Source organism: Mytilus edulis, chromosome 13 (assembly GCF_963676685.1).
Source record: "Mytilus edulis chromosome 13, xbMytEdul2.2, whole genome shotgun sequence".
NCBI classification, from domain to species: Eukaryota; Metazoa; Mollusca; class Bivalvia; order Mytilida; family Mytilidae; genus Mytilus; species Mytilus edulis.
Window position 1 is genome coordinate 17,575,375 of NC_092356.1, and position 72,089 is coordinate 17,647,463.

The following is a 72,089-nucleotide window of genomic DNA, read 5'->3' on the forward strand; positions in this document are numbered from 1 at the left end:
TGATTCAATAGATCAATTTTAATCTTTTTTACAGAATAGAAAATAATCATTCACAATAATCATTATCATTGTTGTTCTCAAGAACGAAAACTGCATTACGTACATGTGTATTTCAATAAGGTATTGATAAGGGGTTTTTCTATTTTTCATTGACAATTATAATACTGTAAACAACTTAAAGTAAATTCTTGCAATACATTTTACGTTTTTGTTGATTTTATTTTCACGTGTTATTGAAGTCTTTGATTTGTTTTTGCTGACTTTATCCTTGACATAAACCAATTATGATTATCACATAAAACAATCTCCAAAAACAATAATTTAGTTCAAGGATAAATTTTATGAAAACTTACTATAACCATAATCTTCATCTTTGGATTAAGTGAAAGCAGTGTATTGAAGCCGTTAATGGTAGTACAATTAAATGAGAATTTGGACAGCATCTTCGAAACAATTCTGATCTTTCCATAAATGGATAAATATTTTGCACGTATTTCGTACGAAAGCCGAGTAGGATCATTCAAAATTCAAAAGATTAGAGATTACTAACTTGAAATAATTCAAAGATAAAAAATATTTGGTTTTTAACTTTGGATGTGCTTGTACATAGACTACACATAAAATGAAATATCACACTCTATCTTGAAAATATTCTATTGTTTATAAAGCACGTACATATCAACACGAGCCATGTTAGTTATATTTCATTATAATATGATATCAATTTACATCGTAGAAAGGTCTTTGGAGATAAGTTGGAAAAATATGGGCTTCAATTTCAACTTTATCATAATATATCAAAAAGATTCATTTGACTCCGAAACGCCTGAATTCTAGGAAATGGAAAGACTAACATCTACAAACAGTATAGGCTCTACATTTTGGATATGTTAAAACGATGATTGCTTCTTTTTCAGGCCTGAAAAGATTTCGGAAAACATTTGCCGCCACAAACAACATTCAAGCTCATAAGACGAAGATGGACTGAAATCGCTATGGCAAACATGAACGAAAAGACTACCAAACTTACCTAGAAAGAACTAAAGACTGAGCAACCGAAACTTACCTAGAAAGAAATAAAGACTGAGCAAACAAAACTTACCTAGAAAGAACTAAAGACTGAGCACCCGAAACTTACCTAGAAAGAACTAAAGACTGACCAACCGAAACTTACCTAGAAAGAACTAAAGACTGAGCAACCGAAACTTACCTAGAAAGAACTAAAGACTGGTCAACCGAAACTTACCTAGAAAGAACAAAAGACTGAGCAACCGAAACTTACCTAGAAAGAACTAAAAACTGATCAACCGAAACTTACCTAGAAAGAACTAAAGACTGAGCAACCGAAACTTACCTAGAAAGAACTAAGACTGAGCAACCGAAACTTACCTAGAAAGAACTAAAGACTGATCAACCGAAACTTACCTAGAAAAAACTAAGACTGAGCAACCGAAACTTACCTAGAAAGAACTAAAGACTGATCAACCGAAACTTACCTAGAAAGAACTAAAGACTGATCAACCGAAACTTACCTAGAAAGAACTTAAGACTGAGCAACCGAAACCCATCTAAAAACGTTATTTATAATCTGGGGTTTTAAAAAGAATTTATGCATAGTACTATTTCAACTACTACTATGGTTCTTTAGGTACCAGTCTTGTATTACAACTCAAGTTTCCGGTGCATGTCAAAACATGGAATGAAATAAAAAAGAGTTTTTTCCTGGACTGATTTTATTATGTGATTAAAAGCTAATGCTGAATTGAAACATATATTTAGATATTTAAAGATACCAAACTAGGAAAGTAAAAGGATATCATGTTTACTGGAAGTGGTGCGGCCTAGCAAAAACAGCAAACAGAACAAAAATAGTTTAGACTTCAGGGTTACATAACTTTTTTATTCGTCGGGGCGTTGCCCACTTTTTGTTCGATTGAATCACAATTTTACATTACTACGTATGCATAGTATTACATAATATGCACCTAAAAGAAAAAAAATCAAGTAGCATTTTATTTCTAAAATCATGTCAGTACCGAGTCCTTGGCGTATTGGCTCATCTTACTTTAGGTACTAGCAGTCAACCAGTAGCAATGTACATAAATGTATACACTAACAGAAAATGTTGGTCACGAACATTTTAGGTAAACATCTTGTGAATTACATGCAAATAGTTTAAAACAAATCTTTCTTTGAGTATTCACACTTAGCGATTGTTTCATATATCTTAGTATAAGATTCAAATTTTAGTATGAACTTTTATATGAACTTTTGTATGATGTGTGATGCATGTGCAGATAGGAGCGCTTATAATATTGGCTCACCAGGTAAATTAAGGCAACAGTAGTATACCACTGTTCGAAATTCATAAATCGATTGAGAATAAAAAAAAATCCGGGTTACAAACTAAAACTGTGTGGAAAAGGTCTGTACGTTATTTTTACGATTCATATGTTTCTCCTTGTTTAAGTGTTGACAGTTTTGAGCATCGGTAAACTCGTGTTGTCTCTTGTTTAAAATAGTGTTGTGCCGTGCGTTGAAAAAAATGTCTGTTTATAGTTAGCAAAGAAGAAAAATTCTTTTTCAAGTAAAAACATTTGCTTTTAGGATAAAACTTTGAACAAGATAATTATCAAATTCTAACAAAGCTAGGTAATGTCTAATGTGGTGTCAGAGCTTTCCGTTTTCAATTGAACGCTGCTTACAACATTTAAAAAGTAACAAAATTACCTAAAATTAAAGAAAAACCTGCAGACTCTCAATGTTGGACATAGGTTAAAGCATTAACAAAGAAAAACAGAACTCTATAAATACTAGTGTATTTATACAATCACATAAATATAAAGATAATTACAGGGACATAATTAAATGGTTTCATTTTTCACACGTCACAGCTGCGTTTTATTAACAGTAATGCCATAGGCACATTCTAAAGCTTCAATAACACCTGATGTTCTATCATGTAAGGAATATGATCATGCTTTTCATTCAATTTTTCATCCTTACCTTTAGGATATGTTCCAATTAATTTCATAACTAATCAAAACAAGAAAATCGAGTAAAAATTCGGTACATATTCAAAACATATAACATGCATGCAGTGCTAGCATCAACAAATAATTAAATTATTGAGAATTAAGTCTTTCCAATATGGAGTTTAGAATCGTTTAATGAATAGAATTATAAGACAAATTATACCAAAAAGACAGAATGCTATGTACTAGAATAATAGTTCTATAATTTTATAATCATGGAAATCAAAACCGACGATTGTAGAAGTATTGTAATCACCAGCCCAGTAGTCAGCACTTTTTGTGGAATTTTGGTCCTCAATGCTCTTCAACTTCATACTTTATTTGGCCTTTTTTAACTTTTTTGGATTCGAGCGTCACTGATGAGTCTTTTGTAGACGAAACGCGCGTCTGGCGTATATACAAAATTTATTCCTGGTATCTATGATGAGTTTATTCATATATTACATCGCCTTTCCAGTTCACCACTGGATCTTCAGCAACACACGTCTATCATGTATAGCACAAGGACATTATTGTTGTACGTTTATGGTACCGTTCTAAATTATTCGTATATACGCAATTGTATACATTTTATCACACGTTTTACAATAAATAACATTTAGACTTTGATTGGGTGTCGTAAGCCAGTTGTATAGCCACTTACAAATTATTGGCTCTTATTAATAAACTTTACCTGTTCGTCGTTGTATTTCTCTGTAATTATTTTTTTCTGTATATATATAAATATAATTCAGATATTTTCTTAAACCTGCCATTGACCGTACATAAAGATATAAAAGAGTGCAATATTCTAGAATCCATAAATAAAATGACAGTTCCTTTCGATGAGGAAAGTTTTTTCTCGTAAGATTGTTTTTATGGCTTTATTAATTTTCTGGTATAGTATTAAATGTTCCACACACACTGTTATCCTATAATATGATTTATTCATTATGGTTATTACTTCCAAGCAATCTAAGAAGCCGGCTTCATGTTTTCTGTTTGTGGAAATGAAAACAGAAGCTAAAAAAGACTAATATCCTTTGGTATATAATTCAACCGGTTATAAAATAGGACAGGTTTGAAGCCTTCGATAACGGCAGAAAACAGTTCAGTAATATTTTACGTAGACCTTGGTTATAAAAGAGGGACGAAAGATACCAAAGGGACAGTCAAAGTCATAAATCTAAAACAAACTGACAACGCCATGGCTAAAAATGAAAAAGACAAACAGAAAAACAATAGTACACACGACACAACATAGAAAACTAAAGAATAAACAACACGAACCCCACCAAAAACTAGGGGTGATCTCAGGTGCTCCGGAAGGGTAAGCAGATCCTGCTCCACATGTGGCACCCGTCGTGTTGCTTATATGATTACAAATCCGGTAAATAGTATAATTCTGTAGGTCATATTCATGAAAGGGAAGGGGATTGTAGTTAAAAACGCCTTACCTGATTTTCTCTGATGTTTAGTGTATATATACGGAAATGACATGTAGTGACTAACATTTAATTTCACCGAGAAAATTATTTTATATCTTCCTGTGTGACGTCGAACGAGCGATACTATGCCAGTACTTAAAATCTTTCAATCCTTTTTGACTCGATTTTACATAGATAAATAAAATCGTATAATAAAAAAGCAAAATGAGGATGTTAAAGATTTATGCATTATTGTGTTTCTTTGTTACATTTGTTTGTTTTGTATAGTGCTTGATATGATAACACAATGTTGACTGCTGTATCCTTATTTTTGACATTTTTACCTATTGTGTCTGTTTGTTTTGTCTCGCATCGCTGTATTCATAGAATAGAATTTCTTGTGACTGTCATACAAGTGAGAGGTTTAGATAGCTATACAACCAGGTTTAATTCACATTTTTCTAAAAAAAAAAAAAATACCTGTACCAAGTCAGGAATATGACCGTTGTTAACCATTCGTTTGATGTGTTTAAAATACTTTAAATGAGAAGATAAATGTTCCCATCGTTGTATATAGCGTAGCAATAAATTTGTTGTCCACTAATCCGAGCAAGTGAGGCTTTGTGGTTAAATACCCCCATAAGTAAGTGTTCAGTATTCATCATTGCACATGACTGCATGTATGTTGTTAATTGATTGACTTGACTGCGAGAGAATTGCTGCTGAAATGAACCTTGAAACTGCTGGCTAACGTAGAACTTGAATTTCACCAAACTTAATTTTAAATTTCATTTTTCATTTGTAAACGCTTCTCGTCATTGCTGAAAGAGATGTGCCAGTTTATATCCATTTGAATACCTCATTGGAATCTTCCTTATCTGGTGTGTTCAGTGTTTCAGTTTCTTGTTATTTAGAAGCAAGTCAGAGTTGTTGACTTTAGGAACATGATGATGTTTCCAGTTATTTGGAATTATAGAACTTTCTGATCAACAAGTTGTTGTAGAACTAATCTACAATCGATCTAGAAACCAAGAATTTCAACTGCTATCATGTCAGCCAAATCTTAAAAATAAGTGAAGATGGACGTATGTCCGTATTGCAATACACGTCGCAATTCTAAATTTGAATGTTATTTATAAGTTAAGGTATGTTTGAAGAGTCCGGTACATGTATGAGTAGCATGAAAGAATAACTAACGAACCATATAAAACGTTAACAAAGTGTCAACTATTTAGTTTTCAAACGGAATTTTTTTTTATCTAATATTTTCTCCTTACAAAATTTCTTGTTAATTCATATCTTGTTCTGCATAAAAAAAAATAAGTTAGTTGCAGATCTTATTTCAGTTTCGACTGACAATTGTCTTTATTTACAAATTGTGATAATAAGGTAAACCTTTTATTTAGTTTGAATACTGTTGTCGATTAAAGTCACTTGCTTAGTTTCATTCAAAAAATAATTAATTTGGTTAATTTGACGTTCAGATGATCCCATTTGAATGGAAATAGCGTGCGATCCGAATTAAAAACGACATTTCGACTTGATATTCGACTTACGACTTGAGTGTTGATACCATTTAATTTCAATCGAAAGCAGGTGCACGTGTAAAATTGGTACCATGTAAACTTATCTTAAAGCAAACGTTGATTCGACGGCTTACCAAGAATTAAACCAAGAGTACTTTAAGAATCAAATTTGCTGGCTACAATGTTTATGGCGTGTTAAATGTTGTCATCTGCTATCCCTTTATATAGTTATAGCATCAATATAAGCATATTATCATGACTTCATACAAGTAAAATACCGTCCGGGTTTACAAAGGATGACACTTTACGAGCTCTTTTTGTCAGAGATACTTGCCATTATCCGTTCTACAAATCAAATTCGACAAAACTTTTTGATGTAAATCTTATTAATATGACCGTCAAGCATAACCTTAAGGTTGTAATATAATTTGTTTGTGCCTATTGTCTTTTTTAACATCTGTCACGAAACAAGTTATTATCCGCTTTTTACCCAGTAAGAACATTGGGTGTGTATTCAATATAAGTCGACTTAATGATAATGCCAAGAATATATTTACTGGATCAAAAGAAAGCATTGAGAAATTAATTCACATAAAGCACGTAAGTAGTGACAATTCGATAATAGATATTGAAAAGACAATAACAAAACAACAGTAATAATACTGTTAGTAACCTATTTCAGAATCAAATAGTCGCATTTCAATAAATAGAATATATCCGACTAAACTCTACCTATAACATACGCTTTAAGTCAAACTGATGACTTCCATTTTCCTATAGTAAGTTATCCATATTTATTGTACCAATAATCTTATAGCATATACATACAATATATGATTCTCCTAAATAATACGAAACTCAAGAGCATGCATTTTTCTAATGCTTTATATATAGATTGTTGCTGCATGTAAGACATCATTGAAAATTGCTAAATTAAATTGTCCCGAAGTTGGCTAGAAAGGGAAACACGCGAAAATAAGTTGGTTTACAGTATTTGTTTCCGTGTTTCTCTGAGATGAGTGTTCTTTTGTGTGTTTGTGCTGTATTTTATCTGACACGTTATGTTGTTATTTTAGCAATATGTTTAACGATGTCATAAAGCGGGAGATATATGGCTAACCATTTTTTTAACATGTCCTGTACCAAGTCAGGAATATGGTAGTTGTTATCAAATAGTTTGTTTTATATGTATGTTTGCGTTTGTTTTTGTTGCACGTCGGTGTTCTTATTGTTCTTTTGGTTTCTTTTTATAGTTGTTTGATGTGATTTTTCTCGGATTTAGTTTGTAACCCAGATCTGTTTTCTCTCAATAGATTTATGACTTTTGAGCACTGGTATACTACTGTTGCATTCATTAATCCTCTTGGTATCTTATTTTGTACACTTGTATTAAACAAACCATCCCGATAAGGAAAAACATTTACTAAGGAGTATGTTCGATAAGGTCCTAAAATGGCCCCCTTTTTTAGCGTAAATTTCAAATTCGGAGTTATCGACCAATATCACGATAATTTATAGCTAATACATTGACTAGCTAGGATATAAACCATTTTGTTGAAAAGTTTACGTTTCTGCGTATCATTATGACGTCACAAGTTGTACTCATATTGATTTTTCACGAAAAAATCAATGAAAATGGGTAAATTTCCATAGATTATTGGACAGGAAACATGGAGCGCATACGTCGACAACAAAGATCTTTTAAAATAATGTTTGTGAATACATTTCACATGTCTTATTTGAATCTTAAGCTTGTCGACGCCTGCGCTCTATGTTTCCTGGTCCTTTATTTGGTTGAAATCTAGCTGATTTTGTCAAATTTCACCAAAATCCCATATCTTGACCTTTTTTGGATGTAAAAATCAACGTGTTAGAATTAAACTTTGACAAAAACAGTTCTGTTCAACTTTCTAACATGTCTTTAAGGCAACTTAAAACATTTATTGTCTTGTAATTATGAACTTTATAATTGGGGCCAAATATGGCCCTTACCGAACTTACTCCTTTGTTTTTACAATTTATAAATAATGTGCATCACTTTTCAGAAGCTCTATTTGCTAGTTTCTAATACGAAACATAGTCAATTAATCATTAAGAGTATATGTTCGAAGTTATTCAAATGACAAGTGGAAAATACTCAAGATGACTTGTTAGACAAAAGTTGATACAAAAAAAATATACAAAACAAATTATTTGTTGCGCTACACGCGATATTCGTATCCATATTACTATTCCAAATTTTTGGTGGGGTTCGTGTTGCTTAGTCTGTAGTTTTCTATGTTGTGTCTTCTGTACAATTATTTGTCTATTTTTAGCCATGGTGTTGTCAGTTTATTTTCAATCCATGAGTTTGACTGTCCCTCTGGTATCTTTCGTCCCTCTTTTAAATGGTGCTCGAATAAAAACAGTTGTAGACCAGAGCAAAAAAAAATAGAAAATTACAACTACCGAAAATAGTAAACTAGAGATAAAGCCATCGATGCCTGATAAACAAAGAATGATCCCCTTAAGCATAGTGACTTAAGATTATTTTTGGGCTAACCATTTATCACCCAAACACATATATCTGTCCGAAATTGTGATTTCAGACACTTGGATTGTGTTGATGTTAAATTGAATAAGCTGATTCTTTATAGCTAGACATACACTTATTAGAAATAAATCAGAAATCAGGCATTCATGTTAGATAATCAAGGTCTAAAGACATAAACTATTGACACAGACATATGGCTCGCCTGTTTGATTTTTTCATCGTATAATACAATGAAATAAACACATTATATATTTCATGCATCCGAAATTCTGGTATAACTTGTCTGTAACAAGTCAGGATAATGAAAATTGTTATCCTTTCGTTTGATTTGTTTGAGCCTTTGATTTTGGCATTTGATTAGAGAATTTTCGTTTTGAATTTTACTTCTTTTTCATCAGCAGAGGTCAAACATAAACAAACATTTTCACTCATTATACTCATTAGATACCGGAATTGAACGTTTTGCACATTTGTCAAACGACTCATTATTGCTCTTGAATGACGCTGTTAATGTTTTTCATATTTGGCTTGTATCTTGAATACTATTATCGATAAAGAGAAACTATAATGTCGCAAAAATAGTTTACACAAAAGAAAAAAGATTAAAATATTTAGCCGAGCATCATAGTTTTATTTGCAGAAACTATGATAGCTGAAAGCATAATTATATATAGCATATACATGTATACAGAACTTCAGACAAGGCTAAGAAAATGTCAATAGTAAAAAAAAATAGCTATACAAGATCAACGTATATGTCTCCATTGCCAAATCGCAAGTCAAAGTCTAACAGGAGTTATTGCCCTTGAATGCCCAGAACTTATACAAGGATCAGAGAAAATTACCATCTTCATGTTTTTAACTTACTTTATCGAAACTCATAACCATTGACTGAAACAGCAATAATGGTTAGCAAGAAAAAATAAACATAATAGGTCTTTATAAATAAAACCGTCAACCGTTTCCTTCCACGAAATGTTTAAAAACCCGTTGTTTTAATGCTGATTATTTTCGATAGACAGGATCTGAGTTCCCACACAATGATCAAAATGATATGATATATAATCTCTGAATTTTTTTTATTCAAATAAATAACTTTTAACAGTTACAGAGTATGCTTATTGGAGCGTGTGCGTGATTCCGAAGGAGGGACATAACATATTTTTTAAGACAGGATAGTCATTTTCACCCGATGCTATTCTTGCTCATTAATGTCGCGTGAACAATTCTTATCGATTTCTTCCACAATTTATCATACAATTTGTAGGACAAATCGTTCATTTTTATTCTACCTAGAGCAATTTTACTTATTTAAGTTTTTACCTGATCAGGGTAGTAATCAGTGAAATAGGGCCAACAGATGCAAACGGGACAATCAAACCAATAAGTTGGAACTAGTTTTCAGTGCCATGGAAAAAGAAAAGAAGACAAAAAATAGTGCACAAAACACAACATAGAAAACTAAAGACTGACTAACTAACACAAACACCATTAAAAATCAGGGTTGGTCTCAGTTGTGCCAGAAGGTAAACACATACTGCTCTACATATGACATCCGTCAAGTTGCTACACGAAGACTTGCGAGGTACAAATGCAGCAGAGCAACGAAGTATAAGTGAAAATGATAGTTTACAAATTAAGTGCGTCTGGAACGCTTTTCTGAATCTACCTTCGTCAGGAACGATCAATTTAAAAGCCATGTATTTATTCATACGCAGAAACGTTATAACCAATAAGACCTAAAGGAACTGAAAAGGAACGTAACATAAACAATAACATCAGAGTTCATGTGACAGTCTACAGAGACTTTTCACCTATATAAACTGTTTATTTTTCACTATAATTTAATAACCAAATTGTGCCTATTGTTTGTCATAATCATAAGAAATAGTTCTTTGTTGGAGTGTTGAATTCGTCTAATTGCACGATTCAACTAAAATTGAATACCTTAGTTCAAGAAATATAGAATTGTCCTGTCTGATTAAATTAGTCATAGAAATGCATCATCTGTATTCAGTACAAAATCGCAAAAAAAATTTATAGATACAAATAAAATACAAAAGTGAGCACTTGTTCGCCATTTGTATTCAATTTTATCTATAATGGTGTCGTTAATTGTGTTATTCTGATTCTTTAATCAATCCATGTAGCCATCAAATGACTTTCAATATCGAAAAATCAGAAAAATATTGACTTATAGCCATTGTGTCTTATTTTAACAACTTCAAAATTTCATTAATACAACATAAAAGTGACATTTGGAGAGGTATTAATTTTATTTCCACTATTTATATTCCTTTTTGTGATATAGCTGAAGTTATTTTCGAGTGTAATATCAAAAGTTAGAAAGATAAAACTTACAAAAATAGTTTCTGTATTTGACCGTAACACATAAAGTTCATAAGTATTTACGTGTCTAGAAAACTAAATGTACTTTCAGATATGTTATACCAACATTGTCACGTAAAAAGTAGACTACTCAATCTAAAGCCAAATCATTAATACATATAAATCTTTCGGTCAATGAGACAACAATCCACAGGAGTTACAATGAAGTGATTGTTACCAAATATAGGCACCATACGGACTTCAACAATGAAAAATAAACATATTGTATTGTTGGATATAAAAAGCCCTGACGTTTAAACCGGCTGTATTCTTTCCCAACTGTCCTACGTCAGGAACCTGTTGTTCAGTGGTTGTCGTTTGTTGATATCGTTTATAAGTGTTTCTCGTTTTACATATAGATTAAACCGTTGTTTTCCTGTTTGATGGATTTTACACTTATCATTTTGTGGGGATTTTCATAGCTTCCTGTTCGATGTGAGCCACGGCTCCATGTTGATGGCCGTTCGTTGACAAAAATAAACGACAATGTCATGGCAAAAAATGAAAAAGAACAAACAAAAAAAACACAATATAGAAAAAAACTAAAGATAACAAAGAAGTATTCAAAATCATAAGTCAAAAATAATCTGTCAACCCCATGTCAAAAGAGAATACAAAAAAGACAAATAACAGTATACAAACCACAACAAAGAAACAGAATGACTGAGCAACACGAACATCATCATAAAATCGGGGATGATCTATTTGGTCTGCCTTCTCATTCCTATATATATGATTATTCATTCCATTCTCAATTGTTTTGGTTGGGTTTTTTTCAATGACATATAAGGCATTAAGATGAAACTGTTACAGATCAGCTGAAATATATCTCAGAAGCATGAGTTCGAATCCCGGCGAGGGAAGAACAAAAAAATTGCGAAATTACATTTACAGATCTAACATTGTTTGGCTGATGCTTAGACGAGTTGTATATACAGAATGTACACAGCCATGTATCACCATCACTGGTGGTGAACCGATGGATAAATCTGTTGTAGAGTTGTCACTGGTTTAGACGTACTTATAATTATTAAAGTAATATTAAAATAAATAAAGTATTACAGTGACTGTATCTTACATTAATTTGTAGGATCCTTTACAATAGATATTTCAGCTGATTTGTAACAATTCCATGTTCATGCCTTATATATCATGAACTATATTACGACGCTAGATTAAAACTGACGAGGAAAGGTGACACCTAGCCACCGAAAGCTTTATTTTTGTGAAGCCAAGGTGGTCGAGGGGTCTAGCGCGTCGAATCGCGAATTAGCATGGTGGAATGGAATCCAACCCCATACCAACAGTTGATTTAATCGTTTTACGTTTCGTCTTTTCGTTGAAAACAAAAGGCATTTATCAGTAATTTTTATTTTTTATTCTGTATACTGTGCAGGTTTCTCGAAAACTTGATTGACAACATATTTGTTACGTTCAACAGACTATCGGCATTCCAATGGGAACGAATTGTGCCCCTCTTCTTGCCGACTTGTTTCTTTATTAATATGAGGCTGAATTCCTACAAAAACTTCTTCGGATGAAAGATAGGAGGTTTGCAAACCATTTAACTCTACTTTCCGCTATATAGATGATGTTCTTTCACTAAATAATTCAAAATTTGGTGACTATGTCGAACACATCTATCCCATTGAACTAGAGATAAAGGATACAACAGATACAGTTAAGTCGGTCTCATATCTTGACTTACATCTAGAAATTGTCAATGAGGGTCGATTGAAAACAAAACTTTACGACAAAAGAGATGATTTCAGCTTTCCAATTGTGAACTTTCCATTTCTAAGTAGCAACATTTCAGCAGCACCTGCATACGGTGTATATATTTCCCAATTGATACGATATTCCCGTGCTTGCATTTCCTATCGTGATTTTCATGATAGAGGGTTGTTGCTCACAAGAAAGCTATTAAATCAAGAGTTCCAAATGGTGAAGTTGTAATCATCACTTCGTAAATTTTACGGACGCCATCATGAGTTGGTTGACAGTTATGGAATAACCGTTTCAAAAATGATATCGGATATGTTCCTTACGTCGTAACTACAATCCCCTTCCCTTTCATGAATGTGACCTACCGAATAAGACTATTTACCGGATTTTTTTATATCATAAGGAACACGACGGGTGCCTCATGTGGAACAGGATCTGCTTACCCTTCCAGAGCACCTGAGATCACCCCTAGTTTTTAGTGGGGTTCGTGTTGTTTATTCTTTAGTTTTCTATGTCGTGTCATTTGTACTATAGTTCGTCTTTTTGTCCTTTTCATTTAGCCATGGCGTTGTTAGTTTATTTTCGATTTATGAGTTTGACTGTCCCTCTGGTATCTTTTGTCCCTCTTTCGGAAATAAGTTGAATGAGTGAGCTGCATGTGAGATAAGAGTGAGGTGCCTGATAGTATAAGGACTTGATGTTTTTGATATTGAATTGTAAATTGATGTAGATGATAAATATATATGTGCAATACAAATTTATCCAGAGAAAAAGTGCATCGGATACAGTGCAGGCGATTTGGTGTCACGATATCTCAGAATCCCGGCGAGGGAATAACAAAAAATTTGCGAAAGTAAATTTACAGATCTAACATTGTTCGGCTGATGTTTAGATGAGTTATATATATATAATATATATTCATTTGTTTATATTTATATACATTATACATATTCACTTGTTATTTAAAAGTCAGAAATGTATGGCCATTATGTCTAATTTTTACAACTTTAAAATGTCACAAGTATAACATTAAAGTGAAATTTGGAGAGGTATTAAATTTAATTCCAACTATTTGTTGGGAAAGTTTTCTTCGAGTGTAATATCAAAAGATAAATGGATATGAGATATTACTGACTATATACACATTGTATAAATTTACTTTTAGTTCTTTTTATGAATCACTACATTTTCGATCGCTTATTGTTATTCTGTATTTTGTAGCACTTCGATATATACTTTGAAGCATTTCCGCATGTTGTTTGAAATACTTCAAAGTGTGCTGAATGAGATACAGAACAAATTGACCTTCAAATTAAATAATAAAGGATTGTTCAAGGATATTTCGATATGGTTTACAAGACGTAGAAATAAATCATTTCAGAAATAGAAGTCATCAGGTACCTTAAAAAATTGTTAACCTTTTCAATGGACGCCAATAAACATGTTGTTTATGAGTTGAAGAAGTTGGTTCTTCAGTATATGCTCACATATTTGCTTGTTCTAGTATGTCTTTTGATTGAATTAATCCATTTCAATTGCTTTTTCATAGTGAATCTAAATATGTTGTGATGTAACACTATAGTTTCAAGTAAGAGTGGGGGTTGGTACATATTCAAACGTTAAAACTCGCTGAATTTGTTTGCATCTGTCCTAAGTCAGGAACCTGATGTTCAGTGGTTGTCGTTTGTTGATGTGGTTCATATTGTTTTCCTGTTTAAATGGTTTTACACTAGTCATTGTTGGGGTCCTTTATGACTTTAAATTCGTTTTCAGCCAAGGTGGTAAGCGGATGGTCGTAACTTTTAGTTACGACCATCCGAAAATGGGAGACAACTCTGGAGGTCAGTTTTCTTTTCCGATTTTCGTGCAGTAAAAGGTTCATTTGAGCTAAACCGCTTGACTCTTACATACTAATCGTGAGTGCGTTGATATTGAAACCAAATTTGTTACATAAAAACATTCCATTTTTCGTCAAATCGTCATTCAAAAATTCGAGCATGATGGTCGTAACTAAATCAACAAAAATGTTGAGGATGGTTGTAACGTGAAATTGTGATGGTCGTAACTTTTTATTAAATAGGACTGAATAAAGCAAAGCAAGAGTTTTAGACGTGTTTTTTTTTTTTTTTTTTTTTTATTATATGAATATATTATATGATATATTTATGAAGGTTTTTGCACATACAACGTGCAATGAAGAATTTCGGTCCATGTAACACTTATGAATTCAAAATTTTAAAAAGTTTTCAAATATTAGTTTTTTTTTTTTAATTTTGATTAAGTTTCAAAATATAAAAATTTCATTTTTTTTTTCATGTATTGGACAGAATAATTAAGGCTTGTCAATAGTTTTAAACGTGTCCTTCATTATATGAATATATTATATGATATACAGTATATGTGAAGTTGTTTTCACCAAATTATAAAACCTAAAAAGGGTGAAGAGAGGGGGTACATGTACATGTTGTGCGAAACGGAAGATAATTTTATAATCTTATTTTATTAGCTGGTATTTATCCCACCAGCTGGAGGAAAGCTTTTATTGTTTTAATCCATAAGTCAGGAGATAAAGAAAACATATGCAATTGTACAGGTATTTCTATTTTAAACTGTATATCAAAATTATATAGCTCTATTTAAATAAAAGACTAATTAATAAAGCATTATGAATATATGTTCTCCGGTGATAAATTTGGATTTCATTCAAATCATAGAACGTCTGATAGCATATTCATTTTAAAACTCTTGTCACCAAATACTTGGGAAAAAATAAGACAAAGCCTGTTTTGTAGATTTGCGTGGTGCTTTTGACTCTGTTTGACACAATGGCCTGTTGTACAAATTGATAAATGATGGTGTTAGTGTGAAGTTTCATACTGTTTTGAAAAATATGTACAGCTTATCACAGTCCGCACTGAAGATTATTTCTGAACACTTTTGTTCCCAATTATTTGAGGTGTAAGATAAGGGGACATTTTAAGTCCTACTTTTAACCTGACCTGGTCCAAAAATAAACAAGTGAGCTATTCTCATCACTTGTCGTCCGTCGCCCGTTGTCCGTTGTCTTCGTTAACTTTTTTACATTTATAACTTCTTCTAGAGAACCACTGAATGGAATGGAACCAAATACGGCACGAATGTTCCTTATGAGGTGCTGACCAAGTGTTGTTACTTTGTAGCCGATCTATCTTTCAAGAATACCATCAGTTGTGGAGATAGTTTAACATAGGACCCTATGGGAAAGACATACAAATGGCTTCTTTTAGAGAACCATTGAATGGAATGAAAGAAAAGATAGCAATATTAAACCAAATTTGGTCTCAAACATTATCATAACTATCTGTTATGATTTTTATCTTTTTTTTCATATGATTTCCAAAAACCAAGAGGTGTCAGGTGAGCGACACAGTCTCTTGGGAGCCTCAATTTTTAGTTTAAATTGTTATATTACTGATTTGCATTCATTTTTTGGTGAAACTGGCAACCCTCCAGTTCTTGATACTCCAAGTATCCAAACTCTCAGTTACGAAGATGACGTAGTGTTACTGTCTGAGACACCAGGTGCTTCAAAACGCGTTAGACAAACTAAATAAATATGGCAGTTGAGTGTAAACTGTAAATACAAACAAGACTAAAATTCTAGTTTTTCAGAATATTAATAAACCACCATTAATCTCCACCCCTTTTGTTCAATGATAAATTTTTGACTGAAGTTTAAGAAATTTCATGGGAATATTTTTAACTAGAGAGGAATTTTACAAAAACTACTGAAGAGCTGTGTTAAAAAGGTATTAAAGTTTTATTTTTATTGAGAAAACAAACGTCCAATCTAAATTTTGTTCTCACTAATTTGTCATGTAAATTATTTGATACTTGAGTGACCTATTTTGACATACAACTCTAAAATTTGGTTTATGGATAATTTTCAGTCAGCTTTTAGGTTATCCAATAGAGCTCCTGAAATACTTTTTGTAATACTCTTGCATTAGCAGAAAAAGTATCGATTTAAGAAGGTTCATTTTAAATTTTGTAAAGCAGTATTAGCATTTAAAAAGACAGCCACTAACTGTGGAAGATCGGAATTAGGAGATTTACTTTGAACTTCTTATATCTATTCAGAGTCAAAGCAACTCTTTCATAATTTAGGTAGTGTCCTTCAAAAGAGGCTGATAAAAATATGTATATATAGACTTTTACATCAGAACCATAGCGTGCTGAAATTGTTTGCAGGTTCAGCTAGGTTTTGGGGAATACTCTGTGATTGTTACCCTGGCAATGGTTATATAACGAATACTAAAAAGTAGTTCGAATATCAAAAAGAAATATTAAGAAATATGCATACAAGATTTTCCAACATTTTATTTACAAACACCCTAAAATTAAGATACTCTCAGTCTTTGCACTTGCAACAAACATACAAAAAAAATAAAAAATAAGGCGCACTATTTGCGACCTATCTCCTTTATCGACGGTCTTTAATAGAGAACACAAATAGACAATAATAGTGCATTGACTTGACATATCAAAGATATAAGGATGAGGCTTAGAAACGGGGAAATGCGAGGCTGTGCCGAGCATTTTCCCCGTTTCGGGCCGAATCCTTATATCGTTGATATGTCAAGTCAATGCACTATTATTGTCTTTATACTGCAATCTAAAAAAACATTTTCAATTATTGTTTATTGTGTTAATGTTATTTATTTGATTTAAATATTGGGGATAATCCCCCTTTAAAAAGGGTCATATCACACAGACGGAGAAATATAAAACACGATGAAATGTACATCATTACCGCAATCAATGATGAACGAATTCGTTGCAGACTAAAATATCAACAATAAACATAAAACATAATGATTTATAGGTTGCAAACAAAAAAATATTAATAAGTGAAATATGTTTTCCCAAAAATTGCAAAAGAAACAAGTTTGAGTCGTTAAACGCATCGTTGTTTACATTGGAAACAAGAACAGGTTGAAGAGGTCGTATGAATAATTAAATATAATTTCGACAATTTCTATTTAAATATTCATGAGGAAAAGTGATATCAGGCCAGTGACTGTATATGGCATAAAAATATACAGTCAACGCATTTTGACTGCTCAAATAGAACGAGTGCAGTATAAATACGGTTAAAACTGTCATTCTTATACGTTTACCATTCAGCAACAACATACACGCTAAAGAGGGCTTCGGTAGATATCATTCAGACACATGCACCCATGCATGCACCTATGAATTCTAAGTTCCTCGTGTAGACGATATTCAATTCAACAGTGTATATATATTCCAGATCATATGAGTATTTGGACCGTACGCGTACGGTCCGGACCGTAAACGTATACTCGTACGGTCCGATAATACGCGTACGGTCGGACCGTATGAGTATACGCGTATGTTCCAATACGAGCTGACCATACATGTTATTAGATCATATGGGTTAAATTTAAACAAACATTATATTTTATTTTTAGTTTTACAAATTGTTATTATTACAATTAGATGGATAAAATGAACAAACGAAGACTTGAAATTAAATATTTGTTTAATTGAATATATATCTGAATCCTATTTTGGTACTCTCCGTCTCTCGCCCAAGGTGACACTTGCTACCACATTTGCATCTAATAAACTTGACCAACTTTTTAATATTAGTCGGACCGTACGCGTACGGTCCGACCGTATGAGTATTTTGAAAAAGTATTACTTTCCAAATACTCATACGGTCTGGAACATATACATTGTACAAGGAGAGATTATTGTGTGGTTACCTTCTTATTTAGACACGTAGTCAAAGAGAGATAACTGACTATTTCTGAATGAAGATTGTTTTTGTCCATTTAAAATATATACAGGGTTCTATAACCATAAAATGTTCTGAAAAATAGTCAGACAAACGTTTGGTTTTTTTAAAAATGCATAATTTTATGACGAAAAAATAAAATACATTTATTACTTTTCTCAAAAAACTAAACACAAATTCCATTAAAGAAAAGATTTTAAGTACAATGCGGAGTTGTTAAATATATATGTAAAACGTAAATAATAACTGAATTACGTTAAAGCAACACTACAAGGTGTTTCTTCCTGCCAATGTCATATTTTTTTATGTAAGAAATATAAACTCCGGATACTTCTTGTATTTTTACAAATATTACTATACATGGAGATAGTGGTTTTGTGTTTATAATGTTCCGAATACAACATGGAAGTCACTGCACTTTGAAGCTTAACACTTGCAATGAATGTGGGTTGGGTATTTGGAATGAATGTTTGTTAAATTTGGACGTTCACTGGGAAATGGGGGCATATATTTGACAGAGACATACATTGTGCTTGCAACAGGCCACCTAAGAACCCCACAATCAATAATTAAAGGTTGTTTTTTTTTTTGTTAAATAATTATATAAACGTTTAATTATCCACGAATGACGTTGTGTGCATGCGAATTTGTCGATTTAATTTTCTTTTCTTTTTAATTTTGTTATTTGAAACTGATAATTAAATATTGATTACACGAATTTAAAAAAATCATAAACAATGATATTGTACAATTTGATTAGTCTTAATCTCGACAACGCTTAATTTCAATTTTTTTTTAACTACATCAATATGGCTTAAAAATTCAGCTAAGATTTAGCATTTTCATTTTAGCAAAATAACAAAATAACACGTGTTTTGAACGAAAATTTACCTCATCATGTATCATTTCGCCCTTTTTCGTCTTGCATGATATTTTCAAACACTGACTCTTGCTTTGTCGGTGTTCTATTGTTTAAACTAACCTTTATAATGCATTAAGCTGGTTAAGTGGGGTACTTTCTTTGCTTTCTAAAGTCTTTTGAATTCCATTTACTGGTGAGTTTTTTTTTAAACATTACACTGCTTTAAGTTTTAAGAGACAGGAGTAAACATTTGCCCTCTCGTAGGCAGAAAAAAAAAGTTTCATGTAGGTTGCCATGTCTTCTTGTGGATCCATCGCATCACGTAGAAAGTTTTGTTATTGGTCATTATAGTTCAAAGTATGGTTCATTATCATATCTAATGTTTTCAATTTCATTACACTTGTAATACTTGCCGCCGAATGTTAATCATACATCAATCTATTTTCGCAATTAAACATCATGCAACTAGAAATTTAGATAATTGTTAGAACATTTTTATGTGATAATTTAGTGTTTGATAAATTATTACGACGGCATGGAATTTTGAATATAAATAATACTATCGATCAGTATCAAACTTTACAAATTCGAATGTTTCACAAAGCATATTCATCCGTTGCATATTTCCAAACAGATAAAAACATCGCAATAATTTATGAATTTACAGTAAGTTATAAAACGATCATGTTATATCATTGATTGTGTCATTTCGGGATGGAACAATTAACTATATAGTTTTTTTTTCATTTTTAAGTAGCAATAGACTAACAAAAAGATATTTATTCATAATGATTATATACATATACATTGAAGCACTCTACCTACATCATCTTGTCATGATACAAACAAACAAACCAATGTGAAAGTATAAATAGATTTGTCAGAATCTAACATGTCTAAGAGTCTCGGCCTTGGCATATATTTGAATTTTCTGTTTCCTTGTTTTATAATTGAGAAGGAATCACATGTATGTGCTGTAATGAAGCACACGATTGGATTAGATCGTTAAAAGAAGCGTACAATCATGTCAGTATTACTTTTATTGATTAAAGTTGAAATATATAAAATATTAACAGTTCATACACATTTGTCTTCATTTTTTCAGCGTGCAGAGTTTGACTGGGATAAAAACTTGCGATCTACAATATTAGCTTCGTTTTTCTACGGCTATATTGTAACTCAAATTCCAGCAGGATGGTTTTCAGACAAATTTGGCGGGAAACGTGTATTCGGTGTTTCTATGGCAATATCAGGACTAGCGACAGTTCTACTTCCTGTCTGCGCAAGAACGTCTGTAATACTTGTATATGTCATGAGAGTCATAGTAGGGCTCGGTACGGTATGTTTCATCTAGTATATTATGCAAAACTTGAATTTTCGTAGTTCATTTGAAACATGTTTTTGCAAAAAAAAACAAATGAGTTACAGCCCGCATTGTTTTATGATTGCATGAGTTTGCCTTGAATGATCTATTTTTACCGATACACCATCTTAAATATGATCATTTGTCATACTTAGTATGCACTTTGAAGCTTAACACTTGCAATGAATGTGGGTTGGGTATTTGGAATGAATGTTTGTTAAATTTGGACGTTCACTGGGAAATGGGGGCATATATTTGACAGAGACATACATTGTGCTTGCAACAGGCCACCTAAGAACCCCACAATCAATAATTAAAGGTTGTTTTTTTTTTGTTAAATAATTATATAAACGTTTAATTATCCACGAATGACGTTGTGTGCATGCGAATTTGTCGATTTAATTTTCTTTTCTTTTTAATTTTGTTATTTGAAACTCTCGTAGGCAGAAAAAAAAAGTTTCATGTAGGTTGCCATGTCTTCTTGTGGATCCATCGCATCACGTAGAAAGTTTTGTTATTGGTCATTATAGTTCAAAGTATGGTTCATTATCATATCTAATGTTTTCAATTTCATTACACTTGTAATACTTGCCGCCGAATGTTAATCATACATCAATCTATTTTCGCAATTAAACATCATGCAACTAGAAATTTAGATAATTGTTAGAACATTTTTATGTGATAATTTAGTGTTTGATAAATTATTACGACGGCATGGAATTTTGAATATAAATAATACTATCAGTATCAAACTTTACAAATTCGAATGTTTCACAAAGCATATTCATCCGTTGCATATTTCCAAACAGATAAAAACATCGCAATAATTTATGAATTTACAGTAAGTTATAAAACGATCATGTTATATCATTGATTGTGTCATTTCGGGATGGAACAATTAACTATATAGTTTTTTTTTCATTTTTAAGTAGCAATAGACTAACAAAAAGATATTTATTCATAATGATTATATACATATACATTGAAGCACTCTACCTACATCATCTTGTCATGATACAAACAAACAAACCAATGTGAAAGTATAAATAGATTTGTCAGAATCTAACATGTCTAAGAGTCTCGGCCTTGGCATATATTTGAATTTTCTGTTTCCTTGTTTTATAATTGAGAAGGAATCACATGTATGTGCTGTAATGAAGCACACGATTGGATTAGATCGTTAAAAGAAGCGTACAATCATGTCAGTATTACTTTTATTGATTAAAGTTGAAATATATAAAATATTAACAGTTCATACACATTTGTCTTCATTTTTTCAGCGTGCAGAGTTTGACTGGGATAAAAACTTGCGATCTACAATATTAGCTTCGTTTTTCTACGGCTATATTGTAACTCAAATTCCAGCAGGATGGTTTTCAGACAAATTTGGCGGGAAACGTGTATTCGGTGTTTCTATGGCAATATCAGGACTAGCGACAGTTCTACTTCCTGTCTGCGCAAGAACGTCTGTAATACTTGTATATGTCATGAGAGTCATAGTAGGGCTCGGTACGGTATGTTTCATCTAGTATATTATGCAAAACTTGAATTTTCGTAGTTCATTTGAAACATGTTTTTGCAAAAAAAAACAAATGAGTTACAGCCCGCATTGTTTTATGATTGCATGAGTTTGCCTTGAATGATCTATTTTTACCGATACACCATCTTAAATATGATCATTTGTCATACTTAGTATGCACTTTGAAGCTTAACACTTGCAATGAATGTGGGTTGGGTATTTGGAATGAATGTTTGTTAAATTTGGACGTTCACTGGGAAATGGGGGCATATATTTGACAGAGACATACATTGTGCTTGCAACAGGCCACCTAAGAACCCCACAATCAATAATTAAAGGTTGTTTTTTTTTTTTGTTAAATAATTATATAAACGTTTAATTATCCACGAATGACGTTGTGTGCATGCGAATTTGTCGATTTAATTTTCTTTTCTTTTTAATTTTGTTATTTGAAACTCTCGTAGGCAGAAAAAAAAAGTTTCATGTAGGTTGCCATGTCTTCTTGTGGATCCATCGCATCACGTAGAAAGTTTTGTTATTGGTCATTATAGTTCAAAGTATGGTTCATTATCATATCTAATGTTTTCAATTTCATTACACTTGTAATACTTGCCGCCGAATGTTAATCATACATCAATCTATTTTCGCAATTAAACATCATGCAACTAGAAATTTAGATAATTGTTAGAACATTTTTATGTGATAATTTAGTGTTTGATAAATTATTACGACGGCATGGAATTTTGAATATAAATAATACTATCAGTATCAAACTTTACAAATTCGAATGTTTCACAAAGCATATTCATCCGTTGCATATTTCCAAACAGATAAAAACATCGCAATAATTTATGAATTTACAGTAAGTTATAAAACGATCATGTTATATCATTGATTGTGTCATTTCGGGATGGAACAATTAACTATATAGTTTTTTTTTCATTTTTAAGTAGCAATAGACTAACAAAAAGATATTTATTCATAATGATTATATACATATACATTGAAGCACTCTACCTACATCATCTTGTCATGATACAAACAAACAAACCAATGTGAAAGTATAAATAGATTTGTCAGAATCTAACATGTCTAAGAGTCTCGGCCTTGGCATATATTTGAATAAATACGGAAGACTACTTCAATACGATATAATAACTTTAATTTAATCACTATCAACTTCTTGATAACTAAATATCTTTAAACATGTCGGGTTTTAAAAATTGTGAGTATTATTGATAAAAATAGTGAATTTCTTGAACAACGAAACAATGCATATGACCTTTTGACCCTAACTGTGTACGACATGCACTCGACATTAAGAAATCATGGAAATGGAGAATGAAGAGAAAACATGTTCGCCGTTTATTGAACATGTTGAAAGTAGTGGAAATGATGACCCAAAAGAAAAAGGTAAGAATTTTAAAATTAATTTCTTTGAGATTTACATCACTCGCCTCGGGGGGCCACTTACTAGATAATTAGTGGTAGGGATGAGCCGCTGGAATAGGTCACTTTTTCATGCTCTATATGATATATGAAAAGGGTGAGAAATTCAGATGAAATATATCATTAGCATGATTAGGTTGATATTATCACTTGCTTGATTATATCATAAGTAGCTGAAACTAATCAGATGTCCGTATTTATTTTTGATGGTACTTGATGTCTCAGCTGCTCACCCCTACCAAAAAAAGTTTGAAGAGCCACCCCCCCCCCCCCCCTTTTTGAGTCACTCGCTAATTATAGCTACATTTACATGTACGATGCAACATTATTTTAAGTACTTGATTCACGTGCAGCTAAACACAATGAAATGAGAACGACATTTCAACGATTCTATGACAAAGTCAGAAAAATGTCAGACTTTTTTATTATACGACCGCAAAAACTGAAATTTTTTTGGTCGTATATTGGTATGACGTTGGCGTCGTCGTCGTCGTCCGAAGACATTTGGTTTTCGCACTTTAACTTTAGTACAAGTAAATAAAAATCTATGAAATTTTCACATAATGTTTATGACCACAAAAGGAAGGTTGAGATTGATTTTGGGAGTTTTGGTCCCAACAGTTTAGGAATTAGGGGCCAAAAAAAAGTCCCAAATAAACATTTTCTTGGTTTTTGCACAATAACTTTAGTATAAGTAAATTGAAATCTATGAAATTTTAACACAAGGTTTATGACCACAAAAGGAAGGTTGGGATTGATTTTGGGAGTTTTTGTCCTAACAGTTTAGGAAACAGGGGCCAAAAGGGTCCAAAATCAAACTTTCAACAAAAAATGAATATATGGGGTTCTTCAATATGCTGAATCTAACCATGTATTTAGACTTTTAATATTTGGGCCCGGTTATCAAATTGGTCTACATTGAGGTCTAAAAGGTTCTAAAATTGAACATTATTTGATTTCATCAAAAATTGAATTCTTGGGGTTCTATGATATGCTGAATCTAACCATGTACTTCGATTTTGGATATTGGACCATAATAGGTAAATGTCCAATTTAAAATTTTTAAGTTTTTAAGTTTAAGTTCTTAGACCACATTCATTACGTGTCAGAAACCTATGGTGTGTCAACTATTTAATCACAATCCAAATTCAGAGCTGTATCAAGCTTAAATGTTGTGTCCATACTTGCCCCAACTGTTCAGGGTTCGACCTCTGCGGTCGTATAAAGATGCGCCCTGCGAAGCATCTGGTTAAATTTAAGTCATCCATTGGAAAACTGTATGACCGATTAATCATATTAATTATTTGACATGTTTCTAACCGTCCGCGGCCATACGTTTACCAAATAAGTGGCAACTGTTGTATGAGTTGACAAGGATAAAGTCAGCCCGAATGCTTGACTGTTTTTTGGATAAGAGAAATAAGGGAATGCAAATAAGGGCATGACATATGCCGCGCTTCAGGTCTTCCTCATAGAGTTATTGCACAGTTTTGTTCACGGTAAGAGAATTTGGCTTTCTCCAAACACACGACATCAGGTTTAATAAGGGTTGTCAAATTGAACAGATTTGACTAACCGGCTATTCTGGAAATATTTCGAGCGATTAATCGGTTAACCGGTACTAACGTTTGTATCTTAAACGTCTTCATTACTTTACAAATGCATTTAAAAAAAATCCTTTCTCATTTACCATACAACACCTTTTGTTTATATAAAAAAAGGAAAATTATTCCCTAAAAAAACATTAATCCTAGCTGTTTAAAAAAACATTTCCAATGATTTTAAGGAACTCAACATGTAATTCCCTGTTATAAATTACTTTGCTGTTGTTTTTTTATAAACAATTGCAATGCTACTACTGTTAATGTTATAAAATATACCATGATGAAACTTTTGTTATTTGTAGAAAACGTCCCATGTTGTTGTTCTCAAAGATGGATATTAGCTTACACTGCATTTTTCGGTTTTTTACTTGTGTATGCTTTACGTGTCAACATAAGTGTGGGAATAGTGTGTATGGTCAGAATAAATGACACATCTGTGTCAAGTAGTCAGAATAATACAGATCTTACATGCATACTTGAAACAACGAAAAGGGAATATGATGTAAGTGCAGTTATTTCTATTACTTTTACTATATTACATCACTGTATGCTCTTATTTGCGATACACAAAAAAACTGCCGTCGTTTTGTCTTTGTCCATCGTATAGGATTTTGTATTTGATTTTTTGATCATTTAAATCATTTGGACAGATCAAACAACATAGGGTGTATTGTTCCAAAAACGTTGTTAAACGACTACTTACAAAATTGGCTGTAAACAGAAACACTGGGAAAAACATTAAGTCGAGTTCACTAGAGATTCAAAAAGAGTCTGAACTGAATGAAATATAAATTTGATTTTCTGTTTCCTTGTTTTATAATTGAGAAGGAATCACATGTATGTGCTGTAATGAAGCACACGATTGGATTAGATCGTTAAAAGAAGCGTACAATCATGTCAGTATTACTTTTATTGATTAAAGTTGAAATATATAAAATATTAACAGTTCATACACATTTGTCTTCATTTTTTCAGCGTGCAGAGTTTGACTGGGATAAAAACTTGCGATCTACAATATTAGCTTCGTTTTTCTACGGCTATATTGTAACTCAAATTCCAGCAGGATGGTTTTCAGACAAATTTGGCGGGAAACGTGTATTCGGTGTTTCTATGGCAATATCAGGACTAGCGACAGTTCTACTTCCTGTCTGCGCAAGAACGTCTGTAATACTTGTATATGTCATGAGAGTCATAGTAGGGCTCGGTACGGTATGTTTCATCTAGTATATTATGCAAAACTTGAATTTTCGTAGTTCATTTGAAACATGTTTTTGCAAAAAAAAACAAATGAGTTACAGCCCGCATTGTTTTATGATTGCATGAGTTTGCCTTGAATGATCTATTTTTACCGATACACCATCTTAAATATGATCATTTGTCATACTTAGTATGCTACGATGATAATACTTCATTATAAAAAAAAACCGTAAGTTTGAATTCATTTCGTCCTTAATTTTTATTTTGAAAAATTTGTAACTTTATTATCTCAGCTGTTTGTTTTCTTATTGTTAAGACACCAATGCGTGGTGATATAACGTTACATAGCCGTTAATCAATTGTTATTTCTTATTGATACAGGGTACCGTGTTTCCCGCTCTTCAGTCAATGTGGGGGCGATGGGCGCCACCTTTGGAGAGCAGTAAGCTAGTATCAGTAGGATACATGGGTATGTCTGGGTTTTTTTTTAAATGAACAGTACTGTCTTATCTGTAATACACAAACTTAATTCTTCACCCATGATGTATAGACATTTATTTTTGAAGTACAGCAACCAATATTAAAAGTTAGACGAAATGATTTCTTATAAGCCAGGTACGCATTTTAGCTTGCTTCAAGTTACTGCGCGTTTCCTTTTGTGAATACGCTATTATAATTTGTTAATTATAAATTTTATATCAAATGTACTGATTTTTGTAATCTATATACATGTATATAGGTTTTTAATTTGGAGTAGAGGTATGTACTTAAAATAGAATTTGGAATGGAAATGGGGAATGTGTCAAAGCGACATCAACCCGACCATAGAGCAGACAACAGCCGAAGGCCAACAATGGGTCTTCAATGTAGCGAGAAACTCCCGCACCTGGAGGCGTCCTTCAGATTGCCCCTTAACAAATATGTATACTAGTTCAGTTATAATGGACGTCATACGCAAGAAACTAAAATTAAAAATCATACAAGACTAACAAAGGCCATGTTCTTAAATAAATTTCTGATAACTTAATTCCTTGAAGGATATTAAAACAAAAGTGGAAGGTTGAGATCCTTAAAATACCAATCTAACTCAGCAATATTTTAGTGTACTGTTCAAATTTATAACAACATCAGAGATCTCGGGGTCTTACAAAAACACAGGCAGAGTATGTTGCGACCATAACAAACAAAAGACACAAAGTGCAGATATGAGAGGATTCACAGTCAATGGCAGCTAGTTTAAAGCCAAAAGCAAGTAATAAAAAAAATCAAAACTATGCATGTTTTTTTTTTTCAGGAACTATGTTTGGTACAACTATTACATTTGCTACATCTGGTGTCCTTTGCCAGTATGGATTCGATAATGGATGGGGTTCCATATTTTACCTGACAGGTAGGCTTGTACATGTAAACTTTTAACGTGACATGGAATACACATATTTTGCTGTTCCTATTTGTTACGGATAGTACATCTCAAACTGTTCATCTTTTTAGAATTATCTTTTCCTCTGTTTTATACTATAATCAAATGACCTTCTTTTTTTATACTCATGGCTTTAAGGGTACAACTAACCTTAATGTTTACTGTAAATTTGTTCATATCGATCATTATCATTTATTCAAAAAAGTTTCTTTCTTGTTATTTGTCAAAAACATAAATTATTTACACCAAATCTTATAGCCGCTAACTGCCCTATCAAATTATAATAATCAAGGGGGGAATTGAAAGAGACAACCAAAAGCTATAAGTCGAAAAACAACAGACAAATAACAACAACGGAACACTAAAAATGGTGAAGCAACAGACAAACAACAGTCGACAAACACTTTGCAGATCAAACATAACAAATACCAAGCAAAACTGAATGAATAAGAATAGCCTGTCTCTCCGGTGGTCAGTGGTCAGACCTTTTGTGGGGAGAAACGTGTCCGGAGTATTAAGGAGGTAGACCTAGGTTAAGGGAAATAACTCTTAAAATCATCAGTACATTTGTGTCAACCATTTTCAAAAATATATTCTAAGCCTCTAGGTTACATAGATTATTTTCAATCTGTTTCAGGAAAATGCTTAAAATACATTGATGAACTTGACTTTTACAAAATCTTAACTGATTTAAAGAGTTATCTCCCTGAACCAAGGTCTACCCCCTTAAATGGTTAGTGTTGTTACCATTGGAATGATACTACTGTTAGTTGTAATATCATAAGTCATACCTCCTGTGCGGATAAGAAATGTCATTTTCATCTAAGGGAATGCGATGCATGATAAATTCTGATAAAACGTAGAGGAAAATGAAATACTAAGAGTTTCTACTCCAAGCGTTGAAGGCCCAAGCCAAATTTAACACACAATTTTTGAAAAATGTTCTGATTTATTTTGTCTCTCATTTTTTTTCTTTTTTTTTCTATCACCATTGAATGATGCAGATGAAACATTCGTTCAGCATTATAAGTTATAAGCTTGGCACCCTTAAGTCACGAATGTTGTTTTTCAACTGATCCGTTGGTTGATAAATTCAAGAATTTGTTTTTTTCCAGGTTCATTGACTTTCCCCTTTAAATTTACATTCGAGTTGGTATTTTTGTTAATACTTATTTTTAATATTGCAGGCGGACTAACATTTATTTGGGTGATAGCTTGGTTTATTTTGACCGCTGATACTCCTGCAGAACATCCACGTATAACGGAAGCTGAGAAAAACTATATCGAGTCTTCCATTGAATATGATACACACATACGGGTAACAGCATTTTTATTTCAGTACAATCTAACCTTTATATTTGCATAATTATCTTTAATTGCTTGTATTATCGCTTTGATCTTATTGACCGATATACATTTTTTTTTATTTCATAAATACAGTTTATTTTCATATTGAACTTTTGGTACACATCCCTAGCTGAAACATTCTGGTTTTTTTTTTTATTACAGTTACACTTTGTTACGTATTAACATCAAATAACACTATATAATTACATTAGATGTATGTTTCAATATAAAACTTTATTCTGATTGGCTAACTGCACATCACGTGTTATTCCGTAAGCAGTTGCATTGCTCAATACAACTTTTCATTCATGATAACACGTGCTCCAACAATAAAGTGCACAGGTGAATTAAATAATAAAATATATAGAATTCGTGTTTTCATGATCATAGCTAAAAAATGTAATTATAAGTATTGAATGCTTCTTTTTGTAACTTTATAGGGTTGTAAAAGCGTTGACCGTGCGTACATTTTTAGAATGAAGCGCTTCCGCGCTTCATACAAAATATACTTCGGTAACGCTTTTACACCCCAATAAATTTACAAAAAGAAGCACTCAATTCTTAAAAAAATTTACTGCTTCCATGTCTTATTTCTTATTTTTTTTCGCCAAGAACACTCGCATCTCAAAACCTGAAAGCTACGAGTGTAAAGATATTTGAACACTTGTTATACGACAAAACATAAAATGAGTACCCAAATCTATATTCATAATTAAGTTAAGTGGACTGATTTTTTTTAACAATACTTGTACACATCTTTGCATAATATTACAAAAATAGGACGACAATATCAAAGTGTGCATCTTCAACTAATAATCGAGTGACAACACACTAAAAATGATAGAATAAACAACCGTCCACAAAACTCAACTACATGTATATAACAATTACAGAATTCGCCTTTATTAAGCTGCTTGTGGTAAAAAGTAAATTTTATCAATTATCTATACAGTACAATTAGCAGAATTTTGAAAGCAGATTTTTTTGTAAAGCTCTATAGAATATAGTTTACATAACATTGATTTATTTGCGCCTGCTTTACATTTTTTTTTTTGCATTTTTTTTTTATTATGATAGAGATCTACATTTTGAGTTACCGTTTGTGAAAAATAATGAATTCATATTCATATTTCATTTTGGTTTTATTGTATAATTTATCATTTCTTTTACAGTCTGGAAAGGCTCCATGGAAGGAAATAATTAAGTCACGTGCATTGTTTGCTTGTGTTGTTGCCCACATGTGTAACAATTGGCAGCTGTATACTCTCCTGACAAGCTTACCTACCTTCATGAAAGCAGTGCTAAAATTTGATATAAAAAGCGTAGGTTATGTTTTAAATTTTATTTCGTGCTTTCATCTCCCATATCCTTTAATTAGTGTCTGGATGAATTTTACAGAATAGAGAATAAATGGCGAAAGGTGCAGAATATATTTTTAACCCCTTAAATGGTTGTATCTTTTCACATTTTAACGAATTATATCTCCTTCATTATTTTTAAGTTTTATTTCTTCCTGGACTATTTTTATGAAAATTATAGCCATCAATTCCCGCAAAATAAAACCCAAAGCAGTCGTAATCGTTGCAAGCCATGTTGTGTTAAGAAGATTTGATAGCCGTCACACATAATTTATTTCATATAGTTAATAGTGGAAATATAAAAATTTAATGTCTGTGTATTTGTAGAACAGGGGCATTGTCTGCAGTGCCTTATAATTGTGTAATTTTAGAATGGGACATTGTCTGCAGTGCCTTATAATTGTGTATTTTTAGAATGAGACATTGTCTGCAGTGCCTTGTAATTGAGTATTTGTAGAACGGGACATTGTCTGCAGTGCCTTATAATTGTGTATTTGTAGAACGGTGCATTGTCTGCAGTGCCTTATATTTGCCAGGCATTTGGTGCATTTTTCGGAGGACAACTTGCTGATATGTTACGATCCAGAGGAATATTGTCTACAACTGCAGCTAGACGTTTGTTTGAACTTATAGGTAAGAAAGTCTTATTATTCAGTGGTTGTCATTTGTTTATGTGTTACATATTTTTTTTACGTTCATTATTTGTACCGTAAATTAGGCCGATAGTTTTCTCTTTGAATTGTTTTAGATTGTCATTTCGGGGGCTTTTATAGCTGACTATACAGTCAGGGCTTTGTTCATTGTTGAAGGCCGTGCGGTGACCTACAGTTGTTAATTGTTGTATCATTTTGATCTCTTGTGGAGAGTTGTCTCATTGGCAATCATACCACATCTTCTTTTTCATATTTATAACATTGATCTTATTGTGCGAGTTTCTTGAATCATAGAAATACAGTATGCTTAAAGCAAACGGCAAATGAAGCCAAACATACAACACAATGAGGAAAACCAAACCCATGAGGTCAATTTGTCTAAGGGAGTTGTAAGCAAAGTGCAAGTGCAAATTAAAAAGTCAATTGTTCTTGAACAATTGAATGGTCTTTCCTTTTTTCTTTTATTAATTGCCTTTTAGTTAAAAAATATATGGTTTCTAAGGACTTTTATGTTCATAAGTGGTTGCTTAGGGCAAAAATCATTCCTAAGGATAAATATATTAAAATAAGTTATTAAAAATGTCATATGTACTATTCATAGTATTTAAAGTTAAAAAAATAAGTGATTGCTAAGGACTTGTATGTCGTTGCTAGGGATAAAAATGTCATATTTATATTATTCATAGCCTTCTAAGTTCAAAAATATATGGTTGCTATGGTGTTTTATGTCGTTGCTAGGGACTTGACCTCTGACCTTGACCCAACTTTGTAGATCTTATTATGCTGATCATTTTTGCAATTCAAAGTTTCTTTCTATCTCTAACCACTTTTGAGTTATAAGCAAACAATCATCATTTCGGACCCTAAAAACAGTTTTGGTGCCCTAATTCTATAACAGTTGGTCCAATGATTTTCAACCCAACATAACAAATGTAGATCTCGACAAGACACATATTTCCTCCGTTACATTTTATCAGCCATTCTTTACGGTTATTTAGTAAATCCGATAACTAGCTAAGGTCAAAATCTAGGTCATGGCCTTGACCTTTGACCTTAGGTCAATTTTCATGTTCATGTAAATTGATGATCATTGGTGATAATCCTAGGTGGCTACAACTTACAGTTTTTGAGTTTTAGTGGCCAACCGACATTTATTAATTTTCAAAGGGGCATAACCCTACCAATGAGTCGTTGAATCTTTTCGATTCAAATGTAACGAAGCACCAGGGTCTGTTCCTGAACAAATTCCACCCTTTGTTTTTTTTTCTACCTATTATGGTTATGGGGTTAGAATGATAACAAGTTTTTTCTGTGTTAGGGGAGATAACCCCTATAAAGGAAATGTTACGGGGTCGTGCCCTCATCACAAGATAGCTTTTGGTCAACCGATACTAGATACCTAATATCATTTCAACATGTCACGTACTTTTTTTGGGAAATTACGTTAAAGTTTGGCGGAAAGAATAATAATAATAATAATAATTAAACTGTCAATTGTTCTTGAACAATTGAGAGGTCTTTCCTTTTGTAATGTAAAATACATGTTCAAATAGACGTAGAATGTATTGAAAAGCTTTAAAACACACTGAAAAACCTTTAAATAAGGTTAAAACACCAAATTCGCTATATGGGTCATGACCTTGACCTTTGACCTTTTGACCTTTGTCAAGGTCATTAGTCCCCAATGTCATTGTCGAAGACCCCATGGGTCTAGGACCTTTGGTTATATAGTAAAAGATGATTTTGTCTTTCCAGAAACCTAAAACAGGTGTTATGCCCCTTAAAAAAAGGTCCAATCTCTTCGGTCAAAATGTAACAAAGTTGTGCCGTAATGACCCCAACATTTTCCACTATTTAAAACTTCTGTAAGTATAATGGTTTCTGAGATTATCCCATAACAAGGTGTTAGGTCAAAGGTCAAGGTCAACATACAAATTTGACCTTGAGGTATTTTTCAAAGATACATAAATTGATGATGATTGGTGAAGATCCTAGGTGTCTACGACTTACGGTTTCTGAGTTTTGGTGGTCAACCGACACCGGTTAATTTTCATAGGGGCATAACCCTACCAATGAGTCGTTGAATCTTTTCGATCCAAATGTAACGAAGAACCAGGGTCTGGTCCTGAACAAATTTCACCCTTTGTTTTTTTTCTACCTATTACGGTTACGGTGTTGGAACGATAACAAGGTTTTTGGGTTTCGGAGGGATTACTCCGAACCGACAAAATATTTCGACTCACAGGGTGAGTTCCAAGTAGGTATTCATGACACCGATACAAAGTGTGAACATGAAAGCGACACGTCTTACGGTTACGGAGGCTAACTTGGCGGAACAAAAAGAATAATAATAATAATAATAATAATAATTAAAAACCAATTGTTCAGAGAACAATTGAAGGTCTTTCCATCAAAACAATGTATTTTGATATGAAAGTTGTGAAACTAAGTTTAAAATGTCATTTCAATCGTCAAATGATAGCTCCTAGTAAGCTGATTCCAAAAATATATTGTTTCCATACATTTTTTTTAAATAAGGGAGATAATTTGTTACTTCCGGTTTGAAAAATGTTACTTCCGATTATATTTGAATATTTACTTGACACTGATTCCAAAAATATCTGGTTCTATATACTTTTATATTAATAAAGTACAAAAAATAGCTACTTCCGGTTTACAAAAAGTCACTTCCGGTTGGTTTTTTTCAAGGTTATATGGTTTGAGACCTTTTTCTAAAAGTTGTATATCTTTATCATTTATACATATAGAATAAAAGCAAAGGTCAAAATCTAGAACGTCAAATTAAGCTATGACCTTGAGATCAATTTCAAGGTCATAAACCAAGGACCTCAAATCAAAAGACCATAGGTCTTAATTATATTTAGTTAATGAGTTATATCACCAAACGCGTATTTTTAAATACAAGAGGGGAGAAAACTCCCTTTTACATTCAACGTACGCTTGCAATCAAAATTTACATCTTACGACATGTCGCAACTAACAATTTAGTAAAAATAATTTGTTGATATCTTATACAGTCTTTGGATATAAGTGAAAATAAGCCAAATTCAAATATTAGAATATGACCTTGACCTTTGACCTTGACCTAATTTTCATTTTTTGGGACCAAGGACCTCAAATCAAAAGATCCTAGGTCTCTATCACTTATGATTTATAAGATAGAAATTCATATCACTTATATCAGATGCATAAGGGGAAATAACTCTCATATGGAGCGGTCATATCGCTTCGGTCAAAATAGGACAAATCATGCGAAGGATATAACGAGCAATTTTGTAAAATAAATTTGTCATAATCTTTTACGGTTGCGAAGGAGATGTGATAACAAGGAAAACAGTGTTTGGGGAGATAACTCCTACAAAGAAAAGTATTCGTTTACGCAGGGTAAATTTCAAAAGCGCATAAACTGTTCGATATCATATACAAAATATCTAAGCGACATATTGCGAAACAAATGTTTATCGCAAGAACAAAATTAGGCGGAAGAAAAAAAAAAAAATAATCAGAAGAAAAACAATAGGTCTTTCCACAGAAAAGTGGAAAGACCTAATAATAATTAAAAACCAATTGTTCAGAGAACAATTGAAGGTCTTTCCATCAAAACAATGTAATTTGATATGAAAAGTTGTGAAACTAAGTTTAAAATGTCATTTCAATCGTCAAATGATAGCTTCTAGTAAGCTGATTCCAAAAATATATTGTTTCCATACATTTTTTTTAAATAAAGGAGATAATTTGTTACTTCCGGTTTGAAAAATGTTACTTCCGATTATATTTGAATATTTACTTGACACTGATTCCAAAAATATCTGGTTCTATATACTTTTATATTAATAAAGTACAAAAAATAGCTACTTCCGGTTTACAAAAAGTCACTTCCGGTTGTTTTTTTCAAGGTTAAATGGTTTGATACCTTTTTCTAAAAGTTGTATATCTTTATCATGTATACATATAGAATAAAAGCAAAGGTCAAAATCTAGAACGTCAAATTAAGCTATGACCTTGAGATCAATTTCAAGGTCATAAACCAAGGACCTCAAATCAAAAGACCATAGGCCTTAATTATATTTAGTTAATGAGTTATATCACCAAACGCGTATTTTTAAATACAAGAGGGGAGAAAACTCCCTTTTACATTCAACGTACGCTTGCAATCAAAATTTACATCTTACGACATGTCGCAACTAACAATTTAGTAAAAATAATTTGTTGATATCTTATACAGTCTTTGGATATAAGTGAAAATAAGCCAAATTCAAATATTAGAATATGACCTTGACCTTTGACCTTGACCTAATTTTCATTTTTTGGGACCAAGGACCTCAAATCAAAAGATCCTAGGTCTCTATCACTTATGGTTTATAAGATAGAAGTTCATATCACTTATATCAGATGCATAAGGGGAAATAACTCTCATATGGAGCGGTCATATCACTTCGGTCAAAATAGGACAAATCATGCGAAGGATATAACGAGCAATTTTATAAAATAAATTTGTCATAATCTTTAACGTTTGCGAAGGAGATGCGATAACAAGGAAAACAGTGTTTGGGGAGATAACTCCTACAAAGAAAAGTGTTCGTTTACGCAGGGTAAATTTCAAAAGCGCATAAACTGTTCGATATCATATACAAAATATCTAAGCGACATATTGCGAAACAAATGTTTATCGCAAGAACAAAATTAGGCGGAAGAAAAAAAAAAATAATCAGAAGAAAAACAATAGGTCTTTCCACAGAAAAGTGGAAAGACCTAATAATAATCAGAAGAAATACAGTAAGGTCTTTCCCTTTTGTAAAAGGAAAGACCTTAATAATAATAATCAGAAGAAATACAGTAAGGTCTTTCCTTATAGAAAAAGGAAAGACCTTAATTATACACTGAAAATAAGATCCCAGAAATATTACAAGTTATATGTATCACATACCATGTATAGTATTGTACATGATATGGCAAATTCTTTATTAATCATTGCCATACACAAAGCTAAACGGGTGTAACCGGAAAGAATATATAAAGGGCTAAATAATAGATTGAACTCCAATAGTGCTCAGTATGATTCAATGTCTGACATCATTTTATTTCATCACAAAAAAGTGCATGTAGTGTGAAGGTTACCTACAATTAGATTGGTTCCCTTGCCTTTAGCTGTTTGACACTGACCGAGAGTAATGGTGACTCGGATAGACGTATTTTGCAAAGGAGAGAATCAATATAAAATAAACATTGTTTCTTTCAGCATTTTTTGGAACTGGTGGATGTCTCGTTATCACAGGATTTATAACTTGTGATGACAGACAGTATGCAGTTGTGTGTTTAGCATTAGCGGTTGGATTTTCAGGTCTTGTTAGAGCTGGACATATAGTGAATCATGTAGATTTTGCTCCCAAGTAAGTCTATACAATTGAATTAATTTGTCAAAAAAGATTGTGCAACACTCTTTCTTGCAACCCATGAATGTTGAATAAATAACCTATTATAGTTAGTAATTAAATAGAAATTTGTAATTAAAGTGCAATATATACACCGGTACTACTGTATAAACTATCAATACCCCCCCCCCCCCCCCCCCAAAAAAAAAAGATCCCGCCGATTAATATTTCGAAAACACTGCCTCGGTTATTTGATACAATTTTCAAACCATCATAAACATTTTGCCGTAGACTAATATAAATTATATATTGTCCATTATAAAAAAAAATCCATTGTGATTACGGGAATCATTTTCAGAACAAAAAACATACATAAGACGAAATGTACGACTTTCAACTAAATGATATCAAGAAACTCAGCTCATGTGTCTATAAGTCAGATGCAATCACATTCAATTCATTGCATTAAGAAAAAGTTTTACTCAAGTATTCATATTTTGCAGGTATGCTGGGATTATGTTCGGTATAACAAATACGTTTGCCACGATTCCTGGTATGATAGCGCCTATTGTTGCGGGTGCTCTTACACCGAATGTAAGTTATATATAAACTTAAGTTTACAGGTTTACAACGCTTTAAAATGTTTATCCTGCATATAACATGTTTTATTTTGTTATTGGACAGCTGTTGAGTTGATGTCTACCACATATTTATTTTTTATTCGTAAACGTGTACACCTGTCATTAATTACTTATAGTACAATGTAGTCCAAGATTACTCTGATGTCCAACGGCTGTTTTGCCAGACAAGCTGGGGTCGTGGGACGTCAAAGCTCGTCAAGATTTCTTGTCACTGTGAAAACTGTCTAAATAGGAGGAAACAAAGGGTGGCACGTAGATGCAACTTACATAAATGAAGAGATAAATGAAAAATGAACAAATTGATACCTGATTTATATAATTCCAAGGACGTCCGTTTGCACAAGAAGCGACGAAGCAGCGCATCTATTATGGACGGGCACACATCCATTTTTAGCTCACCTGGCCTAAAAGGCCATGTGAGCTTTTCTCATCACTTGGCGTCCGTCGTCGTCGACGTCGTCGTCGTCGTCGTCGTCGTCGTCGTCTGTCGTCGTTAACAATTTTTCAAACATCTTCTCCTCTGAAACTACTGAATGGATTTGGTTAAAACTTAACATGATTGTTCCTTAGTATATCCTGCACAAAATGTGCGCTTCAATTTTTGATACGTCAAAAAACATGGCCGCCGTTACTTAAAATAGAACATAGGGGTCAAATGCAGTTTTTGGCTTATATCTCAAAAACGAAAGCATTTAGAGCAAATCTGACATGGGGTAAAAATGTTCATTAGGTCAAGATCTATCAGCCCTGAAATTTTCAGATGAATCAAACAAACCATTGTTGGGTTGCTGCCACTTAATTGGTAATTTTAAGGAAATTTTGCAGTTTTTGGTCATTATCTTGAATATTATTATAGATAAAGATAAACTGTAAACAGCAAAAAAGATCAGCAAAGTAAGATCTACAAATAAGTTAATATGACCAAAATTGTCAATTGACCCCTTAAGGGGTTATTGTCCTTTAATGACAATTTTTCACAATTTGTTCATCATATTTGCTAACTTTAAAAAATCTTCTCCTCTGAAACTACTGAATGGATTTGGTTAAAACTTAGCATGATTGTTCCTTAGATTATCCTGCACAAAGTGTGTGCTTTGATTTTTGATCCGTCAAAAAACATGGCCGCCGTTACTTAAAATAGAACATAGGGGTCAAGGGCAGTTTTTGGCTTATATCTCAAAAACGAAAGCATTTAGAGCAAATCTGACATGGAGTAAAAATGTTCATTAGGTCAAGATCTATCAGCCCTGAAATTTTCAGATGAATCAAACAAACCATTGTTGGGTTGCTGCCACTTAATTGGTAATTTTAAGGAAATTTTGCAGTTTTTGGTCATTATCTTGAATATTATTATAGATAAAGATAAACTGTAAACAGCAAAAAAGATCAGCAAAGTAAGATCTACAAATAAGTTAATTTGACCAAAATTGTCAATTGACCCCTTAAGGGGTTATTGTCCTTTAATGACAATTTTTCACAATTTGTTCATCATATTTGCTAACTTTAAAAAATCTTCTCCTCTGAAACTACTGAATGGATTTGGTTAAAACTTAGCATGGTTGTTCCTTAGATTATCCTGCACAAAGTGTGTGCTTTGATTTTTGATCCGTCAAAAAACATGGCCGCCGTTACTTAAAATAGAACATAGGGGTCAAATGCAGTTTTTGGCTTATATCTCAAAAACGAAAGCATTAAGAGCAAATCTGACATGGAGTAAAAATGTTCATTAGGTCAATATCTATCAGCCCTGAAATTTTCAGATGAATCAAACATCCAATTGTTGGGTTGCTGCCACTTAATTGGTAATTTTAAGGAAATTTTGCAATTTTTTATTCATTATCTTGAATATTATTATAGATAAAGATAAACTGTAAACAGCAAATATGATCAGCAAAGTAAGATCTACAAATAAGTCAATTTGACCAAAATTGTCAATTGACCTCTTTAGGAGTTATTGCCCTTTAAAGACTTTTTTCACAATTTGTTCACCATGTTGACTTACTTTAAAAAATCTTCTCTTATGAAACTGCTGTATCAATTTCAGCAAAACTTATGCTAAATGAGTTTCAGAGTTTCAGAGTATCTAGTATAAATTTTATATTTCATTTCCTTGTATGTCAAGAAACATAGCTCCTATGGCTAAAATAGAACATAGGAGAAAATGATTTTTTTTTGCTTTTGAAGAAAATAGGACGATTCAAAGAACATTTAAATAAATTGAAAAGCCAAAATAATCATTGATGAGAGATTAAACCAAAAAAATTCAGGTGAGCGATTCAGGCTCTTGAGAGCCTCTTGTTTGATATGGTATGAACTCTGACGTCCCATAGCCCCAGCTTGTCCGGCAAAACAGCCGTTGGACGTCAGAGTAACCTCGGACTAAGTACAATGTTGTCTTCTGGTATCGTTTTTTTAGCTCATCTTCATGGAACGGTTAATTTAAGAGTCTTGTTTACCCACAGAAGCCAGCAGTTTGGTTAAGAAAAACAAAATATTTAAAATGTAAAAAAAAAAAAGCTGCACTTTTGTAACATTTTTTTATCGCCCACAATACAGTCAACAAGTAGGTTTGACTATTGGTAGAAAAACTGTCCGGCTGTTAGATCAAATTTTATTAAATTGATATCTGTTATTATGTATATGAATTCAGGAGTAATAGGCCAATGAGGTAATAATGACACGTTTAGAATTTCCCTTCTTATTTGAGGTGAATAGAAAATCCTAGTTTGTCATAATTTGAATTGTCGATTATACGTGTGGTTGTTTTGTTGGTGTGTTTCGTTTTTGTTAACTCTATATTCCGTCGGAAATGATTAACAGTATTTTACAATCCAAACAATTTAGGCCCGTTTTACTGAGATGATATAGGTTCCGTACTGGAAAGTTATTGTAAATCAATACACGAGACTGGATACATGAACGTTCACATACTTTATTTTTCCATCTAACATATATACAAGCACAGTTCATAAAGCATATTTACAAAACAGTAAGCATGGCAACATATATTAACCCGCCGCTGATCGTAGATCGAGAGCTGGGCGAACCGGTGCGTCACATGGTTCTATATATTTCTCTCCCTTTTTCGTTTAAAAATTCACCTTTATAAAACATGATCATAGAAACGTTTTTGACCAATCAAAACAGAAAAGGGTACTTATAAACAAATAATTTCTAAATAATGAAACATATCAAAAGCAGATTAAATTAAGACTTAGTGTTAATTGACATTCTTCACTCTATATACAGTTTAGGTGTTGACAAATAAATTACATTGTTGTCAAAAAGTATTCTCACGACATAATCTTAATCTTAATCCATAAATAGTTCATAGTAACGCTAAAACGACTAGTACATGTCTTTTATAAAATTATTGAAAAAAAGTTCAAAATCTTGTTTTCTGAATAAAATGCACTTCTAGCATAATAAAAATATTGAAACTGAATTACTCATAAGAAATATTGACTTTTGATACCAAACATGACTTAAAAAGAATCAAGTGCACAATTTCACAATTTCATGCATTTTTACAACATGACAACTCTTCCAACATCCCTCTAGCTTCGGACCCCGAAGCTGTATAAATTTTAACATCAATATCTATACATATATATGACATGAACCTCTCTAAATTTTCAGAAATGGTATAAATTACGTAAAATATTACGTCAACCATTTTGTGCATATGTTAGGATTGTTCACAATGGATATTGTACAGTGTTACCTGGTCAAGATCAAATAAAAGAGGATAACAAAATCAACACTTTGTATCCACAGTACATTACAATTGCTTATAACATAATATGTCATGTTTCATTATGTATATATATATATATGTTTTATTGAATGTTAATTTTCATATTTTTGTAGTATGTTTTTACGAAAATGAAAGGAAAGATAAATCATGTTAGAAAGACTGTTATATTTCAGTAAGGTACTATTTCGGGTTAAATAAAATCTATAAGTCGCGCGACATCGTCACAGTCTTTTACCCATACCATCTTAGTAGAACTTTAACTTTAACACCTTTCTTTCATTATTTAGCTTTGGGGTCCAAAGCAAAGGTAGCAAGGGAGAATTGTCATAGTGTGAATTTGTACATTTTGTAAATAAAGTTTTTAGATTATAATTTAGTAAATAACAATTTCAGCAAGAAATTGTTTCTCATAATTTAGCTTTGAAATTTTAATCTTTCTAAAATTTGATTAATGAAAATATTTTATTTCTTTTTTTTATTAATATTCAAAATTTTATATGTCATTTTAAATAGCTCAATTCTTGTTTGTAACTAAGTGTGAAAAGCTTTTGGTCAAGAAGAACAAAAGGGATTAGTAAATCAATTTATCTCCTTCATTTTTTGTAAGACCTGATAATAAGGAAACAGACAATTAAGGCCCATTGTGTTACATAACCATAAGCTCAGGCCATACCTTTAGGGGATAGAGAGTTTAAATTATTTACTGACGCGATAAAAATATACTTTGTCTTGGAAACTATTTAGATTCTTTTATTTTATTGGTCAAAGGTTCTTAATTCTTAATCTGGTATAAAAAGCAATGCGTCCCTGGATGCCGCACTGATTTTATGTGCGCATCCAGAATAAAGTATTTGAACTTATAAAAGTTTTACTTATACATTTCAGCCAGCAACCAAAGACATAAAGTCGTTTCTGTTGTTCGGTTTAAGAATAAGTAAGAAAGATCTACAAGTACCCCCGTACTGTACAAAACACCAAAAGTTACAGTACAAAAATAATCCCTGAAACATTTGCTATTAACCGTATTTTTGTTTTCCAGAATACTCAAGAAGAATGGAGAAATGTATTTTACGTGTGTGCAGGTTTTACAGTATTTGGTGCCATAATATTCGCTACCTTCGTCAGTGGAGAAGTGCAAGACTGGGCAAGAGATCACGATGACCCACCAAAAGAAGAACAAATGCGCAGGGCTTCTTCATTTATTGTGCCAGTACCAAGCTGAAGTTGTGGTGAAAAGGCATTTTTTTTTCCTGAACGCCGATTACATCGGTGTGAATGGAACATTCTTGTTGTAACTATTTTGGTTGAAAATGTAACTAACGGAATTGAAATGAAATAAGGGAAATGGTTATAGTGAACTCGTAGCAAGGCGTCGTGGTTTATTATACTTTATATTTTATAAATATTATCAAATTACTAAGTATTCACTAAAAAACCTGATTTAGGATTTCTCATATACTATCCTGTTTGCATGTGTGCAGTTTAAAGGTTAAAAGCATTTTTCATTATTAATAAATATTTAAAACCATTTCAAATTTTGGTTTTAAATGCTCGTGGAGTGCAAAACGCTTGACATACTGATGCATTATGAATATGATCTAAACGATATGAAGCGTAGGGCACAACTAGTACGAGAGACACATATGTACTTCAGCAGGAAATATAAAAAGAGTTTGGTAAAGTTTTGAAAATGTGACTAAAGATTTCCCTCAGTGAGCTTACCCTCTAATTAACCACATTTGAGTGCAATGCACTGTGGGTTGTGGACAAGGAACTTTCAATACAGCGTCTTATCTAACCGACTTGCTGTCAAAGATTATTTAAATTTCGGTAATAAATCTGTCAAGTTTTCCCTTGTGGTATTTCTAAAGAGCAAGAATTAAGATTCCAAACAAAACATAATTACGAATGTGATGTAGTAGGTTCACATATGCTCTTCTCTTTATTACAGAAAATCTGCTGATAAAAGATCTATCATGAAGGTCATCTATATACATGATAGCCCTATGACATTACGAAGGCCAGCGTCTCACTAATGGCCTTAGAACTTTCGAAAAAATAACATGCCTTACGGTGGATAAACCGAAAGGAAGTGCACGCAAAACATAATGGTTTACTCATTTAGGGGATTTACATGCAAATCCCACTTATTCTTTCGTGATTTTTACATATTTCAATATTGCGATTCCATGATTTGATGGATTTCAATTTCTCTGATAGAGAGTTGCTGCTCACAAGGAAGATATTAAACAAACAGTTCCAATTGGTGAAGTTGAAAAAATCCCTTCGAAATATTTTACGGACGCCATCACGAGTTGGTTGACTGTTAGGGAATATCTTTTTCCCAGATGACGACGGATATGTTCCAATTGTGGTTTATACCATAATATCGTTCTCTTTTCCCTGTATGTCGTCTACCAGATGAGACTTATCAACGGGTTTGTTCTTCTATGAGCAACAAAACAGATGCTATATGTGGGTAAGAGTCTGCTTATACTTCCGGATCACATGAGTTAACCCCCCCCCCCCCCCCCCCACACTCCCGGTTTTTGGAAGGTTTGTGTTATTCAGTTGTGTTGTGTTTTGTATACGGTTGTTTGTCTTTTGGTCTGCCATGTCGTTTCCATGACTTAGTACATGCATTTCCTTATGTAGAACATTGTGGATTAAACCCGGTTGTATAGCTAGCTAAACCTTCAGGATATTACCATAAATTGAATCAACAGTAAATGTTATGAAGGACAAAGCGCTCTTACACTCCTGTGAGGACAGTGATAAGACATCCGCGGGAGAAAAAACAGAATCTGTATTTGCTTTTTAGGTCTGGCTGTGAAATCATCACATGACTAATGTTAAGCTAGAGATTGCCGAACGTCATCCTCATTTTTAACATTGTTTCAAAATAAACCTGTTAAACTGGTCAGGTGTGAAATTAACTCGATAAATGGAACACAGGGAAACCTTTTTGTATTCGAAATGATCTAACTACTTATAAAACACGCAATCAAAATACATACGATCAAAAGCTTCAAAATGAAATAATTATACATCACAGAGATAAACAGGAATAACAACTTTAAATAGTAACCCGAATTTAACTCGATCGGACAAAAACGCATTAACGCTGTTTAAATGAGATTAATCGTCATTTGATAAATTTATCGCTTAGAATCTGTCTGGACGAAAAATGTATTATAAATGACGGTTCATGTTTTAATCAACTTTGGCTGAGGAGTTTTGTTAGAATTATCATTGTGTATCTGCTGTATTGTCCCCTTCTCTTCATGAATTCTTATTGGAAAATAGTTCACACGAACAAAAAGGATGAATGATTCAAATGAAATAGTATTCGTTTCAATATTTTAATGCAAAATAGTGTTATCCGTACTACTGTAACAGGTTTTGCTTATATACCATTGAGTTCTATGGCAGGTCTTGAGGATTATACATTAATGAGCTTCACATAAGTACATACATAAATAACAATTTAACTAAAAAAAAACATCTAATGATCATTTTTAGCTCACCTGGCCCGAAGGGCCAAGTGAGCTTTTCTCATCACTTGGCGTCCGGCGTCCGTCGTCCGGCGTCGTCCGTCGTCCGTCGTCGTTAACTTTTACAAAAATCTTCTCCTCTGAAACTACTGGGCCAAATTTAACCAAACTTGGCCACAATCATCATTGGGGTATCTAGTTTAAAAAATGTGTTTGGTTACCCGGCCAACCAACCAAGATGGCCGCCATGGCTAAAAATAGAACATAGGGGTAAAATGCAGTTTTTGGCTTATAACTCTGAAACCGAACCATTTAGAGCAAATCTGACATGGGGGTTAAATTGTTTATTAAGTCAAGATCTATCTGCCCTGAAATTTTCAGACGAATCGGACAACCGGTTGTTGGGTTGCTGCCCCTGAATTGGCAATTTTAAGGAAATTTTGCCGTTATATGGTTATTATCTTGAATATTATTATAGATAGAGATAAACTGTAAACAGCAATAATGTTCAGCAAAGTAAAATCTACAAATAAGTCAACATGACCGAAATGGTCAGTTGACCCATATAGGAGTTATTGCCCTTTATAGTCAATTTTTAACCATTTTTCGTAAATCTTAGTAATCTTTTACAAAAATCTTCTCCTCTGAAACTACTAGGCCAAATTTATCCAAACTTGGCCACAATTATCTTTGGGGTATCTAGTTTAAAAAATGTGTCCGGTGACCCGGCCAACCAACCAAGATGGCCGCCAAGGCTAAAAATAGAACATAGGGGTAAAATGCAGTTTTTGGCTTATAGCTTAAAAACCAAAGCATTTAGAGCAAATCTGACAATTGGTAAAATTGTTTATCAGGTCAAGATCTATTTACCCTGAAATTTTCAGATGAATCTGACAACCTGTTGTTGGGTTGCTGCCCCTGAATTGGTAATTTTAAGGAAATTTTACTGTTTTTGGTTATTATCTTGAAAATTATTATAGATAGAAATAAACTGTAAACAGCAATAATGTTCAGCAAAGTAAGATTTACAAATAAGTCAACATGACCGAAATGGTCAGTTGACCAATATAGGAGTTATTGCCCTTTATAGTCAATTTTTAACCATTTTTCGTAAATCTTAGTAATCTTTTACAAAAATCTTCTCCTCTGAAACTACTGGGCCAAATTAATCCAAACTTATCCACAATCATCTTTTGGTTATCTAGTTTAAAAAATGTGTCTGATGACCCGGCCATCCAACCAAGATGGCCGCCATGGCTAAAAATAGAACATAGGGGGAAAATGCAGTTTTTGGCTTATAACTCAAAAACCAAAGCCTTTAGAGCAAATCTGACACGGGGGTCAAATTGTTTATCAGGTCAAGATCTATCTGCCCTGAAATTTTCAGATAAATCGGACAACCCGTTGTTGGGTTGCTGCCCCTGAATTGGTAATTTTAAGGAAATTTTACTGTTTTTGGTTATTATCTTGAAAATTATTATAGATAGAAATAAACAGCAATAATGTTCAGCAAAGTAAGATTTACAAATAAGTCAACATGACCGAAATGGTCAGTTGACCCATATAGGAGTTATTGGCCTTTATAGTCAATTTTTAACCATTTTTCGTAAATCTTAGTAATCTTTTACAAAAATCTTCTCCTCTGAAACTACTAGGCCAAATTTATCCAAACTTGGCCACAATTATCTTTGGGGTATCTAGTTTAAAAAATGTGTCCGGTGACCCGGCCAACCAACCAAGATGGCCGCCACGGCTAAAAATAGAACATAGGGGTAAAATGCAGTTTTTGGCTTATAGCTTAAAAACCAAAGCATTTAGAGCAAATCTGACAATTGGTAAAATTGTTTATCAGGTCAAGATCTATTTACCCTGAAATTTTCAGATGAATCTGACAACCTGTTGTTGGGTTGCTGCCCCTGAATTGGTAATTTTAAGGAAATTTTACTGTTTTTGGTTATTATCTTGAAAATTATTATAGATAGAAATAAACTGTAAACAGCAATAATGTTCAGCAAAGTAAGATTTACAAATAAGTCAACATGACCGAAATGGTCAGTTGACCAATATAGGAGTTATTGCCCTTTATAGTCAATTTTTAACCATTTTTCGTAAATCTTAGTAATCTTTTACAAAAATCTTCTCCTCTGAAACTACTGGGCCAAATTAATCCAAACTTATCCACAATCATCTTTTGGTTATCTAGTTTAAAAAATGTGTCTGATGACCCGGCCATCCAACCAAGATGGCCGCCATGGCTAAAAATAGAACATAGGGGAAAAATGCAGTTTTTGGCTTATAACTCAAAAACCAAAGCCTTTAGAGCAAATCTGACACGGGGGTCAAATTGTTTATCAGGTCAAGATCTATCTGCCCTGAAATTTTCAGATAAATCGGACAACCCGTTGTTGGGTTGCTGCCCCTGAATTGGTAATTTTAAGGAAATTTTACTGTTTTTGGTTATTATCTTGAAAATTATTATAGATAGAAATAAACAGCAATAATGTTCAGCAAAGTAAGATTTACAAATAAGTCAACATGACCGAAATGGTCAGTTGACCCATATAGGAGTTATTGCCCTTTATAGTCAATTTTTAACCATTTTTCGTAAATCTTAGTAATCTTTTACAAAAATCTTCTCCTCTGAAACTACTAGGCCAAATTTATCCAAACTTGGCCACAAATATCTTTGGGGTATCTAGTTTAAAAAATGTGTCCGGTGACCCGGCCAACCAACCAAGATGGCCGCCACGGCTAAAAATAGAACATAGGGGTAAAATGCAGTTTTTGGCTTATAACTTAAAAACCAAAGCATTTAGAGCAAATCTGACAATTGGTAAAATTGTTTATCAGGTCAAGATCTATTTACCCTGAAATTTTCAGATGAATCTGACAACCTGTTGTTGGGTTGCTGCCCCTGAATTGGTAATTTTAAGGAAATTTTACTGTTTTTGGTTATTATCTTGAAAATTATTATAGATAGAAATAAACTGTAAACAGCAATAATGTTCAGCAAAGTAAGATTTACAAATAAGTCAACATGACCGAAATGGTCAGTTGACCAATATAGGAGTTATTGCCCTTTATAGTCAATTTTTAACCATTTTTCGTAAATCTTAGTAATCTTTTACAAAAATCTTCTCCTCTGAAACTACTGGGCCAAATTAATCCAAACTTATCCACAATCATCTTTTGGTTATCTAGTTTAAAAAATGTGTCTGATGACCCGGCCATCCAACCAAGATGGCCGCCATGGCTAAAAATAGAACATAGGGGAAAAATGCAGTTTTTGGCTTATAACTCAAAAACCAAAGCCTTTAGAGCAAATCTGACACGGGGGTCAAATTGTTTATCAGGTCAAGATCTATCTGCCCTGAAATTTTCAGATAAATCGGACAACCCGTTGTTGGGTTGCTGCCCCTGAATTGGTAATTTTAAGGAAATTTTACTGTTTTTGGTTATTATCTTGAAAATTATTATAGATAGAAATAAACTGTAAACAGCAATAATGTTCAGCAAAGTAAGATTTACAAATAAGTCAACATGACCGAAATGGTCAGTTGACCCATATAGGAGTTATTGCCCTTTATAGTCAATTTTTAACCATTTTTCGTAAATCTTAGTAATCTTTTACAAAAATCTTCTCCTCTGAAACTGATGGGCCAAATTAATCCAAACTTATCCACAATCATCTTTGGGGTATCTAGTTTAAAAAATGTGTCCGATGACCTGGCCATCCAACCAAGATGGCCGCCATGGCTAAAAATAGAACATAGGGGTAAAATGCAGTTTTTGGCTTATAACTCAAAAACCAAAGCGTTTAGAGCAAATCTGACAGGGGTTAAATTGTTTATCAGGTCAAGATCTATCTGCCCCGAAATTTTCAAATGAATCGGACAACCCGTTGTTGGGTTGCTGCCCCTGAATTGGTAATTTTAAGGAAATTTTACTGTTTTTGGTTATTGTCTTGAATATTATTATAGATAGAGATAAACTGTAAACAGCAATAATGTTCAGCAAAGTAAGATTTACAAATAAGTCAACATGACCGAAATGGTCAATTGACCCCCTAAGGAGTTATTGTCCTTTATAGTCAATTTTCAACAATTTTTATAAAATTGTAAATTTTTACTAAAATTTTCCACTGAAACTACTGGGCCAAGTTCATTATAGATAGAGATAATTGTAAGCTGCAAGGATGTTCAGTAAAGTAAGATGTACAAACACATCACCATCACCAAAATACAATTTTGTCATAAATCCATCTGCTTCCTTTGTTTAATAGTCACATAGACCAAGGTGAGCGACACAGGCTCTTTAGAGCCTCTGGTTTATTTCTGCAATCTACATTCTATTATGATTCTTTGAAGAAAGCGTTTTTACTAGAACATATTTACGAAGTGTATTCATAACTATATTTTTAAAAGAAATGCTGTCAATTAACTACATGTTAACCGACTCCAGATGCTTTGAAATATTATGTACAGCTCTATTTGGAATTCCTAGTATGTAAGTACCGTTTTCCGGTATATAAGTATAAGCAATGACAACAGCCGTCTTCGAACTATGCAATGTCAATTTACCAGTTCCTCTTTTAATAGCGCACACAGTTTTCTCTTCTTCTTTGATGAAGATATATTTACAACCTTCAACAACGACACCACTTTCAATAAATTCTGGAAAGGCGTTTTCTTTGAAGCATTTTGCAATATTTGTTGCTTCATCCTCACTTAAATTTAGCGCATTTGCATGATTACCAGTTGTCCATTGTTTTCCTCCGTCTATACCTAAAATACATCCTTTGTGAATGTGGCTGTATCCATTTTTATCTATTGACTGAGCTATCAAGTTATCAATATATTCATCCCAAGACGGCATTGTACTCACTGTTAATTGACCTTTAATATAAAACAAAGTTATTCTATCCTTAGAAGCATAAAACACTGAAAATTATCAGGCAGTATAACAAATTAAAAGACAGAGTATGGTGTATAATCCAAATAATTGTTTACATATTATGTAACAAGACTCCTTGCTCGCATTTGTTACCACTATTGCAAAGGAACAGCGTTTAAACTATATTCTTTCTCTAGGTATTAACGTGCACTCGAATCATAAGGTGGGTTGCCTGCTAATTATGTCCAGTGGCAACTAGTGCAAGCATATTTAGAACGATGGAAACATGCGGCAATCAGAAGGTCTTCTAAAGTAACTTTAGATGTAAAGCAAATCAAACGTTCGCACATCAGGCACAACACCCTCTGATCATGATAACCTAAAAAGAATTTGGCTATTATTTTTAGAGTCCCTTGGGTCATATAGGTCCAATCGTTCCTCTGTATTTATACATCCTTGGCTTTCAAATGTTTTGGTTTTTGCCGTTTCTGATCGAGTAGAGCGCAACGTATGCACGACATTTATAACGCGTTATTTTTATTGTACATGTATCTATCATATTTATTACAGAGAACAAACACACTAGTGAATCCAAAATTTCTTGCTTTCGCATTTGCGCATAAATTCGTCCTGTTGAGTTTTTTTCTGTTTATATTTTCACAAACATAAGGAAGAATGCGGATTTCCGCAATTTTCTATCTGACTGCCTATAAATGGAGCATACTATTTTCTGCAATTATGTACATCTGCATGCAGAAAAGTATAATAACGGCACATTGCATTAAAACAAACGAAAAAAGTGCATCACTCTTCCATCTAAAACATTCTGATCATTTACAGATACTGGGCGTGGAGTAGGTGGGAAATAGGAAGGTGCTTTGAATTTTTAAAATAATTTTTGTATGTACTTCATTGGAAATCGCATTTCGAATCTCCAGCCTGTGTGGTTTGTTAGGATTGCATTATGCTGGGTTACAAATCGTATGAATTTTATGAACTTACAAAATTGTCAAATTTGATTACGGTAAAACTCACCTGATCAATAATGAAGATTTTGATAATACAAATTAAAAACACGCCGACGTATCTATCTTTTCTGATAAGAAATAACTTGAATTAAAAAGATGATACTTTATTAAGATAAAAATTTATCTGAAACAGTGAAGACCAAGTTTGTTTACATATATAATTACGTCATACATAAGTTGCTTTGTAGCGTGACCAACAACGGAACCGATTCCGTATTTCAGCTTCCTTTTCTTCAAAAACTATACAATCGATTTAGTACAATTATAGTTTGTTTTATTTTTCTAGGCCTTATTTGCATAGTGTTGCGCAATCCTTCGAATAAACGAATTATTACTAGGTAGTGTTGAACGACCTGGATACCTATGATCGGTAAATAAACTTATTTTGATATAATATGAATTTAACGCCGTAAGAATATATTTGAATATTGTGTATTCGGTTATGTTTTGATTGTGTTTCTGATAAATCAAAATATAATTGGATATGCATTGCTAACATTTATGAAATGTATTGGTTCTAGGTTCTGTGGATAAGGTCATGCTTTTCTCAAACTGTTTAACAGAGGTCTTAAAAGCCATTATTTGACAAACACAAACAATAGTCTACAAATCAGTAGACAAATACTAGTATGTAAGAAAAAAGTAAAATCACAAAAATACTGAACTCCGAGGAAAATTCAAAACGGAATGTTCCTAATCAAATGGCAAAATGAAATGATAAAACACATCAAACGAATGGACAACAACTGTCATATTAGAACCGATCAACTTGAACCATAAAAATCGCTTTTTTGAATGGTAGCATATTCTTCTCCACTGATTAAATCCATCGATTTTGTTTGTATTGAGAAAATGTTCGGGATTAAAGCTAAGATGATTGGAACTGATCCATGCTCATATGCTACAGATATTGTAAGTTATATGCTTCGCTACTGACCCCGTACGGATCCATAGAGGGTTGGTAAAATTCATAGGGGGTGAGGCCGGAGTCCGAATCCCCTATGGATTTTATTCACCCTCTATTGTCCGTAGGGGGTCAGTAGTTAACCGTATAACGAATTTATCGCACGCTGGACTTTTTCTGCTGCGTTATGTTGAAAAATAAACAATGAAACACAACAACATCGATAGATGACGTCACCATTAACGCGTCATGAACCCCCTATGAAATCTACTAACCCCATACGGTCTCATAGGGGGTCACCACGTGACGGCGTTAAACCAATCACAACGTGATATTTTACCCGCGGTGCGATAATATTAGTTACATAGTGTGCTAGTGACCTAATACGGTATATATAGGGGGTAAATTCCATATGGGGTGAGAGCGAATCCCCATATGGAAATTACTGACCCTACATGTATATATACCGTATTACGTCACTAGCACACTATGTAACGAATTTATCTTACCGACTATCTTAACGTGTGAAATTTAGACTAGTGACCTATCAAAATGAGCAAGTCTTCAATACTGTTAGCATTAAGAAACTTCTTCCATTGATCCTACAAAAACAGATGCCAACAATAACAACTTGTTAGGTTTAAATGTGTTTTATGAATTTATTTCCATCTTAATCATCAATTTCTTCGTCTGTTGAAACCTTTAAGATTTTTTCTCAGTACCGTTTTATTTTTAAAGGGAAGTAACACCACTTCTAACCGTGCATGAAATAAGCCCCGCCTCCCTACTAACCTAATATGAAATATACACGGTCTCCACGCGAACTTTTTTAACCAATCATATTTCTAGAAATGTATAGGAGGTAAGATAAACTCCGTTACAGTCAAAATATGATAATTAAAAGTTTTAAGGACTATAGTATCAATTGGTACATAAATTCTCATATGCAGGTGCATGAATGTTGCTATATAGAAAGGGAAAGTGCTCAATCGGAAAGCCTACATCTGTTTCTATAAGAAAGATGATTTATTTCAGCTTTTTAATTATTCTTTTTTATTATTCAGTATTATGAAAATATTTATACATAAATTTAAACTTTCTTCTCATATTGTTTCTTAAATTCATATCGTTTCGTTTCTTTTGATCACACACAGTCTGGTTTTCCATGCATAATCTGTACAGAATTTGACAATAATGCATATCCTTTAGTGTACAAAAAACCCGTAACCCATACTTTTTATTATTTTATTATATATACCTTAACATGTAAAAAATCGGAAGCGACAATAGTATTAATTCTTCGGGTGGTTGTTCTTTTAATTAATAATAGTACGTTGAAAGAAAAACATATTATTTATTAATAACGACATATTATTTATTAATAACGACATATTATTTATCAATAACGACATATCATTTATTAATACTAATACGTAACTGTGTGACTTTGATTAACAATATCTTTTAAGCTAAAATCGTTTATGTTAATCTATTATTCTTCAAAATATGTACAAATTAGTAAAAAATTCCATTATATTTAAAAAAAATATTGATATTGTTTAAATACAGTATCTGAAACAAAAATTCAGTATTATCCCATTCTTTTTTGTTAAAATAAAAAATCAGTTAAGGATGTTTGCTCCTCCATTTTTTGATTTTTTCCAGATTTTCGGAATCCTCTGGTTTTATCCATGTATTGTCATTAAAAAATTTTGCCCACTAACCCCTACTTTTCTTTTCATAATTTTATTACATAAAGTTTAAGAAGCCATTTTTCAAAATTTTATAAAATTCTTGTTATTTTTTCATAGTTTTTGAAACAAATAAGGTGCCAATATTAAATATATGAAAAATCTAGAGAGAATTATTTCCCGCCAAATTTTCATTGGCTTATATCTCGAAAATGAGTACACGGACCCTCCATTTTTTTCCTACTTTTTGAGTTTCTTTATTAATATACTATCAATTCATAATAGTCTTTTAAAAAGCTTGTTATTTTTTAACAGAGTAGCGAACATCCTTAAACACATTTGTTTGTGACAAACTCATATATAATATAAGCAGATGAAAGTTTAACTCTTTTTTTTTAGATAATTATGAGCATTTGTAATGGATTATCATGCTTATCTTTAAGAGTACCATTACAATATTATTTTGGTTTTATCGTTATATGTTACTGGTCGAAATATTATTTATTGTAATGCAACTGATATAAATTAAACTGTTTGGGATGTCCTGTCTGAAAACTTTTCATTGTGAAATGCAATATTTTCACTGTCAGATTACAAAGAGAAATTATTGGTCAAAAGCAGTTCTGCGAAACAGGCAGAGGTTCAGATACGGTGTATTTGAATACTGAACAGCACAGTACAATAGCTTTTCAAATTTAAAGTGTAAAATTAGTTAGGTAACTTACATACCTAAGTTGACCTTAGAATCGGGATGTTGTGAGTTGCTGTCTGTAATAGCTGTTTTTCGTTCATTGTTGCAGTATTCATCAGGCAGTTCATTTTTTGTTTCGTAATTTTTTTTAATTAATTTGTCCTAAATAGGTCGGTTATAGCTTACAATACGTTATGAGGGTTGCCTATTGTTCAATACAGTATAAGAAATTTGAGACATATTTCTCCTTTTACACAATTGCTAGAAGGCACCACCGAAATCGGGGACATCTTATTTGGATCGCGGTATCGTGTTGACTTTCATTATGCACACTTTAACCGGATAAAGCAGATGACGCAAAACTAATGTGGAATGAAGTGAGTCAAGTTCAATACTTATTCCGTTTGTCATGAGCTGCATTATGTTAGTCGTGTTATTTTAATTTGATACTTGGTGGTGCGTTATTGTAAATTTGTAGTTTATTTTGAACCTTCTTGTTTCATTTAGATAAGTTTTTGTTCAATACCGTTTAGATAAGTTGTAGGAAAGTTTATAAGTCAAATCTCACTAATAATGTCCTCTATTTATATTTGAAAAGAGTTAATAAACAAATGAATTGTGAATATAAACATTGCATACTTTTACAATATTTTAACGTGTTAGATTGTGGTTAGTCTTTACGTCGTCTGATCTTTTAGGTTGCACTTTGTAAATACAGCTGTTTCTCAAAGCACGCCTCTTTTGGGGAGTAATTGAATATTCATAGAAAATTAATTTTGTTTACATACTGGTTCCCAGTTATGCTCTCTGTGTTCCATATCGCAGAGACAGAACTTTGGAATGTTACCAGTAAATAAACACGTGCATATTGTTTACATTGAAATCTGTGGTAACCTTTCATTCGAGGTAGGAGTAGTTAAGAAAATTAGTGTAAGTTTAAACTCTGAGAAGTTCAGGGCATATAAACGTTGAAAATATGCCGCACAGCCCTATATTTTGACCTTTGAAAAAAATTGTGGTGCATATGAACTTTCAATTCTAGGATAAGATTTTTTTCAAAACTTCATAGTAAAAGTGGTACAGTTTTAGCCGTAAAAGGAGTTCCTATGGGAAATTGCATTGTCAATATTTACAGAAATGCAACCTTTAATTACCCGAACGTGACTTATTTCCGATTGTGACCGTTTTGCTGAGTGTGAATTCGCATTGCTATCAGACGTGTCACGGTACTTTTCTATCCGTAGTTCGTGTATTTAGTTTTACAGGTAATATTTGTTATTCTCATTGCATTTTGTGAAATGTCTTATCGTTTGTAGTTGTAAATCTTATTTTTTTCTGTAGTATCCGTGTGTTATGGTAAAGATAACTAATCATCCAGTTCATTTATTAGATTTTAGTTTGGTTCCACTAAATTTATACGATATATTTGGTTTACAGTTTGATTTAGAAAATATACCGACATAGCTAGAAAATTTTCTAATTACTACCACATATATATTATATGTTGACATTAATTAGTATTATAATGTTCATTTCTATTTATAAATGTTATATCAACATTACAAACATAATCTTGAATTCTATCCTATTTTTGGGGAAATTTTTAGAAATTCAAATGTGACGTCACTTATATATGTAATTAAATTTGTGCGTTTATCAATTTGGCTAACGCGGCTGTGTTTTTTAACATATAATTTTTATATGATGGTTTATGTTATTTATCTATTCGTTTTTATTTTGTAGTTAGTCACCGGTTTTATCATTTATATCTATTATATAGTCATTTAAAAAAAAAAATACTGTTTGCAAAAGTATGAATTATTTTATATGGTAAAGATGTTCCTATCCCAGGCAGAAAACCCTAGCCGTATTTGGCACAACTTTTTGGAACTTTTCGTCCTCAATGCTTTTTGTACCTTTTTTTTTTTTTTTTTTGGCTTTCGAACTTTTATCATTAGAGCGTCACTGGTAAGTCTCGTGTGGACGAAATGCCATCTTGCGTATTAAATTTGAAACCTGGCACCTATTGTTAGCTATTCGTGTGTTTCTCTGTCCTATATGTTCTCCCATTTATTTGTATTGTAGTCCTATCATTGTAATGTTGTCATTTTAATGTTATATTTAACATTGCCATAAAAGCAGGAGTTTTGTCATGCCATAAAACCAGGTTCAACCCACCATTGTTTTTTTTACTAAAATGTCCTGTACCAATTGGAAAATGGCCATTGTTAAATTATAGTTCGTTGCTGTGTGTGTTACATTTTAATGTTGTGTTTCTATTGTGTCGTAGTTCTCCTCTTATATTTGATCTGTTTCCCTCAGTTTTAGTTTGTAACCCTGATTATTTTTCTCAATCGATTTATGAATTTCGAACAGCGGTATACTATTGTTGCCTTTATTAATCAATTAAAACGAAACATCCAAATGACTTTCTGAGTATCTAAATATACAATTAGATTATTTGTTTTACTCTTAAAGCAAATTTCAGTTAAATATTATTATTTTTTATGAATACATCACGCACGAGTACCTTTTCCTTTCCCTGTTGTTTATTCTAAACAGGTTGGTATATGTGTGAATTGCAGTTTACAATTGTTCTTAAAAGTAAGCGTGCTTACTAGAGCATATACAAATGTATTTTGTCTGTTTAAGTTAAAAAGAAATATTATTGTCGACATATTCTACGACTCTAGATACTTCACAATATTGCTTGAAGTGCCCACATATCGCAAAAAATCTCCTGTAGAATGAGCAATAACAATTGCCGTCTTAGAACTTAGCACTACTAGTTTACCACATTCTTTTCCTATAGCGCAAACAATTTTATCATCTTCGTTATTTACGACATGATAATAATCCTTCAGCAGCGACACTATTTTTCAGAAATTTACAAATTCCTTTTGTATGAAGCATTTTGCAATGCATGTTGCCTCATGCTGACTTAATTGTAACGCATTTGCATGGCTATCAGTCGACAATTTGGATCCTCGACCGATGGCTAAAATACATGCTTTGTAAATGTAACTAAGCCCATCTTCATCCTTTGATCCAATTATCAATTTCGTCAATCCCACAACATTGTACTTATTTTTACTTGACCTTTTATTAAATATATGACATACTCATTAGTGTTGCTTGAACATGTTGAAAGATAGATCACTATATATTACATATATTATAATAACATAAACGATACCAATTTTACTGTAACAATAAAATAAATAAATGAAAAATCTGCCAGTCACACATGCAAAGGAAAGTCCTGTTTGATTTGTTTTATTTAAGAAATAATTCGTTGAAGTCTTAGATTAGTTGGAAAATTTACACATGGCCTTGGCCGTAATATTCGAATTTTATCATGAGCGTTAGCTAACAGGACAAATACGGTAATTTGACAAACTGAAGTGAGGTTGGGTATGTCGTGTGTGTGGTTGGTCTATTTTACCCCCTGTTAGATATAGATAAAAAAAATCCAAAAATCTATAGCTTGCACGTATAGAATTATTTCTTAAATAACCTCTAGCAAAATGTGTTTAATTCTTTTAATTCTCAACCCAATATTTGCCATTTTTAATTTACATTTTTGTCGTAAGCTACCGTCAAATCCACAGATAACATAGCGTAACCAATGAGCCTCGATGTTGACTTGTTGAATTCAGTAAATCTGCGAATTATGCATTTTATGCTAAAGAATGGAAAATAAAATCAACAGCTACCTGAAGTCTATTTAATGCAATATTATTCGAAGTTTGGTGTTTCACGTAACGAGAAAACCTTCAGCTTTAGCGTTTGCATTCGTACGATGTCATGTTTTGAAATTACTCAAATATGCAAATAGCATTAATGGAGTTTCGCAGAATTTTATTTCATTTTGATTTTTGTACATTTTTCCGATGTTTATCCATTAATTCTTTATTCTTTATTAATGCACCAGAATAAGAATAAAGGCTAGGTCTTTTTCAATTGCAATTGAAATTGGCAGCGTAAATACATCCTGCACAGTCAAAGTATGCCCCAATTTAAAACGGCGTTTATTACCGGAACGGGAGGATTTATAATAGGTGTCTTCACCTAAGATTTCCCTTTGTCAAGGGAATATGTGGTAATGCTGACTCCTCTCTGAAAGTGTATCACAGCCTAATCCTATCATTTAAAACTTAATCACTTATTTTAAATGTGTGATCCATATTCCAAGCACTTTTAGAAATTACAACACTAAACATACTTTTGATGTTTGGTCATAATGGATAGTTGGAGCATTGGCAATCATATCAACTTTTATTCTTATTATGTCAAATTCGCTAAAATGAAAGAAATATTTATCTGAACTGATATGTTTTCGATCATGCATAAAAACACTTTGGAAGGTTAAAGTAAATAAGGGGGGGACATTACAGTGTTTAGCCATGAAATTAGTATCCAGCTCATCCAAATACATGACTTTATGTTTGTATGTTTAATTAGTTTCGATAAGAATAGTGTGTAATTGTTATAAGTACAAAACGGGTATATAGTAATAAAGTGTTATCTCTTCTTTTCATTTGTAAATATATATAAGCATTGTAAAACACAACAATAAAAATGTCATTGTTGTAATAATACTTGATAAAACACTTAAATCGAGATGGGAATGACCTTAAACATATTATAGTGCCTAACAAGATTTTGTGAGGTAGACGAAATTGACTTTAAAACGATCGTATTGACTTTTGATGTGCAGAAATAGGCAGATCGGACATATTTTGACTTTAGTTACTCACATCTTAAGTTTGGGATTAATTGTAATCAACATATTCCAATGAGACTGAAAAATGCTTTTTTTTATTATAATAAATAATAATTTTACCTGCCGTAGTCGTGCGTAAAATATATTTCGGTATTTCTCTTACGAAAATGACTTGTTTAATGGAACAAAACGTATTATTTGTAAACTTTCTCTTTACTCTTCACAATAGGCTTTTAAAAAATAACCTTTCAACTGTATATTTCGAAAATTTTGTGAAAATCGAATAAGTGGCAATTCTTACCTTTCATACCTTAACTTTCATTGATAAAACATAATATTGACTCGTCCAGTGTCCAGTTTGAAGGTCATTTTAGTTACCGTACACATTCATGCACGTTCTAATTAATCAATAGTCACGTATGAAAAGCATAAACAAGTTTGAAGGTAAACTAATAACAACTTAATCCATTCAAATTGCCTACGATTCAATAACAATGACCAGTCCACATCATAAAAATGTATAGGGGTAAACTGGGTAGGGAGAAAATGTCAGATATATTAAGTTCATTATTTTGCAATAACGAGTAAAAATTTGTTAACCAATAGATTTGTTATAATTTCATAAACATGTCGTTATGCATTGGTATAGTTGTTGGATCTTTCATTAGCGTATTTAAGGCTGTAGAAAGTTTGGCCTTCAAAAGTCAACATAATCATTGACTTTACAAAGAAAATTCGCCTTTTTAAAACATTGAATGTTTCACAAATAATACGCGACAACAAAGCAAAATCATTTCTTAAAACACTGCAAAAAAATAATTCTGATTGATGCAGTGGTATTGTCATAAATTGCACTGGAGTGAACAGTGGTACATCAAACGTCGAATTCCCTCACACAATGTTATCACACACTATAACCATTCCTGTGTGTGCTATCGAGGGACTATTTTACATTTTCTTTATTGATAACAAATAAGTTACTTATTTTGTATTACTAGGCAAATTTAATCACGTACAGACAAGTCGAAGATATATAACTTTTAAACCTGAAAATGGACCAAAAATTCAGAAAACTACACTTTAGAATTGGGTAATAGTAAATCATATTTCATAACGGAATTTTCATCATTCTTTGTGTTACTGTAAATTCAGAAATATATATCTTCGAATTGTCTGCATGTGTAGTGACATTAGAGGAAAGATTATCCCCTTCCAAATACTTGCTAAAAACTTTTCATAATTGATTAGAGAATGATTGATTCTTTTAAAGGCGAAGTTGATGATTGCTTCGGTTTCGTAAATAAATATCCATTTTTTTAAATATCTAAGTACTCACACTTTACAATTTTAATCCATTCAAATCAGTTGATTATATGTATAGCCATTAATGTAAATCGTGTATTTGTGACTTAAGTCTCGTCCACGATACTGGCACGACAAATGATCGTATACGAATTTGCAGGCCACGTGAAACGAAGTTACTTCAAGACAGACACATCCGCATTATTCATCTCCGGAATATATTTGTAAACACGTCTCAAACAGCACGACAAACCCACGAGAGAAATAACAACAGAATATCTGCCCGAAGAATTCGTTACAGATTGCGTCAAGGTAGCATAAGAGTTCGTCGTCAGTTGAAGGGACCTTTACTTACAAATGGTTACGTGACCTCAATGGCCTCGGGTACGGATTCGATGGATTAGGCTAACGTAGCGACAGGTTCTTGTTGATCGTGGCGGAATTGTTGTATGAATGGGGCGGCATAACCTACCAGGAACGCATTGAGCGTAAAATCATTGATGGTAACCTTAATGAAACAATGTATAGGGACGAATTCCTGGCTCCAGTTGTTCTCCTGTTTACTAGTACGTGTAATTGCAATAAGTAGAGGACATATCCTGTGTATAATCGTTTGTTGTAAAGGGTGATTTTTGTTTTCTTTGCTGGTAAAAAGGGTTGCCGTCATGGAAACAACTGTAACAGATAAATATAACAACTACGTTAATTGTCCATTGAGAGAGCAATTGTTCTCCAGTTTACTAGTAATTGTAAGAAATAGATCACAAATCATGTGTTTGATCGTTTGTTGAAAAATGTTTTTTTGTCTGGTTTTAAGTGTTGCCGTCGTGGAAATTTTTAAATGAATATTAAACGTACGTTAATTGCCCATTGAGAGAGTTGTCTTTAAATGCTTTGGTAATATAATTCAATACTATCCAGCATGAGAAACAGACGAGTTGAATTCCATTTTCATATTTGTAATGTTTTAGTTCACATTCCACGCATGCTAGCTGAAAAGGACAATAATCACAATTCATAAATAAACAAAAGCAACCAAAAGCACCAATTATTCATTTATACGGCTATCAATTTAATGTTATTAGCTTAAGCATACGAAATTCTCGTCGTTAAATTCACCGCCGAAACATCAGTGATTATTATAAGATTTGGAACTGCGTCCATGTACCTTAAAATATGTATATATATAAATATTGACACCTTGTGTTTGTGGCATAACATCTTGGCCACAAATTTATTGTTTTCAGTTTAGTATTAAATTTATATTAAGATCCATTTTGTTACATCTCGTGATCAATTTTATTTGGCAATCACAGCACAAACAACATTTTCCAAAAGACCAAACAAGTGAAAAGTATATTTAAACAAAACGCATTTGACTAACAGGTTGAACAACTGATGTTCTTTGACCCTGCTGACTGCCATTGGCGATTGCCAAATAAAATTGATCACGAGATGTAACAAAATGGATCTTAATTTAAATTTATATAGACAATGACGTAGGTTCATGTAGTCGTGCAATTTTTTTCTTGTTTTCGGTGTATTTGTTTTAGTAAGCATTATTTAAACTTTTGAAAAATATCATCTCTAAAAGCAACTGCGATGTAGCATTTTTAAAAGTATCCTGATCAAATACTAGAAAAATTGGAGAAGCATAAAACATCATATAATTAAGCAACTGTTGTTGCAATTATTTATCAACGCCAGACATATGACATTTTTATATCTGGGGTTAATTATAATTGTATATATATAGATTCTACCACTGCATCGAGTGTGATACGATATTTACCTACTCGAGACAGTTAAATTTTCAAATATTTAAAATTTAACTGTCGAGAGTTGAAAAATATCGTATTGCACTAAATTTGATGGACGAATCTGTTTCTCTAATGATTTTCAAACAATATGAAGGCATGATCTGCAAAAAAAAGTGTTCTTTCTATGTGACGTCATCAGGCATGGTCGCCTTTTTCATGCCGTCACAATAGGAAATTCAGAGGAAAGCAAGAAAATTCAACGTCATAATCGGATTTCAACCAATGGAGAACTGACATCAAACGAACCACACGTTGATTACATTTTTTATACAATGGGTGCAGAAAGGAATAAATTGATGAAGAATTAGATAAATTATATTATATCAAAAATTGTTGACTTTTATTTTATAATAACCACACATAGAAAATACCATCCTTTAGTCGACATCATTACATTGTGTTCATACGAGATGACGTTATTTTTACGTAACAGTGCCTGTTATATAAAACAAGACTACACGCCTGTTTTTTTTATTTTGATAACACAATATAGTTCTGACTTTCACAATATCCTTAACTATTTTACTTTGTAAATCCAGGAGCTTGGCTTCTATAGGAATCCTTTAACATTGGTTACCTGTTATTCGTGTTATTTATGTGATACAGCTTCCAGCTTGTAAGTAGCCTATCGCCTGTAAAAGAATATTTCTCTTGACTAACGTTGCAATAAAGCGAGAGTTCCGAGTGGTCTAAAATGTGGAAATAAACTGAACGTGAAATCACACGCCGCAAAATTCGGTCAAATAATGTCGGATTTCATCATTGAAAAATGTCTTGGATAATGTGAAGGTCAGTATTATACATTGCAATCAATATAAAATAGTTAAGACAGTAGTAGTTTTTGTGTGCCAAATGTTAAAACTTCTTGTTTTTCGATTTCATCTCTGAACAAATACAACAGACGTATAACGATTATGAGTGTAAACATGTTTAGCATCAGACGGAAAAGAATACACAACATCAACATGATCAAGAACATTATCTGCAGCCCTTTAGGCAAATCCTTCATTGGAAATACTAAAGGTTAGGTATTAGAAATAAGCAATAAAGAGATAAATACATGAAATGCGTTGGAAACATACCTATTAATATTTCGGTGGTGGGTGGAAAAAATTCGATTTCTGTTTTCGATTGGTCGGTAGATTAAAGGTAGATGTTGACGGTCCCCAATAGGTCGACGGGTGTACGATGCTCTTTTTTGATGGACAAAGTAGCTCAATTATTGTCAACACTATCTCTGTTATTTCAAGCAACATGTCCAGAAAACATACAAGTGACAAAGACCACGTTCTCCAGTTTACGTCACCATCCGGCTTTTTTAAAAATGGAAGTGCAACATCAAAATCTTCAAAGAGGAATATAGTATATGACAAAATTGATCCATCAACAATGAAACACAATACTTTAAAGAATAAAGAGGCTTTCAAGCGTGATTTTTTCTCCAATCCACCATCTCCATTTTTTACTTTTATCAAATGGTGTAAGAGTATTGCAGAACATATGAAATGCAATGCAAGACATCCAATTACGACATATCGTGCTTTCAAAACATTTCCAACAGGTTCTCCCGAGTCCAATTCTAAAAGTAGAAATTCGGCCAGGTCAATTAGAAAATTGAGGAAGATGCGCACAAAAAGTCTAGTCATGCCATAGTTACCACATATATTGCAACAACATTTATCAATAAAATACATAGTAAAATCATAGTAATCGTAATCCATAGCTACGATCTTTTTTAATATATTTTCTCGCTAATATTTTTCTACACTGCTTAGTTTCAAAAGTGATGTACCAAGCAAAATATTAGATTGTTAATTCACCTTTACAGCACGTCTGGGTATGAATGATAACTACCTTTGCGAAGTTATTCCTACTGTTATCCGAAGTAATGACTAAAGTTATGAACGCCCTATAATTGAACCAGCGAATCGATATCGTTTAAAGATAATTTGTAATCGCCTCTTCAAGGAGGATCATTGCGATAATTTAAACTAGTTTAAAATAAACTGATAATTTACTATGATATAATTTGAAGTGTTTAATTTCTGGACAATAATGAGTCATATTCAATCGGACTGAATAGCGAGCAGTGTCGAGATGATTCCTCTCCTATAAAAAGATTGAACTTTGACATTACAATAAATCAATACGCTGTTTATAATTTGTCCTACCAATAATTCATTTAAGAATCTGCCAAATTTATGGAATGCTGAAAAGAGAATAGCAATCATCAGTCGACCGTTTTTAACTTATATTTTGTTTTAAATTTCATAATTGGTAAAAACAAAATTGTAATAGAGAAATGATGTAAAAATATGACAGCGTAAAGTAGTTTTCATATTACTGTCAATTCACAAACTATTGCAATATCTTATTAATGCAAAAGTTCCGACTCCTTGTGTATCGCCATTATATATGAGAACTCGCATTCTAACATCTAGTACGTGTATCTGTATGTAACGTTCCCTATAATCGCAATAATGAAATTGGCGTGTTTGGTCATTTTTCATAAACCGCCATAATAAATGCACAAAATAATTTCTTAATTTACAGTAATGTGTTAACATCGTCAAAAAGAGAAAATCTATTTAATTATCTTTGTCCTACTTTACTTGAATGAATTATGATAAAATTAAAGAATAATGGTTGCATAATTAATAATGACAAGTCTCGCCAAAAAAATCATTTTGAACAATCGATTCGATACGGAAGTCTATTCAACAGAAGAGCCAAGCTCTCTTTTTATTTTATTTTCTCCTTATATCAATGTTGCAGAATTCTAAAAAAAAAAGATCCCCCTATTAAAATAAAGAATGATGAGAATTTCATGATATAACTTGATTTATCTTATTCTAAGGTGTATTTTTTATTATTCTTTGGTTCATCATTAGCTTTGCCAGTTTTGGCTAATATAGTTTTGTCGTTTAACATCTACATATTCCAAGAAAATATCTTTCTCCTGATGCCAGTTTCTAAAATATAAAAGCAAGTAATTTGCAACTATTCAGACAAATGAAAGAAAGACAACATCAATGGTGTATTAAATCATTTAACTTTGTGGATCCCCTGTACAATCTATTTTCTATTAATAAGATGATGCAATATTATATCCCGAAAGCCGACACATGAATTTGTTGCATATGTATAAGGTCACTCCAGCGTAGATTTAGGTGTTTGGTATCTTGAGTTTTACAATACTTTAATATTCAGAAATAGAAAGTGTAAATAACACTTTATTACTATGTACTTTAAAACGATGGGAAATTATTCTTACTGGAATTTATCAAGCACACATGTAGTTAAAATTGCTGTTTACTAATTTCATGGCATAACATTGTTCCCTTCTCTTTATTTTTACTTATCTCAGTGGGTTTTTGGTTGGTGTTTTGTTTCTCAATTATCAGTCAATATGTCAGATCAGATATATATTTACCTTCCATTTTTTAAGAAAAAGATGTTATATGATTTCCAATGCCCCAACTATCCACAATGACCAAACAACAAATTAGAGATATTGTTAGTCCTGTAATTTCTAAAAGTGCTTGGAATATAGATCAAGCATTCAAAATTTGTCATATAATTTATAATGATAGGACTAGACCTTGGTGGAATTTCAAAAAGTTTTATCTCTTATACTTTTGTCAGACGGAAATCTAAAGACGATATGCCCTTTAAAAAATCCTCCCGTCCGGCATTAAAAGCTTTACTGAAGTGTGGCATCTGTTTTGCTTAGCGAGATGTATAAATGCACAGTCACTCCAGGTCTGAATGGTTGCTCAAAATAATCTCTTTTAGGGGTCTGTAGGTGGTCTGTATTTATCAGAAATATTCTTATTCCGGTGAAATTGTAATACCTTTATCCTTGGTGAATCCCATTACAAGACCAAGCTGTTGTAATAATGAAATACTTGTTTTTAGCCTTAACATGTCTGGAATATAACCCACTAGATGTAGAGCAAATAACAATTAATGGAACGGTCATCTTATTTCGATTGAAATGTGAGACAATCAGATAATTCAATTGATAAAAAGTTATGTTTAAATTAGACATACTATCGATTGATATTGTTGAGGATGTTTTTTTTTATAGAATAGGGATTATCAACGCATGTCTTCATATATTGATGTTTTATTTGTTACTAACATAGTGAGTACAACAAAGAAAACGAGATATCATCTTTCGTTGGGTTTTTTTCATCAGTTGCTTGGAAACTGTAATAAAAACAAATAACGAGGCGGATTGATAGTAATCGGATGAAAAAAAAACTTTACTTTAACTGTTTAAATCTTAAATCATTTATCACATTCATTAACCGAGACAATAGTTATCTCGACTAACACTTATGTATCAAAATATATTTCATACAAAGTCGGTTTTATTTCCAATCAAATTCAACTCTTATCGTTTTATAGCTTTTATATATTTCTTTATCTAATATTCAGACATTTGACGACTTTGTATAATTACTGAATCTAGACTTCGTGCATTTTAACAAATTTCTGTCATCGTTCGTAAGTTTTTGACTTGAAAAAGAAAAGTATTTAACGTAACTTACTCTAGCTGTAGCACAATATTAGTCCGACAGCAATTACTAATGTATTATTTATGAAACAGTGCTTCGAACAGACTAGACTGTTTAAAGAACTTAAAAATTGTTGGTGCAAAGGGAACACTCTTGATCCGAGTACACAGTTATTTCGTACTGCATTTCGTTTAGACAATAAAGGAAGTTTTTTTTAAATCCCACCTGCGCATTCTCAATAACATTTTTGGGACAAATTATATCAAAATTATAGAATACTTCATCGGCTCTGACTCAAAATAGCCAATTTCATGTTAAGGGGGTCTTGAAATCTTTAGACAGCTTCCGTAGTGCTAATTTTTAACCTTTTCAACGGGACCAAATCACAACCTTACTTTAAAATTCATGATCCAATTTTTTTTCAATGTTATTTCACTAGCTTGCTGTGTGAGGCATTAAACATTAAGAAATACATTTGTTAGAGATATAAACAAAAAATGGCAAGTAACACACTATCCACACTAGGGACTATATTCGTGGAAAATTAAAGACGATAACTGTGCACTCGGACCACTTGGTTGAAATTTTGGGATCTAAGGAACGGGTCAAATTTCTCAAAGCATGGGTTCGGTGAAAAACAAAAATGAACAATATAAAATCTTCAATTCTAAAGATAAAAAAATGAAGAAAAGGAAGGGGCAGATGATCGATGGTGACACGGATTAATTTTAGTTGTTCAAGAACAATACCAACATAAACTTTGAACAGCTTTGATTAAAAAAAATGCCAGAATTGTAGATATGATACAGTTAAACACTAGAAAAATATTTAAATATTTTTACGGTGAATAATTATTTTGTTTATATACTATAAAGTAAAATAACAAACATACCAAACATAGAGTAAAATTCAAAACGGAAAATCCGTTATCAAATGACACTGTTTTGCACTAGACGGTCTCATGTTTAAAATCTTCTAATATTTGCATAGCTATATTTGGTACATAAATTTGTTTTACCATAGATGTAATGGGTATTGCATCTATGGTTTTAATAATTTAATGTTTGTATGAACTATTCTGTAGTCTAAATTTGATACGGAAAAAGCATAATGAATTGTATACTTAGTTGAGGTAATGGTATATATTTGATAGCCCTTACATATGCTAGTATTAATGTAGAATACATAAACAATAAATTATTTATTTAGAAGTGAAGAAGTTTTGTATTCATCATCAATATAATAAATGCAAGTCAGAATTGAAATTTGTTTTAAAAAAAAACCATGAAAATATAGCAAAGAAAAGTGTTGAGTGGTTGCCTAAATAAATTATAGCATTGATAAAATCAAATTGAAGTAAACTGGTCGAGTTCGATTAAAACTTTGTCGAGCACGTGCAGTTCGAGAATGAGTTGAGATTGTTAAAACCTGGTGAAATACTTGTTAGACTTGTAAGTGAGGTCAAGATAAGGATGCAGATCAATACAGCGCAGTCGAATATGGTTATAAAAAAAAAGTAAAACTCAGACTTATTTGAATTTGAATATTGATTACAGTCAAGTAAAAATACGATCAATTTGAATACTTATAGATATATCACATTAATTATATTGCATTACTTGGACCGTTCATATGATTTGCTTTAAAGAGTGGTAATTAGGTGTGAAATTTTAAACAGCAGATATTGCGTATTTTAGGTAAATGTATTAAAGTATGATTTTTAAATGACTTTTTTTAAGTATTGTCAAATGAAGAAATGAAGAAATAAGACAGCCTTCATGAGACCATGCACTAGTTGAAAGTATATACAGCTTTATATTCTCATGAACAGTTTACCTCCCTTAATAAAAACAGTGTTTTTAATAGGAAAATCATAGGGTATTTATTTATTTCTACATTAGTATTATTCGTAGCCAATATCCTGTTAGGCGACTTTGTGGCCGAGTGGCCTAAGAAGTTCAATTAAAATGGATCACTAGCCTACACTGGAGTTATGTGTTCGATCCCTGCACATGGTAGGTGCGTTCCACTTCAATCCTACTTACATGTACAAGGATTACTAGTCTTCCTGTCGAATGCTTTTTTGTCTTCTACCACCAATAAAAACCGGAATAGCCAATATTAATGAAAGTGGCGTTAACACCAAATATCAACAATCAATAATTTTCGTTTATTTCACAAGTAATCTGTAATAACTTTTTTGGAATTCGTTTATAAAAAAAAGTGCAATAGTAGATTATCTACACCGAACCTTTCCCAATCATTTGCATGATCACACAAAATTGTTGAACCAAATCCTTCACGATCCTAAAAAACAAATGTATATTATTATTCAACGTTTGTCCCCCTCTCCCATGAAAAAGCAACTAAAAATGATTTTGAGAGCCATTTGAAACATTCAAATAAAAAGAAATCGTTCAAAAATTTAATAGCGGTTTAGTCATTCATAAAATAAAAAAGAAAGTATGTATTTGTTTAATTTTATTTTAAAACGCCTATCTTTTAAACTCAGATTTTCTCAGATACATGTATTGATTGTGATATTTTGATAGACAATTTTTTTTTAAATGTATCGTTTTAATTCAATTAATTATATTATATATTGACCTTGCAAGTGTTTATGTTTGGTCTAGTAAATACTTCTTTCACAATTTACGGTGCTCTTACACCGAATGTAAGTAATATACTATGTTGTCCAACTTGGTTTAACATTTGAATTAGACTATTTAAAAATGTTTTCATCTCGTTTGGGACATCATTTGTTGAAATGCATATCTAGTGCAACTAAATTGAGTTACATACAGTATAAGTCATAGTAATTTTTTATCCTGCAATAAGCCAACAAATATGCTCATTATTCGAGATGACTCTTAAAACTAAGATTTTTTGGCAGAATTGGCCACAGCCCTTTTATTACCATTGATTTAAATATTTATATACAGATATCTCAAGAACGAAATTTAATAAGATTAAAGAATTGATTTATAAGATTTATAAAATTGATTGAAATGTTATAGCAGTGAAGAAAGCATCAGATGCGGTTGATTTATGACCAAAAATTGAATGATATAATTGTATTTTGTTCAAGATGGGGTGGGGGGAATGGACAAACAAAATATGTTACGGTCCCCGCACATAAAGCCCCACACAACATCCTGTGTAAATCACATTACATCAATTGCGTAATAGAGATGTTGACAATTCACTTTACAACTTTACATTTACCCAAAAGACACTTTCCAAATAGGAAATCCTGAATTACCAAGAACTGTTCTATGTTCCTGTAGACGTTATCCTGAAGATTAAGAACTAGATCTTCTTTGACTTTATTAAATACTTAAATTACATATTAAGTGTTATTATAAGCAACGTATTATTGTTGGGTCGTTTAAGTGTTCTAAGAAAACTCATTTCCCATCATGATTTCCTTGATAAAGGGTTGATGTTTAAAAGAAACTATTAAATAAAGGGTTGAAATCATCAATTCGAAACATTTACGAGCTGTTTGGCCGTTATGGATGTATGGAATATACTGTTTACCTTGTTTGTGACATTGCCACATGGAATCTATCACATAGTTTTTACTCACATAATCAACAAGATGGGAACCTAGAGAGGGCAAGGATCCCTGTGTACCCTTTTAAAAAACACACAATTTAGATGATGATAAGGCATAAATGACCGTTTCAGACTATACCTCGTTTACTAGTGAGTGGTGTGTATTGCCAACGAATGGATCCATTTATATCTGACAATATAGATTTAAGTAAATGTGGTATGAGTGCCAAAGAGACAACTCTCCATCCAAATCAAATACTAAAAGGTTTATCAGAGTTACAAAATGTTGGGAATACATAGTTACCAAAGGTACCAGGCTTGTAATTTGATGCGCCAGACGTGCGTTTCGTCTTAATAAGACCCATCGAAGACGCTCAAATCAAAAAAGGTTAGAAAGACAAACAAATATAAAGTTGAAGCGCATTTGTGACCCAAAATTTCAGGAAGTTATGTCTGATACGTCCAAGGTTATTTATTCTTGGGATAAGAACACTTTTATTATTTCGTATAATTCATACTTTTGCAACATTAATTTCCTGAAAATGAAAAAAAAATTCAAATAAATAAAACAATTTAAATATAGAAACATTCCGTGCCTTTTGGGGGACTTGACGCCATCTAAACATACCATCTGAATATTGTCGATTGCTAATTAAAATCAAAAATATTTAAAATAATTACGACAAACTGAGCATACACAAGAATATAAAGCTGATTAGTTATGTTTAAGTTCTTATCATAGATTCAAATAATGATGCATATCATTATTTAGTTGACGGAAAAGTTATCATGTGTCATTCGCTATAAACCATAAAAATGAAAAGATCTTCAGACCCATGAAATTCTTTACGTGTTGTTTTCGATTTTTTACAGCTTTGGGTCTATACATCTGCTTGTGGGCTATTACTCTCCGAGGATATCGACTATTACTCCCCGACGATATCACCAGCTCGTTGGTCGATACTTCGGTTCTTATATGAATTATAACAAACCTTTCTAAAATTGTCCGTTTGTAGATTGTGAAAATATAACTCAGGCTGCTTTAACCTTATTTGGATTTGGCAATTATAGATATTGTTTTACCATTTAGCTCTTCAACCATGTCGGTTCTTTTAACATCATTCAGCTTTTGGAAATGCATGAAAAGCAGGAGTTGTTAACTTACTTGTCGAAAAATGCGGTTTTGTTTTACTTGGATCTCATGCAAGTCTTTAGGGTTTTGTTTCTTGGAAATTAGTTATACATCGGTATTCTATTGTTGTCTCATTTTTAAAGACAAAGTTAGGCACGGCACTAACTTATGAAATATCTCGTTTTTCAATCGTGAGGAAAGTTAAAATAATGTTGGGCGTGATTTAGCTGAAAAATATTGATCTTTTATTGATGGTCTTGAAGGGAAACATCCGGTTAATTTGAAATACTCTTACGTAACGAAATAGATTTTTTTTATTTTTATAAAATTGAGAAAGGAAATGGTGAATATGTCAAAGCGACAACCACCCGACCATAGAGCAAACAACAGCCGAAGGCCACCAATGGGTCTTCAATGTAGCGAGAATTCCCGCACCCGTAGGTGTCCTTCAGCTGGCCCCTAAAATATGCATAATAGTACAGTGATAATGGACGTCATACTAAACTCCGAATTATACACAAGAAACTAAAATTTAAAATCATACAAGACTAACAAAGGCCAGAGGCTCCTGACTTGGGACAGGCGCAAAATTGCGGCGGGGTTAAACATGTTTATGAGATCTCAACCCTCCCCCTATACCTCTAGCCAATGTAGAAAAGTAAAAGAATAACAATACGCACATTAAAATTCAGTTCAAGAGAAGTCCGAGTCTGATGTCAAAAGATGTAACAAAAGAAAATAAATAAAATGACAATAATACATAAATAACAACAGACTACTAGCAGTTAACTGACATGCCAGCTCCAGACCTCAATTAAACTGATTGAAAGATTATGTCTTCATCATATGAATATCAGGTACAATCCCTCCCGTTAGGGGTTTAGTATCATACTATCATAAAATATATGAGAAGAACATAACCCGTGTCATGCCAACAACTGTTTTTTTAGAAGTAAATGTGTTTAGTTCCGATGCAAAGACCCTATCAGTGAATCAATGTTAAAGCCAAAATATGCAATCTTTAATGACCTGACAACAGTATCGTAACTATATCCCCTTTTAATAAGTCTATTTAAAGGTTTTGTTAGTTTCTGAGGAGAATACTGACATTTTTGTGCTTTATAAAGAATATTTCCATAAAATTTTGGATGTGAAATACCTGAACGTATAAGATGTCTGCATGTTGAGTTATATTTACGAATTATTTCCTTATACCGGTGATAAAATTTAGTAAATGTTTTGACCAGTTTGTGATATCGAAAACCCTGGTGTAATAATTTTTCAGTAATACATAAATTTCTCTCGCTAAAATCTAATACATTGTTACATACACGAGCGAATCGTACAA

The 72,089-nt window shown here is 32.4% G+C and overlaps 2 protein-coding genes across 2 annotated transcripts; one reads left to right on the top strand and one right to left on the bottom strand.

Annotated features, from left to right (window-relative positions):
* The first annotated feature begins 25,519 nt into the window (after nucleotides 1-25,519).
* On the top strand, nucleotides 25,520-42,508 carry LOC139502172 (sialin-like). The gene is made up of 10 exons (XM_071291553.1): nucleotides 25,520-25,715; nucleotides 26,189-26,422; nucleotides 26,792-26,879; nucleotides 27,705-27,800; nucleotides 29,018-29,148; nucleotides 30,350-30,499; nucleotides 31,036-31,168; nucleotides 36,449-36,599; nucleotides 37,085-37,175; nucleotides 42,019-42,508. Exons 1-10 carry the CDS (start codon nucleotides 25,626-25,628, stop codon nucleotides 42,199-42,201), a joined length of 1,347 nt encoding a protein of 448 aa, XP_071147654.1. The 5' UTR covers nucleotides 25,520-25,625; the 3' UTR covers nucleotides 42,202-42,508.
* Nucleotides 42,509-48,913: 6,405 nt separating this feature from the next.
* LOC139500135 (profilin-like) lies at nucleotides 48,914-49,348 on the bottom strand. Its single transcript, XM_071288873.1, has one exon. The coding sequence runs from the start codon at nucleotides 49,346-49,348 to the stop codon at nucleotides 48,914-48,916; it is 435 nt and encodes a 144-aa protein (XP_071144974.1).
* Between the last annotated feature and the right edge of the window lie 22,741 nt (nucleotides 49,349-72,089).

Coding starts and splice junctions, on each gene's coding strand:
- LOC139502172 (XM_071291553.1), top strand. CDS start 25,626: ATGGTCAGAATAAATGACACATCTGTGTCAAGTAGTCAGAATAATACA. Junction 26,423..26,791: donor TCATAGTAGGGCTCGGTACG/GTATGTTTCATC, acceptor TTATTGATACAG/GGTACCGTGTTTCCCGCTCT. Junction 27,801..29,017: donor TTCCATATTTTACCTGACAG/GTAGGCTTGTAC, acceptor TTAATATTGCAG/GCGGACTAACATTTATTTGG.
- LOC139500135 (XM_071288873.1), bottom strand. CDS start 49,348: ATGCCGTCTTGGGATGAATATATTGATAACTTGATAGCTCAGTCAATA.